Source organism: Odocoileus virginianus, chromosome 18 (assembly GCF_023699985.2).
Source record: "Odocoileus virginianus isolate 20LAN1187 ecotype Illinois chromosome 18, Ovbor_1.2, whole genome shotgun sequence".
Taxonomy (NCBI): Eukaryota; Metazoa; Chordata; class Mammalia; order Artiodactyla; family Cervidae; genus Odocoileus; species Odocoileus virginianus.
This window is the reverse complement of record NC_069691.1, coordinates 19,103,103-19,164,050: the sequence shown is the minus strand read 5'-3', so window position 1 is coordinate 19,164,050 and position 60,948 is coordinate 19,103,103. Positions and strand designations below refer to the sequence as shown.

Below are 60,948 nucleotides of genomic sequence, written 5' to 3'. Positions count from 1 at the left end.
CACACTGAGGATAAAGACAAAACACAAAGCCTGAAAACAACAGTTGTAAGCTAATAATAACAACAGCAACAAAGCTGGCTAATAAGCATTGAGGATTTTAATGATTCACTACAGTGCTAAGCACTTTTACATTGACTGTCTCACTTAATTCTCACTGTAGCCTTATGAAGTAGGAATAAATATTTTGTTATGTTACAGACAAAGGAAACTGAGGCACAGAGAAGTTAAGAGGCTCCAGGTCAACCAGCTAACAGGTGATGAATTCTACATGTGAACCTGAGTACTCCAATGTTAAGACCAGGCTCTGGACTGTGCCGAGCTTTATACCAGGTCAACCTGGTATAAACATGAGTGGGTCAGAGGTCGCCCTCTCTCCACAGCCCCTGGGGCGCTCACAATGAAGACTGGCCTATGCCTGCCTGCCATAGGTTCCCGCCAAGGAAACTGAGGCCTGAGACGAGAATGAAATTCAGTAAAAGTGAAGAAGGGGGACCAGAACAATAAAGTTCAACTATTTAATTTGGATGGTTTACCTTGATCTTGAGAAATAATCCAAACTATCTGGAGAGATGGATGGACTTCATGTCCTTCAGGCAATCCCCTCAGTGCCTCCTCAGCTGTAAACATTTCTTGAGCATTGCTCTGCTGGAGGAAAAAGAAAAATCACAACCATGTAGAACGGAGGCCATAAATCTGGACTAAAACTAATCTCAGTTGTTCCCGCAATGTTCCTCAGCAGTCCTATTACATGTGCTTCTCCCATTTCCCCGAGCTGCAATACCAAACCTTCACCACTCTTCAAAGCTTTCAATCTTCTCTCTTTGGGATGACCTTGTTTCTAAGCTAGGGATGAGCTGCTACCAAGAGTGGCTTTTTTCTCCCATTTCCCCATACGCCCACCCACATCTGCATTCAGCCCTTTTTTGTCTTTGTCTTCATCTCTAGCAAAAAACAGTTTTCTTATCAAAGGCAACTCCATCCACTGGTGCAGGGGATATTATTCCACACTGCCTCTCTAGGAAATCCGCTTTATCAGTCACATCCTTTTCTTCCCTTCAGTGTTGTATTGGCTATTCCCTTCAGCATAAAGATATGGTCATTCCTCTCATTCAGAAAACAAACAAACAAAAAAAGCCATTTAATGGCCATTTCTCAAAAAGCATCCCCATGCTTCTTTCTTTAACAGCTTTTCTTTTACAAAGTACAACCTAGACTTACTCTCTCTGACTCCACGTCACTCTGCATCTTTGCTCCACTCTAAGCTGGCTCTCCCCACATCCCTGCACTGAGATAGTCCTGTGTACTCACCCAACAGACTAGGCACAGTTAGTTCTCAATTTACGTGGCTTGCTCTGCTGAAATTTCATGCTCTTAAAAGTTCTGGTTTTGTCTCCCATGGCATTTTTCTCTCTTTCTCCTGATAAACCTCTGCATTGATGGCTCTCTTCTGGTGTCTTGATTGGTTTCTCTCTCTCCGCCACTCCTTAAATATCAGTATTTTGTCTTCTCACTTTAGCCACTTATGGGGGGGATCTTGTCCCTAACAATGTTTTTCATCTAAATCTTGATTCTGAGCCCCAGTTCCATGTCTCCAGATTGTTTTCTTTTCTTTTTAATCGAAGGATAATTGCTGTACAGAATTTTGTTGTTTTCCGTCAGACCTCAATATGAATCAGCCATAGGGATACATATGTCCCCTCCCATTGAACTTCCCTCCCATCTCCCTCCCCACCCCACCCCTCTAGGTTGATACAGAGCCCCTGTTTGAGTTTCCTGCAAATTCCCACTGACTCTCCATTTTACATACGGTAATGTAACTTTCCATGTTACTCTTTCCACACATCTCACTCTCCCCGCTTCTCTCCCCATGTCCATAAGTCTATTCTCTGTTTCTTCACTGCTGCCCTGTAAATAAGTTCTTCAGTACCATTTCACTAAATTCTGTATATGTGCGTTAGAAGAAGATATTTATCTTTCTCTTTCTGACTCACTTCACTCTGTATAATAGGTTCTAGGTTCATCCACCTCATTGGAACTGACTCAAATGCGTTGTTTTTTATGGCTGAGTAATATTCCATTGTGTATATGTACCACAACTTCTTTATCCATTGATCTGTCGATGGACTCTAGGTTGCTTCCATGTTCTAGCTATTGTAAATAGTGCTGCAATGAACAATGGGATACATGTGTCTTTTTCAACCCTGGGTTCCTCAGGGTATATGCCCAGGAATGGGATTGCTGGGTCAAATGGTGGTTTTATTCCTAGTTTTTTAAGGAATCTCCACACTGTCTTCCATAGTGGCTATTTCAATTTATATTCCCAACAACAGTGTAAGAGTGTTCCCTTTTCTCCACATCCTCTCCAGCATTTATTGTTTGTAGACTTTTTGATGATGGTCATTCTGACCTGTGTGAGGTGATATCTCATTGTGGTTTCGACTTGCACTTCTCTAATAATGAGCAACGTTGAACATCTTTTCATGTGTTTGTTTGTCTTCTTTGGAGAAATGTCTGTTTAGGTCTTCTCCCCATTTTTGATTGGGTTGTTTGTTTTTCTGGTACTGAGTTGTATGAGTGCTTGTATATTTTGGAAATTAATCTTTTGTCAGTTGTTTCATTTGTTATTATTATCTTCTCCCATTCTGAGGGTTGTCTTTTCACCTTTCTTATAGTTTTCTTTGCTGTGCAAAAGCTTTTAAGTTTAATCAGGTCCCACTTGTTTACTTCTGTTTTTATTTCCATTACTCTAGGAGGTGGGTCATAGAGGATCTTGTTTTGATTTATGTCATTGAGTGTTCTGCCTATGTTTTTCTATAAGAGTTTTATAGTTTCTGGTCTTAAATTTAGGTTTTTAATTCATTTTGAGTTTATCTTTGTCTATGGTCTTAGGCAGTGTTATAAATTCATTCTTTTACATGTAGCTGTCTAGTTTTCCCAGCACCATTTATTGAAGAGGCTGTCTTTGCCCCACTGTATATTCTTGCCTTCTTTGTCAAAAATAAGGTACCCATAGGTTCAGTTCAGTTCAGTTCAGTCACTCAGTCATGTCCAACTCTTTGGGACCCTATGAATTGCAGCACGCCAAGCCTCCCTGTCCATCACCAACTCCCGGAGTCTACCCAAATTCATGTCCATCAAGTTGGTGATGCCATCCAACCATCTCATCCTCTGTTGTCCCCTTCTCCTCCTGCCCCGAATCTTTCCCAGCATCAGGGTCTTTTCAAATGCATAAGCTCTTCCCATCAGGTGGTCAAAGTATTAGAGTTTCAGCTTCAGCATCAATCCTTCCAATGAACACCCAGGGCTGATCTCCTTTAGGATGGACTGGCTGGATCTCCTTGCAGTCCAAGGGACTCTCAAGAGTCTTCTCCAACACCACAGTTCAAAAGCATCAATTCTTCAGTGTTCAGCTTTCTTCACGGTCCAATTCTCACATCCATGCATGACTACAGGAAAAATCATAGCCTTGACTAGACAGACCTTTGTTGCCAAAGTAATGTCTCTGCTTTTAAATATGCTATCTAGGTTGGTCATAACTTTTCTTCCAAGGAGTAAGTGTCTCTTAATTTCATGGCTGCAATCACCATCTGCAGTGATTTTGGAGCCCAAAAAAATAAAGTCTGACACTGTTTCCTCTATTTCCCCATCTATTTCCCATGAAGTGATGCGACCAGATGCCATGATCTTAGTTTTCTGAATGTTGACCTTTAAGCCAACTTTTTCACTCTCCTCCTTCATTTTCATCAGGAGGCTTTTTAGTTCCTCTTCACTTTCTGCCATAAGGGTGGTGTCATCTGCATATCTGAGGTTATTGCTATTTCTCCTGGCAATCTTGATTCCAGCTTGTGCTTCTTCCAGCCCAGCATTTTTCATGATGTACTCTGCATATAAGTTAAATAAGCAGGGTGACAATATACATCCTTGACATCCTCCTTTTCCTATCTGGAACCAGGCTGTTGTTCCATGTCCAGTTCTAACTGTTGCTTCCTGACCTGCATGCATGTTTCTCAAGAGGCAGGTCAGATGGTCTGGTATTCCCATCTCTTTAAGAATTTTCCACAGTTTATTGTGATCCACACAGTCAAAGGCTTTAGCATTGTCAATAAAGCAGAAATAGATGTTTTTTCTGGAACTCTCTTGCTTTTTTGATGATCCAGCGGATATTGGCAATTTGATCTCTGGTTCCTCTGCCTTTTCTAAAACTATGGGTTTGTTTCTGGGCTTTCTGTCTTGTTCCATTGGCCTATATTCCTGTTTCTGTGCCAGTACCTCACTGTCTTGAGGCCTGTAGCTTTGTAGTGTAACCTGAAGTCAGGAAGGTGGATTCTGCCAGCTCCATTCTTTTTTCTCAAGACTTCTTTGGCTATTTGGGGTCTTTTGTGCTTCCATATGAATGATGAAATTTTTTGTTCTAGTTCTGTGAAAAATGCCATTGGTAATTTGATAGGGATTGCATTGAATCTGTAGATTGCATGTGGAAGTGTAGTCGTTCTCACAATATTGATTCTCCCTACCCAGGAACATGGAATATCTCTCCATCTGTTTATGTCATCTTTGATTTCTTACATCAGTGTCTTATAATTTTCTGTGTACAGTTTTTTGTCACCTTAGGTAAGTTTATTCCTAGATATTTAATTCTTTTTGTTGCAGTGGTGAATGGGATTGATTCCTTAATTTCTCTTTCTGATTTCTCATTGTTCGTATATAGAAATGCAAGTGATTTCTGTGTATTGATTTTGTATCCTGAAACTTTGCTAAATTCACTGATTAGCTCTAGTAATTTTCTGATACTATCTCTAGGATTTTCTCTGTACAGTATCATGTCATCTGCAAACAGTGAGAGCTTTATTTCTTCTTTTCTGGATCCCTTTTATTTCTTTTTCTTCTCTGATTGCTGTAGCTAGGACTTTGAGAACTATGTTGAATTATAGTGGTGAAAGCGGACACCCTTGTCTTGTTCCTGATCTTAGGGGGAATACTTTTAGTTTCTCACTATTGAGAATAATGTTTGTTGTAGGCTTATCATATATGGCCTTAACTATGTTGAGGCAGGTTCAAAAGTAGATTAAAATTTTTAAGAGTTTTAATCACAAATTGTTGCTGAATTTTGTCAAAGACTTTTTCTGCATTTATTGAGATTATCATATGGTTTTGATCTTTCAATTTGTTAATATGGCATATCACATTGATTTGTATATTTGAAGAATCTTTGCATTCCTGGAATAAACCCAACTTGATCATTGTGTATGAGCTTTTTGATGTGTTGCTGAATTCTGTCTGCTAAAATTTTGTTCAGAATTTTTGCATCTATGTTCATCACTGACATTGGCCTGTAGTTTTCTTTTTTTGTGTTGTCTTTGTCTGGTTTTGGTATCAGGATGATGGTGGTCTCATAAAATGAGTTTGGAAGTGTTCCTCCCTCTGTAATTTTTTTGAAAGAGTTTTAGAAGGATAGGCATTAGCTCTTCTCTAAATGTTTGATAGAATTCTCCTGTGAAGCCATCTGGTCCTGGGCTTTTGTTTTTTTGGGAGATTTTTGATCACAGCTTCAATTTCAGTGCTTGTAATTGGGTTGTTCATAATTTCTATTTCTTCCTGGTTCAGTCATGGAAGATTGAACTCTTGTAAGAATCTGTCCATTTCTTCCAGGTTATGCATTTTATTGCCATATAATTATTCAAAATAACCTTTTATAATCCTTTGTATTTCTGCATTGTCTATTGTAACCTCTGCTTTTCCATTTCTAGTTCTGTTGATTTGACCCTTCTCTCGTTTTTTCTTGATGAGTCTGGATAAAGACTTGTCAATTTTGTTTATCTTCTCAGAGAACAATGCTTTTAGTTTTATTAACCTTTACTACTGTTTCTTTCATTTCTTTTTCATTTATTTCGGCTTGAATCTTTATGATTTCTTTCCTTCTACTAATTTTGGGTTTCTTGTTCTTATTTTTTCAGTTGTTTTAGGTGTAAAGTTAGGTTGTCTATTCCATGTTTTTCTTGAGGTAGGATTGTATTGCTATAAACTTCCCTCTTTAGAACTGCTTTTGCTGCATCCCATAGGTTTTGAGTTGCCGTGTTTTCATTGTCTTTGTTTCTAGAGATTTTTTTGATTTTCCTTTTTATTTCTTCAGGAACCTGTTGGTTATTTAGAAACGTGTTGTTTTGTCTCCATGTGTTTGTGTTTCTTACACTTTTTTTTTCTTGTAATTGATATCTAGTCTCATAGCATTGTGGTCAGAGAAGATGCTTGATATGATTTCAGTTTTCTTAAATTTACTGAGGTTTGATTTGTGACCCAAGATGTGGTCTATCCTGGAGAATGTTCCAGGTGTGCTTGAGAAGGAGACATATTCTTCTGCATTTGGAGGGAATATCCTGAAGACATCAGTGAGATCCATCTCATCAAATGGATCATTTAAGACTTGTGTTTCCTTATTAATTTTATGTTTTGATGATCTGTCCATTGGTGTGAGTGGGTGGTAAAGTCTCCTACTATTACTGTGTTTCTGTCAATTTATCCTTTTATGTCTGTTAGTGCTTATCTTATGTATTGAGATGCTCCTATGTTGGGTGCACAGATATTGACAATTGTTATGTCTTCCTCTTGGATTGATCCCTTGATCATTATGTAGTGTTCTTCCTTATCTCTTGTAATCTTCTTTATTTTAAGGTCTATTTTGTCTGATGTGAGGATTGCTATTCCAGCTTTCGTTTTCCATTTACACGGAATATATTTTTCCATCTTCTCACTTTCAATCTATATGTGTCTTTAGGTCTGAAGTGGGTTTCTTGTAGACAACATAAATATGGATTTGTTTTTGTATCTGTTCAGCCAGTCTGTGTCTTTTGGTTGGAGCATTTAATCCATTTCCATTTAAAGTAATTGTTGATATATATGTTCCTGTTGCCATTTTCTTAATTGTTTGGGGTTGATTTTGTAGATCTGTTTTCTTCTCTTGTGCTTCTTAACTATATAAGTCTGTTTAACATTTGTTGTAAGGCTGGTTTGGTGATAGTGAATTCTCTTAACTTTTGCTTGTCTGAAAAGCTTTTTATTTCTCCATCAATTTTGAGTGAGATCCTTGCCAGGTACAGTAATCTTGGTTGTAGATTTTTCCCTTTTAGTACTTTAAATATATCCTGTCATTCCCTTCTGGCCTCTAGAGTTTCCACTGAAAGATCAGCTGTTAAGCATATGGGGATTCCCTTGTGTATTACTTGTTCCTTCGCCCTTGCTGCTTTTAATATTCTTTCTTTGTGTCTAGTCTTTGTTAGTTTCACTAGTAAGTGTCTTGGCGTGTTTCTCCTTGGGTTTATCCTGAATGGGACTCTTTGTGCCTCTTGGATTTGATGGACTATTTCCTTTTCCATGTTGGTGAAATTTTCAACTATAAGCTCTTCAAAAATTTTCTCATACCCTTTCTTTTTCTCTTCTTCTTCTCCGACCCCTATAATTTGAATGTTGGTGCATTTGATATTGTCCCAGAGGTCTCTGATACTATCCCCAGTTCTTTTTTTTTTTTTTTCCCATTTATTTTTATTAGTTGGAGGCTAATTACTTTACATCATTGCAGTGGTTTTTGTCATACATTGACATGAATCAGCCATGGATTTACATGTATTCCCCATCCCGGTCCCCCCTCCCACCTCCCTCTCCACCCGATCCCTCTGGGTCTTCCCAGTGCACCAAGTCTGAGCACTTGTCTCATGCACCCAACCTGGGCTGGTGATCTGTTTCACTATAGATAATATACATGTTTCAATGCTGTTCTCTTGAAACATCCCACCCTCGCCTCCTCCCACAGAGTCCAAAAGTCTGTTCTATACATCTGAGTCTCTTTTTCTGTTTTGCATATAGGGTTATCGTTACCATCTTTCTAAATTCCATATATATGTGTTAGTATACTGTAATGGTCTTTATCTTTCTGGCTTACTTCACTCTGTATAATGGGCTCCAGTTTCATCCATCTCATTAGAACTGATTCAAATGAATTCTTTTTAATGGCTGAGTAATATTCCATGGTGTATATGTACCACAGCTTCCTCATCCATTCGTCTGCTGATGGGCATCTAGGTTGCTTCCATGTCCTGGCTATTATAAACAGTGCTGTGATGAACATTGGGGTGCATGTGTCTCTTTCAGATCTGGTTTCCTCGGTGTGTATGCCCAGAAGTGGGATTGCTGGGTCATATGGCAGTTCTATTTCCAGCTTTTTAAGAAATCTCCACACTGTTTTCCATAGTGGCTGTACTAATTTGCATTCCCACCAACTGTAGGAGGGTTCCCTTTTCTCCCCAGTTCTTTTCATTCTTTTCACTTTATTCTGCTCTTCAGAAGCTATTTCCACCATTATATCTTCCAGCTTACTGATTCATTCTTCTGCTTCAGATATTCTGCTATTGATTCCTTGTAGAGTATTTTTAATTTCAGTAATTGTGTTGTCTCTGAAGGTTTAGTATTTAATTCTTCTAGGTCTTTGTTAATTGATTCTTGCATTTTCTCCATTTTGTTTTCAAGGTTTTGATCATCTTTACTATCATTATTTTGAATTCTTTTTCAGGTAGTTTGCCTATTTTCTCTTCCTTTATCTGGACTTCTGTGTTTCCAATTTGTTCCTTCATTTGTGTAGTATTTCTCTGCCTTTTTATTATTATTTTTTTAACTTATTGTGTTTGAGGTCTCCTTTTCCCAGGCTTCAAGGTTGAGTTCTGTCTTCCTTTTGGTTTCTGCCCTCCTAAGGCTGGTCCAGTGGTTTGTGTAAGTTTCATATAGGGTGAGATTTGTGCTAAGTTTTTGTTTGTTTATTTGTTTTTCCTCTGATGGGGAAGGCTGAGTGAGGTGGTAATCCTGTCTGCTGATGATTGGGTGTGTATTTTTGTTTTGTTTGTTGTTTAGATGAGACAGGGTTCTACTGGTGGTTGGGTGATGCTGGGTGTTGTTTTCAAGTGGTTTCCTTTGTGTGAGTTCTCACTATTTGATACTCCCTAGGGTTAGTTCTCTAGTAGTCTATGGTCTGGGAGTCAGCGTTCCCACTTCAAAGGCTCAGGGCTTGATCTCTGGTCAGGAACAAAGATTCCACAAGTGGTTTGTTATGGCATTAAGTGAGATTAAAACAAATATCCCAAAATGAGAAAGCAAAGATGAACCCCAGACAAATGGCAGTTACAAAATCAGGCAAATAATAATTAAAATAATGGAATACACACATATACATATACATCCATGAGCAAAGTCAAAATACTGCAACAAAAGTAAAGTACAATAGACTGACCCAGCAAACAAAGGAAATAAAAAATTATATTTACCAGTTAAGAACAAAACTAACTAAAGTACAAATTGGAAAGCAAAGCTGAAGCAAGGTGCCAAGTGGGGAATGAAGAAATGAAAACAAAACTAAGAAATACATTGAGAGGAAAGGAAAGAAAGAAAAGAAAGAAAGACTAGATATGCAAAGTTAAACAGAGGTAGATGAAGAAGATTTATATGTATTAAAGATTAACTGCAAGGGGAAAAGAGCCATAGGAAAGGCAAACAAAGGAATAAATATAGAAAAAACATAATAGGTTTAAAAAAATTATAAGTTAAAATAATAAAAAGGAGAAAAGAAAAAAAAGGGAGAAGAAAGAATATAGGAGAAAAGGAAAACTCCCCAGAACTGCAAAAGCCCAATGTCAAGGCAGAGGTTTATAACAACAATAAAAAAATGTGACTGAGAAAAAAAAAAAAAAGCTCAAAAGCTTAATTCTATTTCATAGTGCCAATAAAATCGACAACTACAACAGAGGGGGGATAAAAGGAAAAAAAAAGGAAAAAATCCAAAAGAATCTACAGAAGCAGTCAAAACATGATAATAATAAATGCTTTTCTTGAGTCACTGCTGTCAGTCTTCTCCCTCGCTGGGAGTCACCGTCCAACTCACTTCCCTAGGATGCTCTCCAATACTATGCTGATCTCTGGACCTGCTGGGGGGGCAGCTTAAGTTTTAGTCTGGTCCTTCTCCTCTGTGTTCTTGCCTCCAATGTCCACAGCTATCTGAACTAGTGTGTTTTCTTTTGTGGGAGCTCTCAATGACCTTTTATATATTCCATAGACACAGAGTTTGCCTAGTCGATCGTGTGGATTTAATCTGCAGCTTTGTACAGCTGGTGGGAAGGTTTTGGGTCTTCTTCCTTAGTCACACTGCCCCTGGGTTTCAACTGTGGTTTTATTTCCACCTCTGCATGTGGGTTGTCCACTGGGGTTTGCTCCTGAGGCTGCCCTGGAGGACTCGGGTTTGCCCGTGAGGGCCAGGGGTGGAGGTGGTGCAGCTGCTTGGGTCGCAGGGGTTCTGGCAGCACCCCCCCTCCCTGACAGAGAAGCCTGGCAGGCCACAGTCTGCAGGGTCACAAAGAGCTGGACACTGCCAAAGTGATCCTGTGTGCATAGGCTGAAGACTTTTCGCTTGTGTGAGCTCTGCCCCAGTGAGAGTTGAGCATGAAGGTGGTGCAGCTGCTTGGCTTGCAGGGACCCTGGCAGGGCCAAGCGTGCAGGGGCACGGACTGCCTCCGCCGCAGGAGTCATGGCGCTAGGAGAGTCTTTCTTCGAGCCTCTTGTAGCTGGCGATCAGAAGGCCTCTCTGGCCAGTCTTTCTCCACAGCTCCGCCTGTTCAGGCACTTAGAGGGCTCCCTTGCCTGGGGTCCCCCTCTGTTGTTCCCTGCATCAGGCACATAGAGGGTCCCCCTGGCTGGGGTCCTACTAGGGTCCTTTTCGCCCTAGTTCCTTCATTGTACCAAGTTTCACATGGGTCTATATATTCTTTTCCACTGGTCAGGCACTCCTGTCCCCTCTCAGCTGGTATTCCACATACATTTGTGTCTGAGGATGTATTTCTGATGTATCCATGGAGAGAGACATACTCCACGTCCACCTGCTCCTCCGCCATCTTGTTCTCCTCCAAACTGTTTTCTAAACCATTCCACCTGGACATTCCACAGTCCATCCAGAACTGAACATGCTTCTCTTTTCATGCTCACCCCTGTTACTCCACAAAACCTGCATTCTCTCCTTTATTTTGTATATTAATGAATTCTAGACCTTTCCTTTGACTCCTTTCTCACATTCCAAAATAATGCATTTTTAATTTATTTTTCTCCTATTGTACCTCTCATCTCTAGTGGGACCACCAGTCTATTTGAATAGGTACATCTCGTGACATTTGCTCAGTTTCCAGAAATTCCCATTTCCAATTCCTCTTTGCAATAGCCCCAGAGTTCAAACACAAAAATTTGATTATGTTACTCCTTTGCTTACAATTGATCATTGGCCTCTCATTACTCACAGCATACACTTTAAAATCTTTTGTCTGTCTGGAGAACACGTATTCATGTTTCTTCTTCTTCTGGGAAGTTTTCCAGGACAGATTTAAATGTGTTATCCTAATCTGCCACTCATCTTTGTGGATCACCCAATTTAGTAAATCTCATTGTATTTGCCTGTTTGCAAGTTTGATTCTTCACTTCAAATATCTTGAGAGCAGAAACTTGCTTTCTCAACTTTGTATACATAGCATACAGTATACTAGTAGGTACTCAACAAATATTTAGTTAAAGAAAATGTATACATTTTTTAAAACTATATCATTTCAATGAATGAGAAAAAATTTGCCTAGGGAGTCTCAAAGCGTGCTTTGCCAAAATTAAAATTAGGAATACACACTTGGTTGGGCTTCCCAGGTGACTCAGTGGATAAAGAATCTGCCTTCAATGCAGGAGATGCGGGTTCAGTCCCTGGGTTGGGAAGATTCCCTGGAGGAGGGCAGGGCAACCCACTCCAGTGTTCTTGCCCGGAGAATCCCAGGGACAGAGGAGCCTGATGGGCTATAGTTCACAGGGTTGCAAAGAGTTGGACAGGACTGAAGCGACTGAGCATGCGTGCATGCACCCACTTGGTTAACACAAACGACCTGAGACAGACTGGGATGTATCCTGACCACAACGTCTGCTATAATAAGAATTCATTTGCCAAACCACCACTAGGACATGTATTTATTTTTAAGAACTTTAGATCATGGCTGTGAATATCCTTGACCACGTCTAACTACTTCAATGAATTAGCTGAAGTAGGTGTTGGCAAAGGGATTGGATGAGGTCTGGGCATATGCTCTGCTGAGACACTATCCTTCAAGAAGATGGGTTTCAATGCAAACAACCTAAATGTTCATTAGCAGATGAATGGATAAAGAAGATGTGGTACATATATGCAATGGGATACTACTCAGCCATACAGAACAATGAAATAATGCCATTTGTAGCAACATGAATGCAACTAGAGATTATCATACTAAGTGAAGTAAGTCAGAAAGAGAAAGACTAATACCATATGATACCATTTATATATGGTATCTAAAATATGGGATAAATGAACCTACCTGCAAAACAGAAGCAAACTCACGTTGCCACGGGAAGGGGAGGGGGGAGAGAGATGAACTGGGAATCGGGGGTTGGTAGATGCAAACCATTCACTTTAATATTTAGAGTGAATAAACAATAGGTTTCCCTCTATAGCACAGGGAACTATATTTAATCTCCCGGGATAAACCATAATGGAAAAGAGTATTTTAAAAAAAAGAATGTATGTATGTGTAAAACTGAGTCATTTCATTGTACAGCAGAGATTGGCACAGTATGGTACATCAACTACACTTCAAACAGAAAGAGACGATGGGTTTCAGCTTCTGATAATAGAGCCCTCAACTCTCACGGACTCTGCGGACAGTCGTCTAAGATTCGTCATATACTGAGGCCAAGAATGCACAGACCTCTTTAAACTATCACCACTTTCTCCTCCTGGTCTCAGGATATGTGAACGAGGACAATTTTGTGGAGTTTTGCTTCTCAGCAAAAAAGATTTGTCACACTTCGTCTACAAACTTTTTTTAAAATTTCCCTCATCCCAATAAGAGACTAACGGTCAGGTCAGTCACTTCCTTACAATAATTGTCTCTTCTCATGGGGAATATATATACGGGAAAAAAATCACATGTTGAGCAATCAAAATTTGTTAAGATTTTGTTATATTCTTTTGTTTTCTTTTTTCAATTCCACACATAACCGAAAACAAACAGTATTTGTCTTTCTCTGTATGGCTTATTTCACTAAGAATAAGTAAAATAAGTACAAGCATACCTTTCAGGTTCATCCAGATAGTTGCAGTTGGTAAATTTTATTCTTTTTTTTTTTCCAACTGAGTAATGTTTCATTGCATCCATTTCAAATGTCTTCTTTATCCGTTCATCTGTTAATGGGTCTTTAGGTTGCTTCCATACCTTGACTATAACAAAACAGAAACAGACTCATGGTTATAGAGATCAAGCAAGTAACCAGTAGGGAGAGAGGCAAGGGGAAGGATAAGACAGGGGTGGAGGATTAAGAGGTACAGATTACTATTTATAAAATAAATAAGATGCAAGGATGTAATATACAGGACAGGGAATACAACTGATATTTTATGACAATCTTAAATGAAGTATAATCCATAAAAACATCAAATCATGTTATGTACTTGAAAGTAATATAACATTATATGTCAACTATACTTCAATAAACATACAAACAAACTGTTGTTTTGCACCAGCATGTTGAAGGCAGATGTCTGGGCATTGACACCCATTTACAAACTGGGTAACCTGAGGCCAATATCCTCCCTATCTTTCATCCTGGTATCCTATTTGACTCTGAGGTTTACACTCTAGGGAAAAAGAACTTTTAACCTAATCTGGCTATGTAGGGTCTTTTAACCTAATGCTGTGTAAATACAATTCTCCATATAATTTGTGACTTCAGTCAATATACAATTAACACACTAATAGAGGATTACTGGCTGATATCCTCATCTTTGCCACATTCCTTTAAATTGGTTTAATGGTAGGCTAAGCTAGGTCTAGAGCATGATTTATTTATCTGAACTTTGTCCTAGCCTACATTAAAATTTGTATCTTCATGGTCAGCCTGTATTTTAATCATTAACTCTCCCTTTTTTTTAACCCTTGAAAAAAAATTAAAATTTTCATTTTGAATCAAAAGAGAATCATTAAAAAGAAAAGAAAGAGAGTCATGGAATAAAAGGATTGTAAGTAGCAGGAAGAGGAAAGAAGGCAGATCATCAATGACCTACCGTGAGAACTAAGCATTACGGCAACTAGTGTTCAATGGTTGAGACTAAAAGATTTTTTTTTAAGTTTTAAAAAGATGCTCACCATTCTGGCTAATTAGTGCTATGAAGAATGGGTACATCAACTGGCAAGACCAGATATGGTATGCCTTGTATGTTTTAGGAGGTTGTTGTAAGAATTAAATATGGCAACATATATGAAAGCAATTTGCCAATTATAAAGTTTTCCATAAACATGTAGTGTTACCTGAGCAGTCATTTCTTAGGGACCATCAATCTTGGGGTCACTAATTTCCATTGGGGCTACACGGGCTTTCAGCCAGTGATTTTGGGGGCATGCTTGCCTTGATCAGCATGATAGAATTTGCTCCCATAAGAATACCAAATATACCACCTGCAGAGTATTTTATTTGCTTTAAAGGCCAAGGATATTTTTTCTTATTTTAAAAAAATGCGAAAGACTTTCTGTTTTTGAAACAATAAGTGGCACTGACATCTCTCAAGATTGAAAGCACTATTGTCTCATTTTAAGCACCCCCTTATTATTAGGCAAGGATGTTGCTGGCAGGAATGAATAATTAGGTAACTCTTTGTGGGCACGTTTTATTCAGGTCCCAAGGGGAACGTGCAATCGTAACATCTCCTTGGATTATTTCACAAACATATGGCAACTGAAGCACCTGAGCCAGATGTACAAGCATATTATACCAGGTCTGTTTTAACTTAAAACTGTGAAATACATCAGATGGTAGAGTTATTTTGGTCATGAACATCCATCATGGAAATAGCATAGAAATGTCTTTTTTTTTCTTTTTTTTTTTATTGTCCATTTTACTTGGACTGGAAATAATCAAGAACGAAATAGCTTGGAAATCATCTCTTGCAATGGAAGATTCCAGATAAAGTTCAAGACCTAATGAAGTCTATGGCCTGGATTTAAATGGGCCTCAGACATCTCCATATAGTTTAGTAATGCCTTTTACCAATATTCACTGCTGGCAGGTCTGAATCTCAACTCAACCATGATTATTTTTGATTCTCTTTTCCTCATCTTGTGTTTTCACCCCTCTGGAGATGCATATGGGTAGATTAATACAGAATTTTTAAAAAAAATAATGAGAATGTATTTTCTACTGATTCAGTAGGGAGTTTTTGTGTTTTTCTTTTAGCCTATCTTATTATCACCACATTGGTTGCTTATTTTACTAAAGAATCCTTGTCTGGTATTGACTTCTCGGAATCATGGTTGTCTAAGCAGGAATGCTCATCCCATTTGCTGGTGGGAACACCACATTTCAGAGTGAATCATTTTTACCCTGAGTTACTTAAGCTTCAGAATTAAAAAAATAAAAAGAGATGCCATTGGATTCCCAGTTGTACAGTGTTGTGCTTGGTCTGATAAGAAAATAAAGAATACAGAGGCGTGGGCAACAATGCTTTCCCTTCAATACATATGTGCAAATTCCATTCACATTAATGAGCACGCTGCAAGTGTACTGAAAAGGATGTAGACCAAGTCACAGTGGAATCTATTACTTCATCCAGTTTTTTTTTTTAAGCCTAATATCAAATTCCTGAGCTTTTCCTGAGATAGAGAAATACACAGTGCTGAGAAGATGTGTATGGCGACAGTGGCACCAGGGAAAAAGTACTTACTTTTTATAGCCAGTATGGCATAGAGCAGAGATTTTGGGGTTGAATTACTGTGGCTGGCAAATGTTGAAGCTGACAATAGAGGTCCACAGAGTCTTGGATAGTCTGCCTTTGTGTTACACCAAAATAAGGCAACAAAATATTTATGAACTTAATTCTGCCTCTCAATTCTTCCCCCCTTGGAAACGGCAGTTCTCTGTGTGATGATATGTGTAGACATGCAGTTCAGACGAGTTCCTCGCCAACGTGATATTCTGTAAATGTGGTGCACCTGTGTTTTCTTGGTCACCCTGCTGCTACTGGGGTGCCTTAAAGCACTTTCTTTCAAATAAGTGAGTGGGAGGTGGCGGTGGCGGAGGGGGAGAGTTGGGGGAGAGGAGGGAGTATGATCTTCCCTTTCCTCTTATTTTCCAATTTCTTCTCGTTTGGAAAGCCTTGGAACATACATTTAGTTTCAGGTTAAGATGTCAGGTTTATCTCAGTCCAGAGATGTTGGCACCTCCCCACCTGGGCCTGCGGGGGGCCCTGTATGCCCTCATATTCCAGCTATCTCACAGGGATGCAACTGTATTTATAATATATATTCCTAATATTGCAGGACTGCTCAGGTCAGGGCATCATGAGCCTCACGTATCAGACAGACAAGCCCACAAAACTAAGCAACACAGAGGCCTCCTTCATAAAGCTGCCAGCCCAACATCCTCTCTCCAGGACCAGAGGGACCCTCGTGTACGAGTGACCCTCCACCCAGCAAGCCAACATGCTGATTAGTCTGAGACGGACATTTAGGGCTGGGAGGAACCACAACAAGCCAAACAAGATGACTGGCCGTGCTGGCAGGCAAAACCAGCCAGAAATACCAATTCTGCGCCCTTCCTTCATTTCCACCTCCAAAAATTTTGACTTCTGATGGTTAAAAGCAACGATGTTCTGACCTTAAAGGGCTGAGGTTCTGTTGCCACTGGTTGCTGAAAGAATCATTCCTCAGCAGCAGTGGGACTATTGGCCCCAGCGGCGGCAGCCGCGGTGGCGGCAACCACAGACGGTGGAGTTCAGTCCTATTGGCATCGCATTCTGGAAAGGGGAGGGCGGGGAGGGAGGGAGGCAGTCTATTGGCCTCAAAAGCTGAAACATCTGCTGGAGTTATTAACAGCTTTTTGGCTGAGTTCAGCAGCAGGGCACCTTGTGGTTGATAGATTCTTCTCTCAGCAATTCAAAACAATGCAGTTAAAGCAAATTTCTCATTTTCAGAGCACAGCTTAACGAGGCATACAGTACTTTAAAAATAGTCACACTTACGATGGTCAATAGCGGTGACTACAGCCCAGGGTTACCTTCAGTCCTCCGTGGGGTTGTTAACTCTGCCAGGGTGGTGGTGTAACATGGATTTTTTTTTTTTTCAAAGACCACGTAGTTCACGGTTAACTCACTTTGGAGGAATTTACATTATTTATGAAGTTAATGCAGATTATCCTACGGTGTAAATATTGGCGAACTGGATCAAACCACTTAGACAGCTTATGGCTCTCCCTTCCCAAAAGCGTACATTAAATCCTTTTAGGCTCAGAAGTCCAATTCCAGGAAAGCTTTTGAGGGGCTGGATTTTTGAAGCTGCAGTAAAACTGAATATATGGCAACAGCTTGGGCTAGAAGAGCCCAGGGTTGGAAGGCAGGTGGGGGCTAAAGATTCTAGCTCTAGTCCTTATCCTAAGTGGCTGTGTGAGTCCTTGTGTGTGTCGGGGCAGGGGGGTCACTTTATCTTTCTGCCTCTGTTTCTTCCTGTATAAGATGATGGAGTTTATTAAGGGGTATGGAGAAAGAAATGGCAGCCCACTCCAGTGTTCTTGCCTGGAGAATCCCAGGGACGGGGAGCCTGGTGGGCTGCCGTCTATGGGGTCACACAGAGTTGGACACGACTGAAGCGACTTAGCAGCAGCATGAAAGTGAAAGTCACTCAGTCATGTCAAACTCTCTGCGACCCCATGGACTGTAGCCCACCAGGTTCCTCTGTCCATGGGGCTTCTCCAAGCAAGAAGACTGCAGTGGGTAGCCATTCCCTTCTCCAGGGGATCTGCCCAACCCAGGGATTGAACCCAGGTCTCCTGGATTGCAGGTGGATTCTTTACCACCTGAGCCAGCAGGGAAGCCCATGTATGTCTCCAAATGCTTCCAGCCTGTTCTGCCATCCTGGGAACTGCGGCATTCAAATCCAATTTGAAAGTGTTCCTCTTATAATTCATGAATTGTTAACCAAGTTGAGACTGTTTGCCAATGTCTTTTTGTGTTAGCACATGACACTATGTGTGGTATTTGGGTGGGGGCATCAGAAAAACAAACTGTAACATTAAATAGCTCTGTCACTCACTTCAAGTGAATGCACCACATGCTGTAACAGACGTGGGCAAAATACAACCAGGCCCAGTTGGATTTCCTAGCCTGTTAGTTTCTCTGGCCAGATGAGTGTCCAGCCCAAGGAAGGGTCACACATAACTTTTGGACCTACTGATCCAGTGTGCTACCTTTGGCAGAAGAAAGAGGGTGATGAGGGAGAGAGAATGCTCACCAGAGGAGGGCTAGCACCTCTGATGAGGCTGAAGTCTTCCCTGTCCTTCTTTCATCCTTCACCCCTGTGCCCAGCACAGGATGTTCTTGTTCTGTCACTGAGCTGTGTCCAATTCTTTGTGACCCCATGGACTTCAGCATGCCAGGCTCTTCTGTCCTTCACTATCTCCCGGGGTTTGCTCAAATTCACGTCCGTCAAGTTGGTGATATCATCTAAGCATCTCGTCCTCTGTTGTCCCCTTCTTCTGCCTTCAATTTTTCGCAGAATCAGTGTCTTTTCCAATGAGTCAGCTCTTCGCATCAGGTGGCCAAAGTTTTGGAGCTTCAGCTTCAGCATCAGTCCTTCCAATGAATATTCAGGGGGTTTTTTTTCCTTTAGGATTGACTGGTTTGATATCCCTGCAGTCCAAGGACTCTCAAGAGTCTTCTCCAGCATCACAATTTGAAAGCATCAGTTCTTGAGTACTCAGCCTTCTTTATGGTCCAACTCTCACATCCATGCATGACTATTGGAAAAATCATAGCTTTGACTACATGGACCTTTGTCAGAACAATTGTGTCTCTGCATTTTAATATGCTATCTGGGTTTGTCATTGCCTTCCTTCCAAGGAGCAAATGTCTTTTAATTTCATGGCTGCAGTCACCATCCACAGCACAAGATAGGAGAGAGAAATTTGCTGAGTCACTGTTTCCTTAAGCACAGTGATGATCTGATCCTTCACTGCAAAGGGAAATAATATAAGAAGGACTGCACTCCTCTTTCCTGCATTCTGATCCAGGCATCTCTAGCAACAGAGACAGTATTTTTATCTATTAAAAAATTATCCTCGTTGGTTCTAAGATAAATGTACACCCTGATGGGCAAGGGTCTCATGAATGTGGGGGTGCTTCTAAGCCTCTATAACCAGTTTTTGTCATGAGGCTGAGGGCACATGGTCCAAGTCTAACAGATGTGTCTGGTCCCTGACCTCAGGTTTCATTCATAGCTGCTAGGAGTCTGGTCTGAGTAAAGTAAGTGAAAACAAACAGAAGCCCTTTCATGCTGCCCTGAGAAAGGAAACCCTTTCCAACGTGTCTTTCAGATAAAGGTTTACAAATTCCTGTAAACCCATTTGGGCAGTACCAGCCTTGACTTGCAGATAGACACAGCTGATGTCATGCCTCATCCCCTAAGAGTACCAGCCCCTTGCTGCCCTGAGGGTGGTTGTGGCCAGAAAAGGCTCATCCACTGATAACTAGCAGCACCTAGAACCCTGTATGACCAGCTCCAAGCAGCTTGCTGAGAACTTCTGACGTGGGAGGCCGCAATCCCAGGGCAGACCCCGGTCTCTCAGGGGCATCTGACATGCCCCCTGGCCCTGTGACACAGGTGCCCTGCAGTGTTCCTATGTCCCATGGACACTGTCATTTTGTGCAGTACTAAGGCAGCCACCAGTGGGCAGATGCCGGCCCAGGCAGTCCAGTGTAGGCAGGGCATACGGCCCCCATCTCCCCTATGAAGGCATACCTGAATTCTTCTAGAGACAGAGGAGATGCAAAAGGAAGATCCAGCCTTTCCTGAGAAGATAGTGACCAAGGTTTCTGGGTCAATGGGATGCTCCTGAAACAGTGCTAGTCAACTTGGGGGCTGCAGACTCTGTGAAGGCCCACACATACCCTGCAGCTTGTTCAGCAGGTCCCAGCTGAAGCCTGGGGACTCAGGCTTTGAGAGGTGACTGCAGCTCCCACCCACGGGTTGCTGAATGGAAACTTATGGCCACAGGGTGACCTTAAGCTGGCCTTTCACAGAATCTTAAACAAAGAAATTAGGTTGATGGGAAATAAATATCAATGGATTACTCTCCACCCCCAAATACCAACTGATCTACACAAAGGCAAGTATAACATGCCCTTATATCTTTTGTCATCTAGAGCACAGATGTTAATTTGCTGGAAATGTGTGTGTGTGAATTTTAAGCACGGTATCATCTGTCATGTCAGAGCATGCATAAGATCAATGGAAAATATTTTTTTTGTACTGCTGGGTAAAAAGTGATAGTATTCCACTTGAACCCTGCCATATTTGACAACTGTCATATTAAAACAATTCTAATTCAGACTCAAAGATTATGTATAGTGTTTAGTAAAATTAAGAAACAGGAATTAGGAAATCCATGGGCTATCTTTAGTTTGACCACTACGCTAATAGTTAATTTTGAGTAAGTTGCTCAAACAGTACATAGTAATTTGCCTTTTCTCTAAGTAAGTCAGACATTAAGCATTGTCATCACTTACTGGTAAATATAAGGCATCACACTTTTGCAGAATGACTATGGAAACTTAGGGATTTAATAATAATTGAATTACAACTTATTATCTTAGGTTGGTAGAATTGTTGGTAGCATTGTTCTTCCATAAACTGAAATAAATCTTATAAAGATTTGTTATTTAAATGAAGGCTGTTTCTCAGTGTTGCTTCACAGATGAAAGATAAAGGAGATAATGTAATCTCAGTATTTTACAGCAAAGCATCTCTGTCCTCAGAGTATTCAAGGAACAACAAGGGTCATCAGGTCAATTCTCAGCATTAAATGAGGAGAGAGACTTACAGAGGTTAAGCCTTATCCAAAGCTACACAGGGCAGTTGCTTTAAAACACACTCCCTTTCTCAGGATAGTTGTAATGGCAAAACTAAACTCCCTTACAAGATATGTTATCAAAGACGGAGTAAGTAATCTAAGACAGGACCCCAATCATATTCTCTTTCTCTTTCACATATTCCTTAACACTTTTCTTTTATAGAGGAGTATTTAGTGTCTGGTCCAAAAGGAATAGAAAATTTTGCTCCTGAAATCCTCCAGTGGAAAGACTGTATTAATGTCTATGAATAACCTTTGTCAACTCACCAATGAATAAATAAGTGTTTTGATGTACTGAAACATTGGGTTGGCCAAAGTTATGGGGTTTTCTATAACATCTTATGGGGCTTCCCAGGTGGCACTAGTGGTAAAAATAAACAAAAAACAAAAAAATACCTGCCTGCCAATGCAGGAGATGTAAGAGACATGGGTTTGATTCCTGGGTCAGAAAGATCCCCCAGAGAGAGCAAGGCAATCCACTCCATTCATGCTTGGAGAATGCCATGGACAGAAAAGCCTGGTGGACTATACGGTCCACAGGGCTATGAGAAGTCAGACATGACTGAAGTGAATCAGCAGACATGCACACATAACATTTTACAAAAAAACCTTGAATGAATGTTTTGGCCAACTCAACAGTAAAGTGTTAGTCACTCAGTCGTGTCCAACTCTTTGATGCCCCATGGACTGTAGTCCGCCAGGCTCCTCTGTCCATGGAATTTTCCAGGCAAGAATACTGAAGTGGTTTGCTATTTCCTTCTCCAGGGCATCTTCCATAAAAAATATGTTAGCTTCAAGTGTAAGGGAGGGGTTCTGGGAAGAGATACCAATATTGTTGAACACCCTTTGTGTTCTAGACACTCTGCAAAGAGGATTTTAAAGTATGTGATTTATGTTCATATCTCAGTCCTGTAAAGTAGGCACTCTTACAGATGGAGACACTGAGACCCAGAGAGGGGAAGGACATTCCCAATGCTACTATGTGATAAACACAGGCTTTAATTTCAGGCCACCTTAACCTGTTCTCTTTATTTACCCATATGTGCCACATATATGCAGAAGGACTTACATTCAAAGGAATACGCATAGTAAGTGATGGGCATTATAGGTGATACCCATTATGAGAGTACAGGGGAGAGATCACTGATACCCCCAGAATGAATCCATTATGAATCCTGGATTAGAGTGGTCGGGTACTAGGTTTCATTGAGACAATGGAATGAGCCATGTCCTGAGGAATGGGTAGGCTTTGATAGGTAAATATGATAGGGAAAGACATTTTATTTGAGGAAAATAGATCCCAGCAGGAAATGCACCCTAAAGAAGCATGAGTAGATCATCTTAGCTAAAAAGGAAGGTTTCCTTTGGGAAGTCACAAAACAAAGCCCAAAGAAACTTGGGTTTGGACTCAAAAAATTCAATGCCAGTGTATTCTTTGGGTAAAAGAAGACTGTAAAAAGGTTGCTTGGAGATAGATTAGAGAATCAGAGAAAGGAGGCAGGGAGGGTTCCTCAGATTTTACTACGGCAGTCCAGCTGGTGGTGATGATGATGGTAGTGATACAATGAAATTAGATGAAAAGGAACTTACAAGGGAAAATAAGCCCTGTTCCAAGGAGATGTGGTCACTGATCGTAAATCATTCCAGGTATTATTCCAGGTGGAAGGACCTGGAATAATAAAGGTTATCCAATTTGTTTTGCTTAGATTCATCTGTTGACTGCACAACTGCTGAAAGCCTGCTGTATACTTGGTCCTGTTCTGTTGTCTACAGATACAACAAGTGAACCAGGAAGCTATACTCAATGCTGCTAGGGACTCACCTTCTAGTGGATGATCTGGGGGCTGTGGCTTAGGTTGATACAGTGAGGGGACCTCACAGGGGAGAATTAGTTTTGTTTAAGAAGATAATTAGTTGGAGGTAAGATTTAGGTTGCCCAGGTTAAAATGTAGATGAAGCGAGTGATAATAAAGAAATATTTCAGTAGGGAGATCAGACTTAGAGAAATTAGAAAGCCCTATAGGAGAAGTGAGTGAAGAAGGAAATGGCAACTCACTGTAGTATTCTTTCCTGGAGAATTCCACGGATTAAGGAGCTTGGTGGGCTGTGGTCCATGGGGTCGCAAAGAGTCAGACACAACTGAGTGACTAATACACACAGGAGAAGTGAAAAGGCATCAAATCATTTCCAGGCTGTGAACTGCCCTCTTCATAATGTCCCTGTGCATGCCCCTTGAGTCTGCTTTTATCATTAGTTTTATCCTAGTCTCTGAACCCACATTTCTCATGCACTTTATGGTGTCACTAAATTTTTGCCTATCAAGGAAGTGTAAGATTTGAATAATTCTACTTGCTTGTAGCACAGGAAGATAGCCAACTATGTTTGATTGCTTCAGAAGAGTTATGCAATTTTTTATTCCATGAAATTCTTTAGGGCAGTGCACCTCAAAATTTAATGTGCACATAAATCACCTTAGGATCATGTTAAAATGCAGCTTTGGATTCCATATATCTGGGTGGGGCCTGCAATCCTGCATTCTAAGTTCCTAGGTACTGCTGCTATTGGTGGTCCTCAGATGTAATCTTGAAGCTATGGCATCATTGTATTACTAAATCTCACATTGCTCTCTACCATTACTGTTACTGAAAACTACTTTTTGCATCTTGTAGGTAAAAACATATTAGGACAAAGATGATAAAAACAAAGGAATGTAAACTTTGTGGGAGAAAAGGCATGTAAAATTTTGCTATATAGCCAAGAATATGATATCAGTGACCAAAAAGAAAGGCAGATGTGTTATGGGAAATGACTTCCAGGTTGGGTAGTCCAAGAAAGTTTCGTAGAAAAGGGTGCTTTTGAGTGGGTCAGGATTACAGTAGGGAAAAAAGGAAAGAAAAAAAAAATCAGAGTTAGAAGATAACATCAGTGCCATATTATTTTGATTACTGTAGATTTGTAACACATTTTGATAGCTTGGTGCCAAGCCACCCCTCATTATTCCAATCTCTCATAATTTTTTGTTCATTGTTTTGTTTTGGTTTTACGTGAGCCTTACATCATCATGAAGTTTCAGAAAAAAAATTTATTGAGAATGATCAGATTTCATTAAGTTTAAGGATTATTTGAGGAGGTATTGACATTTTTCTAAGACTAAGATTTTCTGTTTCTCCATTTATTATAGTCATTGTCCTCTTCTGTAGAAGTTGACAGTCTTCTGGAAATAGTTTCCTTTTGGGTAGATTTTTGTTGTTGTTGTTAGCTCCTATATGTAATTCTTTATTTACTGTTATTAATGAATTTTTTTTGTGACTGACTTTTGCATGCCTAGTATTACCTTTGCTTTTGGAAATTATACCCTCTAGTAAGGAACTAGCTTTTCTTCAATTTTTACCTCCAAGTGTTACAGCTACTATAGTTTATTTCTCTATTACATTTCCTAATCAGTTATTGCTGATACACAGGAAAAACTCCTGGAGTTTGTATACTTAACATGTACATTTATTTCACATAAAGCTTACTAAGCTCTATTGAAATGATTCTTTGGGGTTGTTCACATAAATAACAACATTTAAGAGTGCCATAATAATTTTCTCATTTGTGCTCCATTTGTTTTTCTTATACATTTCTAAATGCATTGGTCAGAACTTCATAAAATGCTTAATCATAAAGTTAATGTGAATAGCTTAGTCTTCTGTTTTGTTTTGTCTTCTGTGGCTTTATAGTCAGATCAGTGTTATTAAGTCAATGTTTTAATTCATCTTGTCTATCAAGATAATATTTGTGTTCAATTTTGATTAAAAAATTATAATTCTGGATTACCATTGTTCCTTGATGACTAAACTTTTCAAGTCCTGAGTTCTTCTAGCTTCATTTCTTCTCTTGAACTTTTCAGGACAGACATATGGGTGACATTTCAATTTTAGCCCTCAAATTTCTGAGATTCTTATACACACATTCAAAAATGTTTTAGGTATAAAATTGTTGGGCCACAAATTTTTCTTATAAAAAAATCTTTACATAGTTGTTCCATTGATTATGCCATTTACAGGAATATGAGACTGAGATAAGTTTGTTTCTTTGTAGAATAATCATTTTCCTCCTACCCTCAATGGCAGAGAGATTGAATGCCAGCTTTCTGGTCTCAGATCAAAAGATGTGCAGAAAAGGACACATTAGCTAAGCTGTAATTAGGTCCTCAGGCTTTGGGCACTTCCAGGAAGCTTGGGGTGTTGATACATTGCATTATCCAGGTAGCTCCTGCTTTTCCCAAGCATGCTTGGGTGTTGGCATGTTTATAGAAATAGATAGAAAGCTTAAAGACTTCCTGGTGGTGGGTAAGATAAAGAAGGAAGAAGTGTAATCTGAGGTACACCTTGAGATATAATGTGTTTGCCAGGTCAAGGAATGGTAGATGGAAACAATTCACTCAAAGAAACAGCAGGAATGCACAGCTCAGAGATGGAAAAGCAGGCCATCTCACAAAAGTAATCCCCAAGGTACATGGAGGGAATAGCTGGAGCTGAGGCTAAGCCAGTGGGATAGGGCCAGTTGCAGCAATATCTTAAGAAAAACGGGTGTTATTCTGAAGGTAATAGTCACCTAAAAAATGAGGAATCATCCAAAGTGAAAAAGTACCATCAGTCCTGTACTTTAGATTTATTATGCTGGTGGTCTGTATGGAATTTGAGGGCAGGCCATTTGGAAGCCTAGATGAGAGACAAAGATCTGGAGTTAGGCAACAGAAATGGATCAGAGACAAATGAAGCACATGTTTTGGTGTTTGAATCGACAAGATATGTAAGAAATGTGAAGGCAGAGAGAGACAGAGGAACCAAGATGACTCCTGTTTCCTAGGCGTATACAGAAGCTGTCTGAAGAGACAGTTGTAAATAGGAAGTTTCCAGTTAAGAGAAAACTCTGGGCTGGTGAAATAGAACTGGGCCTGTGTAAGTGGGAGACAGTGAGGTTATTCAGAGAGAGATGATGAAAGGTGAAGCAAGAAGTGGAAGTTGAGGCCAAATGCAACAAAGAAGTTGGATGAGTCAAGAGCTGAAAACCCACCTAGGATTTGCAAGTTAAGCAATTATTAGTGACCACTGCTTGAGGAATTCCAGTTCAGTGGGGGAGGAGAAGGCAAGTAACAAGGATTTTGAGAGAAATTAGGAAAGAGGCCTCATGTTCTTCTTCTAGAAGCCAGAGGCAAAAGGAAAAGAGAAGTGTGTAGGTAGCTGATGTAGAACTAGGTATTTTGTTTGCTCAATTTTTAAGAATGTAACTGAGGAAGCAAGTCCCCAAATTAAGTTTGGCTTATCCTGAATCTCCAAATTATTTTTGATTTTATTTCTTTGACTGAACCATAGGATCTGTCTGCATTTCCAGTAATTTACTTTTTCTTCTTTTATCTTCTAAATATTTACATTTTTCCAAAAAGTTGTTCAATTGTATTGTAACACTTTTCATCTTACTAACCCTGCTTGTTAGAGAAAAACTAGAATATCATTGAAATCAGCAACCTAGAATTGGAAGACATCTTGGATCAATTTGTCTAACCTATTCTTCAAAAGTTGTAATTTCCTTTCAGCATCCTTAACATATTTCTAGTGACAGTAGACCACTATTTCAAAGGCAAGTCAATCACTTTGGTTGGACATACCACACTTAATAGCATGTTTGTGTTAATTCAGAAGGCATGTGTTAAGCTGCAAGTAATAGATGACTCCAAATCAAAACTGTTTCGACAAAGATGAAAATATTTTATCAAATAAGAATTGCTCAAGTAGGCAAGTTTCAGAGTTTGTAAAATCAGAGTTTCAACACAATATCAAAGACCCAGGATTTTTTCCATCTTTTTACTCTGCCATTCTTAGTGTATTTGCTTAACTTTCTCATTGTCACAATATGGCTGCCAATACTTTGGGCATCACATGCAATCATTAGATGTCCAGCAGAAGAAAGTAGGACATACCCTGTTTAGTATATTTTTGTTGTTATTGAGGATACCTTTTCCATGCATCCTGAAAACTATCAGGAGAAAACTATCAGGAGACTTCCAACTCAGTATCACATAATAGCAAAGAGCATGGATAATGAGCCACACAATCTGGGTTTGTTTTCTAGTTCTAATTTTATACTTCCTTAAGCCTCTCTGCTGCTGCTGCTGCTGCTGCTAAGTCGCTTCAGTCGTGTCCGACTCTGTGTGACCCCATAGACGGCAGCCCACCAGGCTCCCCCGTCCCTGGGATTCTCCAGGCAAGAACACTGGAGTGGGTTGCCATTTCCTTCTCCAATGCATGAAAGTGAAAAGTGAAAGTGAAGTTGCTCAGTCATGTCTGACTCTTCACAACCCCGTGGACTGCAGCCTACCAGGTTCCTCCGTCCATGGGATTTTCCAGGCAAGAGTATTGGAGTGGGGTGCCATCACCTTCTCCATAAGCCTCTCTAGCTCTCAGTTTTCTGAGCTTCAAAACTTATATACTCATACAACTTACCTCATAGGATTTGTTGTTGGAATTAGCATTAATAAAGTACTTTAAAAAAGTGCCTGACATACAATAAGTGGTCAGTATGTTTTTATTATTATGCATTCAACAATCCTATTTGAACTACATGCCCTTCGCTTAATCAGTTACTGGCAAAAGAAATGGGGTTATTCTTATTGGCTTTGAAAACTTAATATTTATCCCTGAAATGGGGGGCTAACAATGTGTATCTACATACAGATGTATGAATAAAACCTGGGCTCTATTAACTGAGAAAGGAGAAAGGATGGATGGCTCTTGGGGAGACAACCAATAGTGCTGACCATGCAAGGTGCAATTTGCCATTTGCTGTCATTCCATTCATTTGCAGACTTTGGTAATATTGGGAGAAGGAATTGTAAGCAAAGACAATATTATGGTAAATATATACTAGTGATACGTTGAAATACACACATTCTAAGTAGACTCATGCTTGAATCCTACTAAGTAAAACCTGAAAATACATTTAAAATACCTAACAATTAGTTTCAATATCATTCCAAGTAGCAGTTTAAAAGAACTTGTATCTTTATATCAATTTTCAAAGCTTTATTTACCTGCCTTTCCCATTCAATTCTCACATCAGTCAGGTGATGAATGATAGGATTGGTATGATTACCATCTTGCAGATGATGAAACCGAGGTTCTTCAAAATCTGGTGGGAACTCTGGATACACAGGTAAGAAGTAGCAGGATTAATACTTAAGCTCAGATCACCCATTTCCTAGTAAGAAGTCTTTCTCCTCTATCACAGTGCCTTTCTTATATAATAAAGACATTCTGAAATGCCTTCTTTAGTCACCATTAGCTGTGGCTCACTTCAATCTCACAGTCAAAGATTAAACACAATGTGCCAGGCTATGTGAGCACAGAGCTGACCGCGACACTCTTAGCACCATTTATTCTCAGAGACATCAACACACACATTTAGTGTCACAATTCTATGGTGGATTGTCTGGAGTCTTGGGTTATTACGAACATTCTGTCTTCAAGTGCTCAGTATTAATTGCTAACTTCTAATTTTTTTTAAACCAAAATTGGCACTGGCCTGTTTGGCACTCTGATCCCAGAGAATATTATCTATGAGAAAGCTTTTCAAAAAAAGGACTGATCACCTAAGAAAAACAGTTTCATCCCAGAAAGGTAAAATTTGGATAAACTGTCATTTAAAGCTAGGTAAAACTGCCCATAACTTACAATTTTTCTTTAAAAAAAATTTTTTCATAATCAGTGGAATGGGGTGGTTAGTGACCTTTAAAGAACTTTAATTACCATTTTATTAGAAAGTATTTGGCATGTTTTGTAAGACTGCTGTAATCATTATTATTTACATCATGATATGCTCAATGTCTCTGCCAGAGACCCCAGCTGGGGCCCCTGCCCTCTGGACATCTGGCTAAATGATTCTGCACCCCATTTCCATGGTCTGTGACAGCCCAGTAGGCCTCCTTGTGATTTCTAAGTATTTCTAGAATGTACTTTTTTATGATTTTCTTTGCCCTTATGCTCTAAGATCCCACAATATTGAGGGTCTGCTCCAAATGAACCAGATATGAGGCCTAAATCTCTTCACTGGTTTCTAAAACAACAGAAAGAAAAATAAAGCCCAAATCATTCACTCTAAACATTTCATGAGTTAAATAACCCTCGTGAGGATTTGGGGATCCACAGGGCCTGGCTACACTGAGAATCATGTAGACTCCCACGGTCATATCCTGTCTGGAATAAATGGGACATTACTCCTCCTCTCTCAGACACACCTGGTCGCTTCATCCCCAAGGCCCCACATTCTCACGTTTTATTTCCAGGCACCTGTCAGGGTACTTTCTCCTACTCTTCTTTTTCTAGGAGGAAATCAGGTGTCAATGGCTAGCATCAAATCGTGTCTTTCCATTTTTTTACATTTGTAACTCACCTTGTTCAGTGTCTGAACTTAAAGGATAAACATATGAGAAGCTTACTTGGCCCGACTTTTCTCCCCATTCTTTTCCTAGGTGATACCATAAATTACAACAGAGGCTGGCAAACGATGGCTTAAGGGCCATATCTGGCCACACTCATTTATTACCATTTCTTGGCATCCTTTTAAAATTTTTTATTTTCTACTGGAGTTTATAGGTGATTTACAATGTTGTGTTGGCTTCAAGTGTATAGCAAAGTGACTTAGTTATACATGTAGGCCCTACTTGATTATTTATTTTATATACATTAGTGTGTATATTTATGTTAATCCCAACCTTCTAATTCATCTGCCCGCTCCCCCTGACCACATTTCCCCTTTGGTAACCATATGCTTGTCTTCTAAGTTTGTGAGTCTATTTCTGTTTTGTAAATATGTTCATTTTCTAGATTCCACGTATAAGAGATAACATGATATTTGTCTGTCTCCCCTACTTTATTTAGTATGATCATCTCTATGTGCATCAAAGGCTGGTTTCACACTCATTACAATTGCTGAGTTGAACAGTTGCAATAGAGACCAGCAAGCCCATTAAGCCAAAAATATTTGCAATCTGGCCCTACACAGAGGAAGTCTGCCTTGATATAGGCAACTCTGTTAGAGGTACTTTACCCACACCTAAGGCTTTACTATTGGAGAAGGAAATGGCAACCTACTACAGTATTCTTGCCTAGAGAATCCTATGGATAGAGGAGCCTGGTGGGCTGCTGTACATAAAGTCGCATAGAGTCGGACACGACTGAGCGACTTCACTTTCACTTTTCACTTTCACACATTGGAGAAGGAAATGGCAACCCACTCCAGTGTTCTTGCCTGGAGAACTCCAGGGAGGGGGGAGCCTGGTGGGCTGCCGTCTATGGGGTCACACAGAGTCGGACATGACTGAAGTGACTTAGCAGCAGCAGCAAGGCTTTACTATTCATGGCATTTTCATATACCTTATATATCTTGATCATCCAGCACCTCTGAAATGCCTATTCTCATTTTACAATAAGAAAACTGGTAAGTGACTAGCCCAAGATTACACAGGTAGTATGTGACAGATCTGGGATTTGTACAGGTTGATGGGTTCACACCTTCCAGAGGATGCGCTCTGGAGAGCAGCAGAACTGATCTGCTCTGAAAGAAGAGACACCTACTTGTCTTCCAGCTCTTGTGATAGTTGAAGAAGGGTCATTTTTGTTTGACCCTATTCTGCTCACTCCTGAATTCTTGAGGTAAATTTGCCAGCTCAGTCCCCCTCCCCTAACTACTGGGTAGGAGAATCTAAAATAGATATGAGACAACTGCAGATTAGTTCTTTTTAACTCTGCACTCATCTGGAGTAGGAGAAGAAAGCGTGGAAATGTTGGAGAGTCCAAGAGTTAGAGAAGGATGCAAAGGTAGCTCAGAGCTCAGCTCCTGCTTTGGATTTAGAACTGTTGGCTTGGCCATCTCACTCTGAATTCAGTGCTCTTTCCACTATAATAATAAGCACACTGCTGGACAGTGGTGGCATAAAGTAAAGTGTCAGTCGTTCAGTCATGTCTGACTCTTTGCGACCCCTTGGGCTGTAGCCCACCAGGCTCCTCTGTCCATGGGACTTTTCCCAGGCAAGAATATTGGAGTGGGTTGCCATTTCCTTCTCCAGGGGGTCTTACCGATCCAGGGATCGAACCCAGCTCTCCCTCCTTGCAGATGGATTCTTTGCCATCTGAGCCCCCAGAGAAGACGGTGATGGCACGAATGATGTATAATGATTTCATTAGGAAACTGCAAAGAAGAGATGAAATTGTGTACTGATTTCCAGATGTGACCATCCTCAATTCCTTCCCTCTCTGTAGATGCATGATGCTCCTCCCATCAAGTGGGTGGCAGAGTCTAATTCCTTTCCCCTTGAATGTGAGTGATCCGTGGGACAGGTTTGAGGTGGCAGAGCCATGCTGGAACTTCTGACACTAGGATTTTAAAAAGTCTCAGGATATAAAAAACCCTCCGCTTGGGTCTCTTAGAAAGCTCACCCCGAGACATTCCCGCTCGGAAACTAGCTGCCACGCTGTGAGAAATGAAAGCCACGTTTCTTGAAAGGCTGCACACAGGTGTTCTAGTCAAAGGCCCCAGCTCATCTCTCGCCAGCAGGCGGCCTCAGCATCCGCCCACGTGAGGGCGCCATCTTGGATGGCCAGTCCAGTGGCGTCTTTGAATAACAGTATGAGACATCTTGAGTGGGACGCGCCCAGACAACCCACAAAACTGTGGTAGTTAACATACGTTGTTTCAAGCCACCACATTGTTTTGCATAGTCACATGCAGCTATTCTGTGTGTGCTCAGTCACATCTGACTCTTTGCGACCCCATGGACTGTAGCCTGCCAGGATCCTCTGTTCATGGAATTTCCCAGGCAAGAACACTGGAGTGCCTTGCCATTTCTTCCTCCAGGGAATCTTCCTGACCAGGGATCAAACCTGCATCTCCTGCACTGGCAGGCAGATTCTTTACCACTGCACCATCTGGGAAGCAAAAGGCGTAGGAATAAAAAGGTAATTTAGTAACATACAAGAAAAATGCACATATTTTATGAAACCAGTCAAGTCAACCAAGGAGTCCATTGTCTGATTACCATCAAAAAAAAGAAACCCCACAATGGAAATGTGCTATATGTCTCAGGGAACTCAAAGGGGTTCTGGAACAACCTAAAGGAGTGGGAAGGGGTGGGAGGTGGGAGAGAGGTTCAAGAGAGAAGGGGCATCTGTATACCTATGGTCGATTTACGTTGATCTATGGCAGAAACCAATACAATTTTCTGCAGTTATTGTATTGTAAAGCAGTTATCATTCAATTAAAAATAAATTTCAAAAAAGAGTGTATAGGAGAAGAGCTTCCTGGAAATGACAGCCAGGAAGATAAAAATTAAAAAAGAATCCCCCAAAGGTACTGTGACAAAACAAGGTTTCAGGTTCCTTCTGCCTCTCTTAATCCTTTTCGGAGAGAGGTGGGGATGGGAGTACAGGTGAGGCGTGAGCTGTGTGCAGGAGGGAAGAGGTCCTTTTAGAACAATGATGCCTCAAGGTCATGTTCATCATTAGCAAGAGATGGTTTCCTCTTGCAGAGACTTCAAGCACAAGAATCTTATCCTACTCCTGGGGAAAATTAAAGAGGTACTGAACAGAAATTTCTAAACACCTCCCCAGGACGGAGCCAAGAATGAGGATCTGCAAAAGTTTGACTTAGAGAAGCAGACCCTTGTTTGGGGGAAGGACGAGGGGGAAAAGGGAGATGAGGAATGTTGGAGAGACTCCAGGTACGGGCGGGTTTCCATCTGAGCTCACTGTGGATGCCCTGAAAGGCAGTCTTACAGGAAGGGGGAAGAAATACTCTGTTCTAGCTTCTGTTCTTCACATGTACTCCCAACCGGCTAATAAAAATAAGATTGTCTATGTACCTCACAGTGAATGAACTGTGTCCACGCTTTACAATCTCATTAGTGTCTAGATTTGAATGAGCTCGTTTTTCTCACAAAAGGAAGGATGTCCATCTTGTGGAATGAGGGGTGACTGAAAATGTCTTCCTTTGAGGTTAGAAGAAAGAGTGACGTCCCAATCCTGTTTATTGAATTTTGCAAAGGGTGTGTGTACGTGCATGCAAGAACAAGGTCAAGCTCTGGAAAAATAAGTTTCAGTCTTTCCTTCTTCAACATCTCCCACCCTCACCCCAAGCTTGCTGCTTTCACTTTTTCTTTTTCCCTCCCTCTCAGTGCGGGGTGTGCCATTCACCCATCCAAAGGTACTCTGGTTCTATCCTACTCTGCATAGAAAAGCTGACTTGTAAGAACTTTTATCAATGGACTCCCTTGCACTGGTTGAGGTCAGCCACTGGGGGGCCCTGGAGACAGACAGAAGGGATACCCCTGACTGTCTCTCTGCAGAGTCACCTTGGGCCAGTGATGTCCTTATCTAAAGGTCGAGCTTGTGTCATGACAGCCCTCTCTGTGTGACAATTCTCACCTTGGGGCTCAGGAAGTGTTTCTAACTCTCCTTTCTCAGGCCCAGGACTGGTGTCACCTGGGCTCACATTATCCCAGGGTGCTGCACTAACCCCTGTGGTTTCCTCTCAACTCTCTAAAGGAACACTTTATTAAATTATCATGAAATGATCCTAATTTGAGCATGCCATCTATTTCCTGCTGAGAACCTGACAGATACACTGTTCTACACTATTGATTATTTACATTTGAATATCAGTGTGCTCAAGGGTTTTCTCTACATGGGCGGTTTGTGACTTGAAGTCCCACCCTGGCACCACAAGGACTTTGGTCCCTAGGAATTTCAAGGGTAAACGATCAGATGGAGCTTGCGCTGGTGAAAGAAGAAAAAGCAAGAAAATTTAAACCTGTCCCTCAGGGATCACACCCAAAACAAGTTGTCCACTTAATCTAACATTAATTTTATGTAGTTCCCTGCCCCAAACTTTCATTAAAGCATTAAGCTAGGTGAGGGTGGAGTGCTCACTCTTCTTCTGTCATGCTTGGGATGGAAGAGAATACATGGAGATTCAAGGAATGGAGGTGGGATGGAGGTGGCCTGGGTAGCACACACACCAAGACGAGTCTTTTCTGTTTACAAAACAGAAAACAATTGTTTACAAATTGTTCTAGGATCAACCAAGACTACAATGCACAACATCTAGAGGTGGAAAATATAGGTTTTCAATATAATTTCTGCCATCTCTGTCATAAATTTTTAACCATTAAAAAATTCTAAGTATAGTTAATTTACAATGTTGTGTTAGTCCAAGTGCATAGCGAAGGGATTCTACCTCTCTGTGGATAGCTAGCTAGAGAGAGAGATAGATACATCTATTCTTCCGATGTAATCTTGCTAGTTTTAAAACAATCATTTTCTCACAAGATTTGAGTGACGTTGGTGGCGCTGTTGAAGCTATCCTGAATAATTTCTGAGTTTCTAACTTGAAGACCTCCTCAGCAGTTAATAGGAAAGTGCGAGACTTGATCACACTGGTTGCTGTTTCTCTGTTCTCCAGTGGCTGTCTACTGCTTAGGATGCGAATGTCAAACCTTAGCCTGGCATTGAAACCCCCATTGTCTGCATCAAGGCTGTCACGTGAGCTTTATTCCCATTCCTAGCCCCTCTTCTATCTCTCCTCCCATTGTTCTTCCATGTAGATTAACCTTTAGCCACATCAAGCAATTCTATCCTTTCCAAGCACGCTACAAAGTTTCTACCTTGTATATGGGCCACCTCAGGGCCTTTACTGAGCTTTCCTGCCAGCTCAAGTTCCCTTCCCTTATACGCCCAGCCTTCCCACTGGCTCGTGAGCTGTTGGAGGAAAAGGTGCTTGATTTTTTCATTTTGTGCCTCTTTCCCGCATAGCACTGTACCTTGCACATTCTAAGCATCCTCAAAAGAGGGTGTGGATCCAAATGGCAGCTTTTCAGGAACTGTTTTTAATTTTGTTTGAGAAGAACAGGCAAAGTGAAGGCTCAGAAATGAGAGAGGTAAGTGGCAAGGGTTCTGTATTGCAGGGCAAGCCTTAACTTTTCCCTCTCAAAGCAACATCTGTCTGTCTACCCAGAGATTCATCTCCATGTCTCTAGTGGACCACATTCATGCACACCTCTAAGAACAAGGATTCAGTCTAGGTGAAAGATAAATCTTGAGGGACTTCCCTGGTGGTCCAGTGGCTAAGACTCTAAGCCAGCTCCGAATGCAGGGGGCCCAGGTTCAATCCCTGGTCAGGGAATTAGATCCTACATGCCACAACCAAGAGTTCATCATATGCCACAATTAAAGATCTCATGTGCTGCAACTAAGACCTGGTGTGGCCAAATAGATACCTACTTAGATAGATTTTTCTTTTAAAGAAAGAAATCAGTATTGTTATTTGCTGCTGGTGGTGGTATCTGCTCCGTCATGTCTGCCCTGTGGTCTGTCCATGGAATTCTCCAGGAAAGGATATTGGAGTGGGTTGCCATTCTCTGATCTTCCTGACTCAGGGATTGAACCTGGGTTTCCTGCATTGCAGGCAGATTCTTTATCATCTGAGCCACCAGGGAAACGCTCATTAAATGCAGACTCCATTTAAGATTGATAATGTGAAAGCTTTTCAAGGTACTGTTGGGGAGGGGATACTTTCTTTCATGGTTTTCACATATTTATCTGGGTAAAGAAGGAAGACAATTAGATTCAGGAGAAATTCAGAAATTGGAGAGAGAGAGCTTGAAAGTTTGAACCGTTTTCTTTTTCTGGTTGGGAAAATATGCTCTTCTGGTGTCTGATGTTCCAGAGAGATCCCTCCAGCAAGGAGTTAAGGTCGGACATGGCCTAGTGCCCAGTGAGATCCAGTGGGAGGCCAAAGTAAGGCAGTGGATGAAGCGGTGCGGAAAATGCTCTTTCCAAACTTTACTTATTCCCCCAAGATGGGCCCCTGCTCTAACATTTACCCTGTGCCTTATAATAGCATTTGGGGAATCATTAAAAGCTTCTGGTGTCACTATTTTAATTAAGAGTGAAAGTCCTGCATGGGCCAGACACAGTGAGACTCTGTTACTAGTGGTCACCGGGGAGAAATGGAATGTCAAGTAAGTGCAGACTCTTGGCTACGGAGTCCTAGAACCCCTAACTTAAAGCATGCTTCAGAAGATTACTTCATCTAGCCAGGACAGTGAGCTTGATACAATAAAATGAAAGGTGGCTCATTCTCTCAAAATCTGTATCTGTATCCTTACCTCTATCTATAACATTTATGTCCACTGAAATGCTGCAATACACGGTCAAATAATAAATGAGCTTATGTTTTTTGATAAAGATTGCAAAAGTGTTGTGACATTGCATCTGTAAAAAGCTAGACTCAAATCTTAAAATATGACTTATGACAGCTGCTGCCACACTTGGAGCCTTAATTTTTAAGCTTCATCCTTGGATCCCTTGCTTACGTAAGATATGCGAAATGGCAGCAGGGAGGCAATACAACACATAGCACTGTATCGTCTTTCAAGACTGTGCAACTGTATTGTTTTCTTGACAAACACTACTTTGAAAGCATACTTTCTTCAGGCTACCTCTCTTCACCTTTTATGATAAACAAAGCAACCCTTTTTTTCAAATCTCTCATTTATTATGATACACAATTGCTAAATGAGCAGATTCTGTAACCCAACCCCACTCTCCTAGCTTTGGAGGGGATCCAGGGATATTTACTTTAAGTACAGTGCAGTCTTACTGTAATAAAATACTGTATGTACAACATTTCCCAGTAACTGCTTATATTAGGATGCTATGTACTTAGCCATTACCACTCTACCCAGGGTACACTATATCAGAGGAAACACTAAACTTTAACTTTTTCCTCCACTGGGAATCTGAGAGATTGCACAGATTGACGTGTTATACACTCTATGCTCTGTAAAAATGGTTCTCCAGTACAGATTTTAGTATGCTTGTTCTTTGTTGATAGCTACACCACAAAGACAGGGGTACAAACACAAATGTGACGATTCTACATTTATTTAGAGAACACTTCAACATGCTTAAAAAAAAAGTAATTCACATACAACTTTGTACGGGCCAGCAGCACCACATTCAGGAAATACCTCCATAGCTGCAGACACTAGTGTGTTAATGTCTTTGATTACTTTCATATGGTACGCTTGGAATTGTTAAAACACAGCTGCCACACATCAGAAGGTACTAGAAACAATCTGTTGGACAATACAACAAAATGGGAGTAAATGAATTTCACAAATACCCCATGCTAGTTACTAGGGGATGATTAACATAAAAAAGGAAAAAGAGCAAAAATTTTAAAAGTGCCAAACCCAACAGGAAATATTCCCAAAAGTCAGTGGTCTTTTTTTGGCCTTAAACATCCTTTCAAAATAACCCTCCACTACATGCTTAATGGAAAAAAAATATGTATGGACAACCCCCAATATTGATTCATACAGTCTTTTCCCCCTCAAGATTATTTTACTTGTTAAGAGCAAAACTTGACAGTTTTGGAGGACTAATTATTTTCCAAAGGTAGAAAAATCACCTTGCTAGAGCAAATCTCAGGGGTGCATTGGCTTCTTTCCTTAGCTTCTAAGTGCTGTGACAACGAATCTAATGTAGGCAGTTACCTAGTCTATTCTTAAAACTTTCCAATGAAGATGATTCAGCAGTGTGTCTTAGAAGCTCGTTTGGTGTCAAACTAGCCACCTAAAAGGACTTGGAAAATATGAGACGTGATCCCAGTGGGTATGCAAAGTTGCTAAAACACTAGAGAGGCACTTGAATTGTGCCTGAAACTGAATCTCCAGTTACAAACATTTCTTAAAGCAAGTACAAGGTTGAAGATCAGTGTTTCCTAAAAATACACAGATGGTTTTAGTGTTCCTGATGGAGTCAAAGGTTATCCTATGCCTTGCTGATAGATCACGAACTCTCTTTAGTGATGTAGTGTTTTAGCAGCACTGGGTTAGAAGAGGCAAATTCTGAACAGTAGAGACACATGATGCTCCTGCAAAATGAACGTTCGAGTATTGATATGCAGAAAGTGTTAGTGTACAAAGATGTTAGAGACATGAATTTGAAAATGATCTGTCAACACATACAAACAAATCAAGATTATATACTAAGTTCAAAGCAGAAGTTTTCCTGGTTCTCATTTACCTGGAAAATGAGCAAGATAAAGAGTCTAGAGATACTGTTTTTTTATGTTGACACATAGTGAGCGATTTCCCCCAATGCAGAGAAATTGCCAATGAATGTTTAAAATTAATTGATTCAACAAATTCTTAAGGAGTACTTACTATATGCTAGGGAATGCAGCTAGGAGTAAGACAGACAAATAGCTTGGATTTTTGGATACTTACATTTTTGTGGGAGAAGAGACAGGCAGTAGACAAGTAACTTAAAAAAATCCAACAAGGTAATTTCAGCTAATGATAAATGTCATTAAAACATAAAACTACATAGTGTGAAAGAGTGTCTGTGGGTGGAGAGATGGGCTGAAAAACTATAGTCAGGGAAAGCCTCTCTGAAGAGGAGGAATTTAAGCTGAGATCTGAGTGACAAGAAGGAGCCAACTTTGCAAAGCCTTGAGGGAGAACGCACCAGAGAAAGGAAGCAGCAAATGCAGAATCCCTCAGGTAAGAGCAAGCTTGGCAGGTTCGGGTACAAACAAGGCCAGTGAGGACTGAGGGCTGTTGGCGAGGGGAGCGATGCACTTTTATTTAAGCAGGCTGCGTATTTTTAGATTTTAGAGTTTGAGCTCAGAAAGATAATAAGTGCTTTTAGATATTGGAAACCATTTCTGATGATGGATATAATAGCTTTTGCCTGTTCTCCCAACTGTCAGAGAACAAATGTGTTTTCTCAGAAGTAAGGTCTATGCTCGCTTGGGTTTGCTGGCTCTTGCCATAGCTTGTGAATGCTGGATTCCAGGTCCCTGCAAAGTCCCCACCTTCCTGTGTGGTCAACTCTGGAAGTCCATGGTCACATATGCTCACAAATAAGCCCCCACCACCATGTGGCCCTGTGATCCTCTTCCTCCTACAGGCGTGGTTGTTTCTATGGGAACGGCCCCCTTTGCTGGCCCCACCGCGTCCCCACATTTGGGGTCACCTCTGCGGGGTGTGGCCCCTTCATTGCCTTGGGATGGCACTGGCACCTCCAAAAGGCACCAGTGAGCTGTATCTCCACGACACCCCCAAGATGCCCCAGCCGCCAGGGATTTCTACAAAGTAGGAGAGAAGGCCGCCTTTTGTGACACTGCCCTGTTTAGGGGCTCTCAAACATGGTTACTTTGTCTTCCAGTTCAGTGACGGTCCTTTTAAGTCCCATTGACAGTGCCACCAACTTCCATTCCTTCCACTGCCATCTGTAAACTCCCACATCACCTGTGCATGGGGTTCTAGCCAGGAGGCCAAATGCAACGGGGGTCAGCCCTCTGCTCTCAGAACTATCCCTCTCCTCTAACTGCAGACGCTTGGTGTCCAGCTCTCTGTTCCCCTAGATTCACCCCTATCTTTGGAATTACTCAAATATGCTTGATAAGCCCCTTCTTTCCAATTTTACCATATGCCAAAGATGGCAGATCTCCAGTGGAGGACATAACTGTCTCACTTTGCTTCCTCCTGTCCCCACCCTGGTGCATCTATGTTATCTCTGTCAAAGCCTCCATCTCCTCCTGGTTCAACTGCCAGGGTCACTGTCATGGATGAGCCCAGCAATGCATGAGCTTTCCCCTTGCTTAGGTCCCTGGAGCAGTTTATGGCAGCCAGGATACCTGCAGATCTTTTAGCCTCTCTTGTGAGGAGATGACCTCCATCAATTTCAGGATCTTTTCCAAGCCTGCAATAATTTTTTTAATCATGGAGATGACATTTTCTGGTTCTAAAAAGTTCTTTTCTGGGTCTTCTGTGTCCTTTACGACTGGCAGCTGTTTGGGGCTGCAGAACAATGCTATCCATATACTGTCTGGCCAGATGGAAGGGCTAATACCCCAAGTGATGGCTCCAGCCATACCTTCTTTATGTTTCAGTTCAAGCAAAGCCTCTGGCTCAGATCTCCAAAAGTGCATCCTTCTAGATTCATTCCTGGCTCTCAATACGAGGTGTATTCCATGAACTCCCCTCTCACCACATGTGATGTCCTGGTGGGCTGGATCATAGGATCGTGCATTTTGTGCAATGAACAAAGGCAGGCCGGGGTGGGGCCTGGTGCCTGCCTGGCAAGCTGTGCCCCAGTGAGGGCCTGCCAGCCTGAAGAAGGTGTGTCTTCTTGCAACTCAGCTACTTGAGAGGCTGCTTTTTGTAACTTGCACAATGACACTGTCTGTGCTGCTCTGACAGGTGTTGGGAGGAGTGGTTTATTTCTGCATCCTAATTGTATCCTCTGGGAGCCAGCCTAGAGTTTCCACTGCCTTTGTTCTCCCAACAGGCTCACTAATTCCTAGGCAGAATACAGACCACGCACATGTCTCTTAAAAGAGTTTATCATTTAAGGAGCCGAGGTGGCTCCCACTTCAAGTACCCAAGGTGGTAACCAAATTCTCCAGTGAAAGAAATCTTCAAGCACCTCAGCTCAGAAAGTGGGTGCTCTTGCGGCCCCCACAGCTAGAATGGGGAGCATAGTTAGATTCCTTCAGAAACTCCGTTGAAATTATCAAATGACTTTTCTTTGAGGAAGTAACTCAATGACCAGCACAGCCCATGAACATTGATATGTACCTCCACTGTATATCACGGCATTGACTTTCTAGCAGCTTGATGAGAATGTGCTCTTGGCCTTGTGTTAGTTAAATCTGCATCAGGAATCTCCTTCCAAAGACAGGAAAAGATGCAACTCTTTCTTATAAGCTCTTGTCAGCACTCACTAATGCAAAACTCTAGGCCTCTGCAAGTTCTTCCCCTCCTGCGAAGCTTCTCAGAATCTTAGATAGTACGTTCAGCAAATTCAGACATAAGTCAGATGCTGAGTGTAAGTCAGAAGAGAAATATCATATGATATCCCTTATATGCAGCATATAAAAAGAAATGATACAAATGAACTAATTTACAAAATAGAAACAGACTTACCGAATGAATTTATGATTACCAGTGGGGAAGAATAGGAATAAGAGATAATTAGGGAGTTTAGGATGGACATGTACACACTGCTATACTTAAAATGGATAACAGCAAGGATCCACTGTATAGAACAGGGAACTCTACTCAATGTTATCTGGAAGCCTAGATGGGAGGGAGTTTGGGGGAGATTGCATGCATGTCTACTTGCTCAGTCATGTCTGACTCTTTGTGACCCTTTGGACTGTAGCTCGCCAGGCTCCTTTGTCTATGGGATTCTTCAGGCAAGAATACTGGACTGGGTTGCCATGCCCTCCTCCAGGGATCTTCCTGACCCAGGAATCGAATCTGCGTCAATATCTCTTGCACTGCAGGTGGATTCTTTGCCCAGGGAGCCATCAGGAAAGTCCCCGGAGGAGAATGGATATGTGTATATGTACGGTTGAGTCCCTCTGCTCTGCACCTGAAACTGTCACACTGGTAACTGGCTATCCTCCAATATAAAATAAGTCAAATTAGTTACTGTGCATCACCTTCATTTCTGTTCTTCTGATAAGACTCTCTGTGTCCTGTGCTTGATGTGTGGAACATGTCCTATCTCTGCCTCCTCCACGAGATATCCATACATCTCTGCCCATCCCACACGCCTGACCAAGGGACTGTGGCCCGGGATGGGCCAAGCTGTTGCTGCTTTGGCTGCTTACTACCCCCAGGGGTCTTCCTCCACCAATGCCCTAGTAAGTACCCATGCGGTGCTGCAACTGTTCAGAATCCCGCTGTGAGTTGGGGGCATTGGCGCTTTTCTTCTCTTTAGATATCTGTTACACTAGAAGGCTCCTGTAGTAGTGCCTGAGTTTTAACACCTTAGGATGGCTCTCCTGAGCAGCCCTACCATTTTCACATGTATTATCCCAGCTCGTCTATGAACTCAGACACACGGTGAAGGACTATGCCAGGAGCTCATCCAAGTGACAGATGCTCCAATGTATTCATGATCACCCATCTCTGGCTCTATTCCTGACTGAGCTCGTATTTGGTTCTCTGTTCCTTTCGGACAAGGTTTGCCTGGGAAACTCCTCAGCTCATCATACACATCGACCGATGGCAGGCCCACCTTGCCTGTTTGCCAGACTCATGAACGTCCCCCCTCCCTCAGCCCCAAGTACATATATTTTCTAGCAGTGATCAGGTCATATGTAATTTTTTTTCTTTTGCTGTCATTCTGTCCATTTGTTTCATAAAAGAATTTGAAACATTCAACTATTTTGGCAGTATCTTAACTGACAAAATATAGGAATGAGATATTCCATCAGTAAGCCTCTTCCACATCCTATTAATGCAGCAATGTCTCAAAAGTTTATAATTAGGATGAATTTGCTTGCTGGTTAATGAGGTCACCATGAATCAAAAATGTAGAGTAAAAAGTTATACTTCTTCATTTGGATTCAAGAATATGTGTAGTGAATAAGACTGTAGAATATCTGCATTTAAATGTTAAGTTGCGATTGTTTCAGGAAGCTTAAACCCCATCATTAGGTGAAGGTACCACTATTCTCAGTTGGGCATTTTGTACAGGTGCATAATGTATGGGCTTATGTGTATAAGCTTCAGAGAACTTAAACCAGCCCCTCCAAAAAAAATAAAGCATTCTGACATTTTCTAGGTTAGAGAAAAGATGTTACATGAAACAGATGATCTAAAGGCTTCACTACTTGTGTTACTGTAGAACAAATATAATGGATTAAAACGTGACCCAGGTTTACAGTAATGGGTTTCCAACTTTTAAAAAAAGTATTCTTTATCCAACCTCAAGATTGTTGCAAGCTTGAGCATATTTAAAAGTTTTGCTTTCAACTGGTAAAACAGACATGTAGTAATGTGGTGGCAAACTTCTAATAATGGGATCTCTAGGAAGAGGGTGGGGTGGCGGGAAAGGGTAGATTTGTAGCATGTGTCCATCTCTATGGTGTAAACACTCCCACTATCTGGGATTTCAACTTGCCAGTGTGATGTCTCTGCACATGGATTTGAAAGAGAGTTGCAGGAAAACACCATTATACAGTATTTTAACCACACAGGTACAAGAGGTGACATTAGCCTCAAAAGCAGAGATAAGGTAGTAGGGACTTCCCTGGTGGCCCAGTGGTTAAAGAATCCACCTGCTGATGCAGGGAACACAGGTCCAACCCCTAGTCTGGGAGGATTCCTCATGCTACAGGGCACCTGTGTCCACGTTCCACAACAAGAGGAGCCACCACAATGAGATGCCCATTCTCTGTAGCTAGAGAGTAGCCCCTGATCACAACTAGAGAAAGCCTGCATGCAGCAATGAAGACCCAGTGCAGCCGAAATTAAATAAGTAAATTTTAAAAATAAAATAGGTACCGCAAAAGGGTTTTAAAAAGAGAGATAATGTAGTAAACTAATAAGAAAGTGATGGGTTTTGAATATTTATTACCTATGCTTTTAATCAAAGTCATATAATTATGAGTTGATTGAACTTAATTTGAACAATGGCTGTGTTTAACAAGCAACTTACAAAATTCTTGAAAGTGAAACAACCAACTCTTGAGAACTGGCCCAATCTGACTCCGGCACACCACCACACATACCCAATCACTCAGGTCCTGTAAGATCTGACTTTGGAAACAGGAAGTGCACAGACAAGGTATTGTCCAACTTTGTACCACTAACACTGGCCAACAGAGGTACTCCATCCTTCAGGGAGTATGCCAGAGTGGCCTTTCATTAATAAAATCTCAACTAATTTGAATCTGTAAAAAACAAACCCTCAGATAACTAGGTTTTCCTTTTATTTTTTAGAAAGAGAAACAAGTTGTAAGGTTGGTTTAGTGCCTGCTCTAAAAGGTTTCTAAGACAATGTATTATATCCATTTTTTAAAAAAAAAACACTTATTCCAGAGAAGGCTTAGATGTCAACACCATAAATTTCCTGTGCACTGAGAAAAAAATTAACAAGTACAAAGAAAGATAAAATAGCACACCTCAGTCAGGGAAGTTGCCCAGATAGCATGTTGCGGATTAGCAGCTCCATCCTGTCCTGGCTCAACTAAGAATGGTCCCCGCATTCCAGGTGGCCCATCTCCAGCTTGCCAGCAGATGAGATGGGCCTGCACGAAAGGTTCTTCCTAAACAGATGTGCCAGTGCTCGGCTGAAGCAATCACATACCTTCCCTCAGGGATTTGAACTGCAGGAAAGAAAGAATTTGTCCAGTTAGTGAGGTGAGGCCAGAAAGAGATCAAGAGGCAGTACCTGGGCCAGGTTAGTCACAAGCAGAAATCACGAGTAAGCAGAGGACAAGAGTAATGTGCCAAGTCAAGGAAGAGATAGTCTGTAAGAGGGGAAAATGAGCAGCTTGTCCCCATTTGACCTAAATCCTTGTCAGCTGGCCAGTTCCAGGCCATGTGCAATCCCCTTAATAAACCAGAGTATGAACTAAGATGCATTGTGCTCATTGTATCATAGGCAGAATTGTAATCGTACATAAAAAGGCACTGAAATGAGTCCCCGTATTAAGTTTTTGCTGGTATTTATTGTGTAGATCCTTAGAAACGCTGTGTAGAAGAATGGACAAATGTTTTCAATGGGAACTTTATAAATGAGGTAGAACATGCTTCATGTGGCCATTTCTTAGATTAATTCTTAAGTGTAATAGCCTTGTATTAATAAATAATTCAGAGAAGATATTTTTACTGAGAACTAAGTGTTCATGGCTCGGGTATGCAGCTTTTGGAGAATTTAACCTCAAATAAAAGTTAGAGAATCTCTGAGTCTCCTTCAAATATGTTATCAAAAGAAGCTATGTGACAAAATTGTAAGTCAGATTTTCTATTTCTTACATTTTCTATAGCCTCAGCTAGGCTTCTAGAAAATTATTGTTGTTTTTCCGGTGATGACACCTAAGTAAGGTACTACCTTAAAAGAAAATGTAAAAAGGGTAATACTTCCATAGATTCTTGTAACATGCAAGGTAATTTTACTTACTGTCTTCCATTGGATTTTCTTAACTTTAGGAGATAGGCAGGCATGGTAATCCCCATGTTTTTCAAATGAGAACACTGAGGCTCAGAGAGAAGGTACCTTTCTTTTCATTACAGAGTTTTGGAGTTGGGACTTCAACTCTAGTCATGGTAAGAATGATAGTTAAGATTTACTGAGCCATAATCATGTGTCAGGTACTGTTGTAACCATATATCATTCCCATTTTATGGATGAGAAAACTGAGAACTCTCTTAGCCCAAGTTGCTATCAAATGAAGAGGCAAAGCTTTAAAAATGCTGATCTTAAATTTTATACGTGTTTTGCAAGCTTGGAGTGAGTTAGCAGTTGAGAGTGGAGGCAGGGTTAGAGAGTAAAGAAAGCTAGTTATCACTACAAATGACCCAATTTTGTTCCTTTTTATGGCTGAGTAATAAATATTCCATTGTATATATGTACCATATCTTCTTTTTCCATTCATCTGTTGATGGATATCTAGGTTGCTTCCATGTTTTGGCTATTGTAAATAGTACTGTGAACTATTGGGGCACATGTGTCTTTTTGAATTACGACTTTCTCAGGATATATGCCCAATAGTGGGATTTCTGGGTCATATGGTAGTTCTATTTTTAGTTTTTTAAGGAACCTCTGTACTGTTCTCCATAGTGGTTGTATCAATTAACATTCCCACCAACAGTAAGAGGGTTCCCTTTTCTCCACACCCTCTCAGACATTTATTGTTTGTAGATTTTTGAGAAAAGAGCATCAGAGGCCACAGAGTCCCAAAAGAAAACAGAAACAGAAGACCCAAAAGAAAAGGAAAATCTATTTGCGTAGTAGTTAAGAGTGTGAACTTTAAGGCCATATACGAATATTTGTCACCACTTCCTGGTTGTGTGACCTTGTTTAACTTATCCATTCTAACCTGTTTCCAAATTTATCAAATGCATGCTATAAGAGCATTTGTTTAAAAATATTTTTGTAAGTATGATATTCATTAATATACTTATGTTTCCTATAACAACACCTGCTAGGGGATAATTTCTCAATAAATATTGAAAGAAAGAAAGCTAGTTGTTCAGGGCCTGCAGGCAGAACATGAAAGTGAGTTAGTTCAGGTAGGGAGAGTTACATTACGTAGCAGAGTCACACCCCTTAGAAATGACTTGAGAATGGGAAACTGCCATTTCTCCAGGCTGAGAAAATACTTCAGAAAAAGGAGAGTTGCTAATGAGGTACTGAGTGGAACCCAGGGAAGAGGGATTCAGTAACCTAGATTTTAGAAAGTTTATGTGTATGGTGTCTTTATCACCACATGGAAAGAATATCTTCTGGTTTTCCAAAATGCATAGGCCCTCCTCTAGGGCTGTTGAAAAGACTGAGTGAACCAGATTTTCAGCCAAATAGAGGACAAGTAGGAACAGCCAATTACTGAATTAGATGGAGATATTGGGGTGTCAATGAATATCTTGTCTTTGTTATGAATTATCCATCGGATCACAGTTTGTACCTTCAAGACTAGTTTACACTTCAAGAATTTAATCTCAGGCCCTAAACAACTATGTGTTGCTGAAAATTCCCTTGTACAGTGGCAGCAGGGAAGGCTGCCAGTTACTAGCAGGGTCTTCTGTTTTGGGGTACCTGAACTGGCTTCATGTGTTTGTGCATGTTAAGTCATTTTGGTCGAGTCTGACTCTTTGTGACCCTATGGACTGTAGCCTGCCAACCACAACAAAATGACTTTCTAAAGTATTTGGGTCAACCAAGCATTTGCTGCAATAAAAGACATCCTGGGGCTTCACAAATGTTAAGTTTGGAATCACCTCTATAACATTTCCAAAAACCTGCTCATATCCTTTCATTCCCGTGGCTATGATCTTTTAGACTGCTGGAACAGCATAATCTTGTATCTGAATTATAGCAATGATGGTGACATGTGGAGTTCCTCAAGCTCCCAGCCACGCCCTCTTCTCATCATCTCTGGTGGATTCCCCCCGTCTCCGGACTTCAGTTACAGGAAGGAACAACATCTCCATCTGCAGCCCAGGTCTCTCATGGAATCTGATTTTACATCTGCCAACTGACCAGGATCACTTGCATATTCCACTCACATCTCAAACTCAAAATGCCAAAAATGGGACTATTATCTTCCTATTCCCTTCAAATGTGAGCGATCTGGGCCACTGCCCTTCTTGTTCATTAAGTCAGAAAATCTTGGGTGTTGTCTTCCCATCTTACTCTTCCCTCACTGGTGTAATGACTTAGTGTAACAGGACTTCTTATATCCATGCCCACCTCGACAGACTAATGACTCCACAAATGGCAACAAGAAGAAGCTTTCTAAAATGCAGATCTGATCATGTTCTTCCTCCTGTGTAAAAAGTCCTTCATATGATTCCTATGCTCTCAGGATAAAATGACAACTCCTTAGAGTTGTCAGGTCAGGTTCTTCTCCCTTGGTTATTGTCTCATGGTAGCAAAGAACTGAAATGAAAGACCAGTTATAGATCAAGCAGCCAAGATTTATTGGGCATGCAGCAAGCAATACACTCTCGAGGCATGAGAGCAGATCACCCCCTGCAGGAGTGGCCCTATTCTATTTTGGCTTCCCTTTTTTGTATCCCTTATTCCCTCTCTTGAGCAGGTTCCTGGGGTCTGATTGGTTACACCCTCTGCAAAAAGAAGATTGCACCAATGTATGCTTGATTGGTTACACCCAAGACCAACTAGGGAAGGAGGTGTGCTTACCTGCCAGAGGTTCCCACTTAGGTCCATGATTTCCTCTTCTTGCAGGTTTTTTTTTTTTTTTTTCCCTAGAAGCTTCCTCTGATGGCCTTCTTGGACCCTGCTTCCCTATTCTAACTAGCTAACAGAGTGATAAGAGATCCTTGCACATTTAGTGCCTTCTACTGCTTCAAGAATCTGCCTGCCACTGCAGAAGATCTCTGGATCAGCAAGATCCCCTGGAGAAGGAAAGGACAACCCACTCCAGTATTCTTGTTTGGGAAAGCCCATGGACAGAGGAGCCTGACAGGCTACAGTCCATGGAGTTGCAAAAGAGTTAGACACAACTTACTGACTAAACGACTGTTCTGCTCCCAACCTAACTTCCTGTCAGCTACATACCTTCAACCCTCCTGCTCCTTTTTGCTCCTGAGTCTTTACTCCTGCTGTTTCCTTTGTGAACACCTATCGGTATCATCTGCCACTTCTTTGACTCATATTATCTTTCAAGTCTCAGCTTAGAATTTGCCTCATCTAGGAAGCCTTCCTTGACTCTATTGACTGGGTTTAGGCAATCCTTCTATGAGCAGACACTTACAGATTGCATGTTTTTAAACTTCCTTCATTGGGCTGTAAGTACCTTAAGACAGGTACTTGTTTATTCCCAATTGGAAAGCAGTGCTTAGCATAGTGTCTGACACAAGGCTGATATTCCCCTTGTTTATACTATGCACACTGTATCCAAAATATCTATCGATTGAATAATAATGATATCAATATGAATTCAGTGAGTAAATGAAGCCTTATTTTAGGTTTCCCAAATGCATTCTACTAATATGAAGGCAGTTGAGAATTGTTGCATATCTTCTTGTAATCTTTTGTCCCAGAGGCATTTTAATGGAAATTTGAGTCATTCTTTTCAAATTCACTTCCATTTACTCTATAAAAATGACTTCAGCACCTGTCTTGTTCTTTCTTTCCATACCATTTTTAGAGGCTTTAACATTTCTGCTAATAACTTGGTTCCCGCTCAGCCTTAACCATACCAGCTGCCCATATCAGAGACAACAAACTGTTATGCAAAAACTATTAACATATTTGAGAACTGATTCTGACCTTTCCCTTGGAAACGCCACTTCCATTTCTTCCATTCTCTCACCACCAGAACCAGACTGTCAAATGCTTTCTGGCTCCTTGAAGTTTTCTGGGTTAGGGGATCCAGGTTGTCTGTCGAATCATGTTGCCTCTCTGGGATAGACCTTGCAGTCAGCCATTCCAAAGATACGTTTGCTATCAAACCCAGGTCCCCCATTCTTCTTATATTGTATCATTGACTGGTTATGAATGACTTCCAAGGGGGCTTTCTCTCCTCATATCCTTAGATTGCTACAAGTTGCTGCAGAAAATAATGAAAATATGTTGGTTAGGTCAGTGAAGGTTTTGTGTAATTTCATCAGCTAGACCTTAACAGAACCAAGCACAAGAAAAAAAGAATCTATTTAATTCATCTTGTTCAGTTCAGTTCAGTTGAGCCACTCAGTCATGTCCGACTCTTTGCGACCCCATGAATCGCAGCACGCCAGGCCTCCCTGTCCATCACCAACTCCCAGAGCTTACTCAAATTCATGCCCATCGAGTCGGTTACACCCTATCAAACCCATTACAGCAGCTCCAAACCTTCTCCCCTCTTTAAGTCCCCAGGAGAAGACTTTCCTTGTTTTGTTAGAGAACTTTGTCCACAAAGCCATGGGAATCATTGGGCCAGATTTCTGCTTATCATCCTTCCTGTTCTAAAATCCTACCATTGGAAGAAACAAAGCCGTTGGGAAGAGAGGCTCCAGGGAAGAAATGGAAGCTGCAACTGATGGAGAGTAAGAGGACTCCTTTTCTGAAAATGAGAGAAAAGGACAGAGATAAAGAGGGAAAACATGGCAAAATATGGAGAGAATTTGACATAGAAAAAAGTTGAGTTTAGACAGTAGACCTTCAATGTCCTCACTTCCTGCAAGGAGATTTGATAGACAGATTCTTGGAGTGGTCACTGGAAGACTTGCTACTTCATTTCAGTTCGCCTCAATATCTCCTTCATCCAAAAGAAAGAGCTGAATTATTTGGCCTCTCTGAAGTCCTCTAGCACTAATGTCCTAGGATTCAAGCAGACTTTCTGAGCATCAAAAAGGTCCTCTATAGTGATGTCAGTTTTGTTCGTTTTCCCAACAAAAGATGTTGGGAATATATAAGGAGTTTTTGTGGTTACACAATGACAGAGATGCCTCCTTGGCAGTTAATGACAGGGAAGTGACAGAAGGATCTACTTCCACAAGAAAGCATTGTCTCCTCCCCTCAGAAATGCTGATAGAACCTCTTCACACCAAGATGGGGACCATTCATTCATTCCACCTTCTGAGATCTCTTTGCAATGACTTTGGGACCAGCAGAGTTTGTAATAGATGCTCAATAAAGGCTTCTGAAAAAAATTCTGTGTCCTGGCCAAGTTATACATAATGTGAATTTTTATAACTCTGATGATTTCCCATTGACATACATTTTCATTTCAGAGACGCTTTATCTTTGCTTCTGATTGACTTTTAATTGGCAGTGAGTCCTAATGTGGAGAAAGCTTAGTTATTAAAATGGAACCCTGCAGGGAATCCATTTGTAAAGTGATAAATCCTTTTATAGTGTGAATAATCCCCCATTAATTGATCTGGTTTGTAAATTTGAATTTTCAGATGCTATGTTTTTTCCCCCCTTAAATGTGGGTACAGTGATGGTGTCCTCATTATAATCTTAGAGTTCAAGAAGGGTCTAATATGTATGACAGCTTTTCTATTTTACAATTGAATCCTTTTTTGTGACTTCCAGGCTTTCTCTTCAATTAATTCCTTTTATAGGACATCTTGAACAATTCTGATTAAGTAATGATTTGTTGCTTGTGAAAGTATTGGTCTGTTCACTTTTTTAAGAATACAATAGGGAAACTATTTGTCTCCAGGGATCTCTAGGCAACTTGCAGATTTAAAAGTCCTATTCATTCCTAAAGGGTTTCCTTTAATATAGAAAGGCTCTTTTCCACCTTTTATCATTTATGAAATCGAGTCACAGAAAGGCCAGCAGAACATGACTACACAAGTGTCTGTGGCTGAGATGACGAGAGAATTCAGATCACCTCACCTCTCATTAAAGAGCATGTCTTGATTACAGAATATTTTCTGAGTTCTGTAGAACCGTATTGAGAATGACTTCCTGGAACTGAACAGGATACTGTTCTGAAAAATGGTCACTTCAGTGAGTCACCTCAGAGAGTGGTCCAGGTGTCTGTCTGTACGGCTGATTCTAACAAATGCCATCCCAACACTGTTTTCTAGAAATGAACTCCGTTATATTGGGTTTTCCATCGGTAAACCCAAGCTTGATAATATTCCATCCTGCTGCTTTGGGTATTATAACAGTTCATGCAGAAAGTACTGGATTAGCCTCATCAGAGATGATGATGGGGGATATAAATGTGCACAGAATATTATTACCAATAATTATATAGGGAATATTTAGGCCAATGTTCAATCCATGATGCTCACAGCCTAGGTTATAACAAAATGAATCTCAAATGGTCTGAAGATACCTGTTTCTGAAGTAATAGTACCATAGGGGTCTTGGGTAACATTAATTAATATTTAGCATAACTCCAGGAGGGTTTTTTTTTTTAAGGTTGCTATGGTACACTTCTTACACCACTACCCCATTTCCATTTCAGCTTTTTTCTTGTCCCTTTCAGATTGACATGGGCATCATTCTCTATAATATATTTTCCTTCTATTATTCTGTCCTTGGACTTATTAATCCATCATTTTATTTGGCCCTGCTTTTCAAATGTTAGATATGAGCTGTGATATTTGTCTTGGCTAGCAAAATAAACGGGATGTGAAGATTCACTCAGAATGCATCTTTCTTATGTTCTTTTATGTCTCCAAGAGAAACCTTGGAGACGTGCCTCCTTCTGACTTCATTCCCCTCTGACTAACCCCCTCCTGACAGATAACATATCATGATCCTGAAAACTGGTTAATTATGTCCCCATCCAGATGGGAGGGGCAAGCAAGGAGGGAGCACAGAGGTTTATCATAAAAACATAAGTAAGTGACGCTGCATCAGCACGGAAGCCTCTCCAGCCAAAGAGAGTGGATTACATGCTAGAAAGAGACAATAACATTAAAAGCAGTATTTCTGTCATGAGGCCTTCTCAGAGCTGTGAAACTAACCTGCTAGTTTTTTTTTTTGTCCTACAGCCCATAAAAGAGCTCACAGCCAGAAAATACAAATCCCATAGGCTGCTATTATGCTGATAACAGTGAAGAAAGGGGGAAAATTGTTTCATTGCTGAATTGCAGATATAATTATGACATTTTATATATTTTGCAGCCTGTACCAAAGAGTTGTATTAATATCTGCTCTGCCCTACGGTGGGAGAGAAGTTAGCACCTGAACGCCGAGCACTCAGGCTCTGATTTTTGCTAAGACTGAATCCCCCTGGCTATTTACCAACGTGAATTTTGTGGTCAAAGGAAAATTCAGAAGCAGGTGATAATGGCTGCATCTCTTGCAGGACCAGCTGATTCATACAAACCACGTGGACCAGCACGGGGAGTGAAGCTAACTGCACTTGGACAATGTGTCTTTCACTGCCAAGACCGAACTGCTTACTTCAGCCAACCAGGGATACAATGGCGCGTTGAGAAAAATTTAAATACGTGGCCAGGGGTCACACGAGGTGTGTTTGTGAGCCGATCTGTGGGGCTTGCAAATCAATGCAATTATGACATAGGGGCTAAAACTCCTGTTAGAGTGGTCACCTAACAGTCCAGTGTGGTGTTGTGTTGGAAAAAAGATGTAAAAAGGAAAGCAAACACAAAACCTATCTATCACTGCTTTCAAAGGTAGCTCAGGCCACACGGCTGGGGTTGGTGATCCGGTCCTAGCTTATATTAAGAATTAAGTATTCCTGGTGAACAGCGAGCCAATAAATAAACAAACAACATTTTGGGAGATGCAGAATAGACAGGGAAATAAAATGTATAGTAATGAAATATTCATAACCTTGCATTTTATGGACCTCAAACACTAGTTCCATGATTTACACTATTTCTGTATGCAGTAGTATGGGATCTGCCAAACAATAATAAAGATGGCATTAGAATGCTACTGCCTCAGTGTCATGGAGAAGGGAGGATTAATCAGTATTGTACGAGAGCTGTAAACTCGAGTAAATAGAAGCACACACAGGTAGTTGCTTCCCTGCACACTTTATGCCTGGCCCATGGAAATGAAGGAGATGAGAAATACAGTCATTATGAAAATGATGAGTGTCAGCACCCAGCTTCATGGAAATACCTGTATTACTCTCTGAACCTGTGGCTGCTCCAGGGTGCCAGTGCAGGCCAGCTGCTTCTGAGCAAACGTCATGGTTATGATTGCACATTAAGTGTCACCTGATTCATGTCAATGTATGACAAAATCCACTACAATATTGTAAAGTAATTAGCCTCCAACTAATATAAATTAAATAAATAAATAAATAAAGTCTTTTGCTTTGACAGCAAAAAAAAAATTTAAAAAAATTAAAAAAAAATTTTTTTTTAAATTTTAAAAAATAAATAAGTAAATAAAAGTCACCTTTCCAAAAGATCATGGCCCGCCTGACTCCTAAACTCAGAACGCCACGTTCTGAACTCGGTCGTCTCCTTTGGGAGGAGACAGGAGGGTCTGTCTGGCTTCTGCCCTTTGCCTACTGTCCTCCAGCCCTGGGCAGGAAGGACATGGAACTGCAGATTAAAACCTGGAGGGGAACAGATAAACAGACAGACCATCTTGCTTCAAAGACTATTTTGAACACTCCTGCTACATACCTGTCTCTGCCTCTGACAGCTGACCTCAACCCCCCGGTATTTATCTTGCCCCAGATTTCACAGGCACAGTTGTGCAGTCCACATGGTCAGAGCTTCTGCTCCTGAGTCCTCCTCAGCGGAACCACGTGGCTCCCATTTTTCCTAAGGGATTAAATGACACACTCACTGGATGCTGAGCGTGCCCTTTGCTGAGATGAAGTTATAGAAACAAAACGTGGCAGTGCTCCCTGAAAACCTGAGGGTTATCTTGGCATTTTTCTCATGTCTCTCAGACTTTGAAGAACCCTGTCAGTCACTGGGACCCTGTTCTCTAGCCTCCTCCTTTTTTAAATGAAAAAAATTAATTAGCCATCAACATCACTGACTCAATGGACATGAACTGGAGGAAACTCCAGGAGATACTGGAGGACAGGGAAGCCTGGAAGGCTGCAGTCCATGGGGTTGCAAAGAGTTGGACACAACTTGGTGATTGAAAACAACATGCTTCAAAAACATGAGCCTGATACTCAGAATATATTCACTAAACTTCCTATGGCACAAACTCTTAACAATTTTCATTAAAATTTTAACATCTATCTTTTGATATTTACCCTACTACGGTTAAGTCACCATTTTTTTCCATTCTCCTTAAAGAGACAACACCAGAAGTCAACTTTCTTTTGGTTATATATTGAGATTTCAGTGAAAATGACCTAGCATGCCTGGTATTTCTTGCTAGACTTATGGGATATGCTTATTGTTTTGGGACCAAAGGCACACTTACCTCATTTTTTGAGTGAAGAAATGATCTATAACAGAGAGAGGTGGAAGCTATACTCATATCGGTGACAAATATGCATGATTAACAAATTAACTATGAACCTTGGGGACGAAATTATCCTTTGCTCAATACTGCATTTTCACTGCTCAGAACTGGGAGGATATGTGCTGCGTGCCCAGCTGCTCAATCATGTCTGACTCATTGTGACCCCATGGACTGTAGCCCACCAGGCTCCCCTGTCCACAGAATCTTCCAGGCAAGAATACTGGAGTGGGTTGCCATTTCCTCCTCCGGGGATCTCCGCGACTCAGGGATCAAACCTTTGTCTCCTGCCTCTCCTGCGTTGCAGGCGGATTCATTACTGCTGAGCCACCCCCAGGAGGGGGAGGATAGTAATGAGCAAAGGGTAACAAGAGTTGGTTCTTAGGACATGCTGAAGAAATAAGTCAATGAATTTCATAGTCCTGGTGAATTTTTCTTGCTTCTACATGTGATGAAGTTGGCTGTCATGTTGTTACAGAGAAATTAATTCAAAATGGGAAATATTGCTGTTAAGAGAGACTTAGCTGAATAATGAACTTAATTTACATGCAATGTTTTATTGGATCTCCTGGGAGATCTTCCAGGGCATCCCTCTTTCATCATCCTTGCGTCCCCCTCTTCTAAGAGCTAGGAGATTCTTTCACTTGGAATCTTTAAGTATAGTCTCCTCTGTCATCTGTTGGGGAACACAGGTGGAACTGAGGAAGCTGTTGCTCAGTTCCAATGGTGATTTTTAGAATTTATCATTTATGTTTCACACACACATGTCTCACATAAAAGAATGGACAAGGTAATACAAAAGAATAAAAAGGTAATAAACTAAAGTTTTGTGATGCTGTTTCCTGATTTGGAGCCTTTAAAAGAAGAAAAGCTGAGGATATTTTGGGTTAGATGATTCTAAAGTATTTTGTAGATACTGATGATGCTCAAAGATTAAAAATGATGGAGGGCAAATACATCGTTGAAAGTAATGACAGAATCCATCGCCTGCATTGGGAACAAACGAGATGAGTTATCTCATTACTTACATTGTTGACTCATGAGTGTTGTCTGAAACATGGACTGGGAACAAACGAGATGAGTTATCTCATTACTTACACTGTTGACTCATGAGTGTTGTCTGAAACATGTACTCTTCCTTTTGGGCTGTAGAATAGGTTCTGAACCCATCAAGATGGACAGATGCTTCCAGCCACACACTACTGCTAGCCTGTTCATTCAGGCCTTGAAAATCCCTGCATCTTATTCCCTAAAACAGTCCTCAAAAGGGGTGTCCTTTTTTCTGAAAAGCTAATGACAGCATCTTCCCAAATGAAGTTTTAAGACAATAAATTGCAAACTCTACCTTTCCCTTTTCTTTTCCCCTCCTGCTGGCATCCTTGTAAATGTCTCACTCTACAACATTTTGCTCTAAGTTAGATAAACCTACTTTCCCAGGGTTCTCTATTTGCTAATAGAAAAAGAGCTGAATTGTTGCCACTGAACTTGCTGTGAAGCGCTTTGACTTCAGGTGAGCTCACAATCAGCTTAGCACGGCGGCGCTGTGATTTGGGTCATAATTAAAAGATTTTACTACAGAAAGAACTTGCTGTTTGTACATTTCTTTCATGTCCTTGAGGAAGAATGACATCAATCATTTATTTGCCTTTTATATGATTTTTAAAAAGGCAGTATAGTGAAATAGAAAAAAACCAAAGCCAGAAAAGACAGACCTAGCTTCAAATCCTGGCTCTGATAATTAGGAACTCTGTGACTTTGGACAGATGACTTAACATTATTGAGCCTTAGTTTCTTCAAGGGTGCAATGGGGCCAGGCAGGGTTCTTATGGATTAAATTAAGTGATATATGGGGGGCTTCTTACATTTTGTAGGCATTTACTTAATGCTGTATATTGCTATTGTACACTTGATTCCTTCCTGTTATCTTTCTATTTCCTTCACTATTACATACCTCTATGAAATGGTGCAGGCTCTAAACTACTTGATAAGAAGTTATGAGGATTAATGCTTCTGCCCAGGTGGCTGAGATGGTAAAGAATCTGTCTGCAATGCAGGAAACCTGGATTTGATCCCGGGGTCAGGAAGAGACCCTGCAAAAGGGCATGGCAACCCACTCCAGTATTCTTGCCTGGAGAATCCTATGGAGAGAAGAATCTGGTGGGCTACAGTCCATGGCATCACAAAGAGTAGGAGATGACTGAGAAATTAACACTTTCCACTACTTTCACTTAAACTATGAGGATTAATGAGATTGGTGAGCTCATTTCCTTGTCAGTCATGGAAATTAAAAGATGCTTGCTCCTTGGAAGAAAAGCTATGACAAAACTTGACAGCGTGTTAAAAAACAGAGATATCACTTTGCTGAAAAAGGTCTGTATAGTCAAAGCTATGGCTTTTCCAGTAGTCATGTACAGATGTGAGAGTTGGACTGTAAAGAAGGCTGAGCTCCAAAAAACTGATGCTTTCACAATGTGGTGCTGGAGAAGACTCTCGAGAGTCCCTTAGACTCCCTTAGATCTCCGCAAGGAGATCAAACCAGTCAATCTTAAAGGATACCAACCCTGAATATTCATTGGAAGGACTGATACTGAAGCTCCAATACTTTGGTCACCAATGCAAAGAGCCAACTCATTGGAAAAGACCTTGATGCTGGGAAAGACTGAGGACAGGAAGAAAAGGGGGAAACAGGATGAGATGGTTGGATGGCATCACTGACTCAATGGACATGAGTTTGAGCAAACTCAGAAAGATAGTAAAGGACAGGGAAGCCTGGTGTGCTGTAGTCCATGGGGTCACAAAGAGTTGGACACAAGTGAGTGACTGAACAAAACAACAACATGGAATGGTGAAAAGATTCCTCGTCCATGAAGCATTTTCCATTTGTCCTCAAAAACTTCTATCTATGACCAACCATAATTTAAGTAAATACTGTGGTAGAGTCTGGGGATTGGATGACTCTCTCCAACAGACCTGAAGCTCCTTGAGGGAGGCTCAGCTTTGGTTTTTGTCCCATAGATAGTACCACTACCATACTTGAAATATTTATTAACTTGGATAGAGAATGCTTTCATGGACTTGGAAGAAGAAAGAAAAGTCATCCTAATTCACCCTTCAATTCTGCTCAGCAGTGGCACATTGTTCAGTGGTACATGGTTCAATCCAAAGATATATCTTCATTGTGCACCTTTAAGAAAGAGAAAATGGTCCCCATCATTCTGCTCACATCAGGAGGCACCTAGAGGAAATTCCCTGAGATTCTCTAATTACCCACTTCCCTAAGGATATGGGAGGGGTGTGTTTTCTAATTCTTTCCTCTTCACCTGAAATACTAGCTTCTTTAAAACCAGGAAGAAAAAAAAAAAAAGAGGCAGCTAGGCATTCTATGTCTAATCACAGGTTTTATAAGATTTATACATGGCCTTTGAAGGGATGGGTAAAGAAACACAATTGCCATCACAAGCTATGGTGAAGACATGATCCAAGCAGATTGTGTTCTTTTGAACACCCTTGTAAAGAGACTGCAGAGATGGGATGTTGTAGCCATGCTCCTTCGGTAGAGGAAGAGAATGATCTCAGATTTCAATTTTGGTGAAACTTTGAAACCAGGCTCTTACCAGGGAGGTTCCCCAATCTGCCACCTTTGAGGTTCAACCATGAAAAAGGTCAAGGACCTTTAGCTCCTCTTCAAGGGCTGTAGTTAATACTCTGAGCCATGTTCTTTGAGCTGTTCTGCAGATACTGAAACCCACACCAAGTGGAAGAAGCTAACTGTATGCTGCCCACAAGCATGTGGACCCCAGACTGGTCAGAACAAGAAGGTTGATGATGCTGACTCCCAGTTACCTCACTACCAACCAATCAGAAGAACGTCCATGGGCTGATCACACACCCCACAACCCCCTCCCTTATGCCATTTTAAAAAACCTTTCAGCTACCTGGATTCCTTGTTTCATGTCTGCAATAAACACTGCACTTTCCTTCACCACAACCCAAATGTCAGTAGATTGGCTTTACTGTGCTCGGGTTTGGTTCAGTCACAGTGTGACTAAGGCAGTGGTGAAGGATGCCTGCATGTCATTGTAGACGTCATCAGTGATGGGCATCCCTAAGAAACTTCCAAGCCAGGGGGTGTCATGATCACATAGTGAAGCACTCATGTCTTATTCTATTCATGTTTCATTTAAACACTCAGGGTGAAAAATAAATAAATAAATAAAAGGGAATTCCTGGAGGTCTAGTGGTTAGGATTCTGCACTTTCAGTGGTTAGAACCTACTGGGGGGCTGGGTTTGATCTCTGGTCAGGGAATTAAGATCCCAAGTGCTGTGTAGTGTGGCCAAAAAAAAAACTCAGGGAGGAAACATCATAGCTAAGAATTGTAACTAACACAGATAAGGTGGGTTTGTCATCAAATTCTCCTTGTGTCACAAATAAGTACTCTGTTGACTTGAGCCTACTGCTTGAATCTCTGATTCATCTCATTTTCATCAGGATTGTTGGGAGATTTGAATGAAATCATATACACTAGCACTTTGTGAAAAGAAAAGGAACAGGGAAATGTGTGTGTGTGTCTGTGTCTGTGTGTGTCTGTGTCTGTGTCTGTGTGTGTCTGTGTCTGTGTGTGTGTCTGCACGCATGCCCAGTCGTATCCATCTCTTTGAGACCCTGCAAACTGTAGCTCACTAGGGTCCTCTGTCCATGAGATTTCACAGGCAAGGAAACTGGAGAGGGTTGCCATTTCCTACTCCAGGGGATCTTCCTGACCCAGGAATGAACCTGCATCTTACCTGTAGCACCACTTTCAGTTGAGAACAGTTGCTCAGTCATGTTTGACTCTTTGCGACCCCATGGACTGCAGCACACCAGGCTTCCCCATCCATCACTAACTCCCAGAGCTTACTCAAACTCATGTCCATTGAGTCGGTGATGTCATCCAACCATCTCATCCTCTGCCATCTCCTTTTCCTCCCGCCTTTAATCTTTCCCAGCATCAGGGTCTTTTCAAATGAGTCAGTTCTTCCCATCAGGTGGCCAAAGTATGGGAGTTTCAGCTTCAGCATTAGTCCTTCCAATGAATATTTAGGATTGATTTCCTTTAGGATGGACTGTTTGGATCTCCTTGCAGTCCAAGGGACTCTCAAGAGTCTTCTCCAACACCACAGTTCAAAAGCATCAGTTCTTCAGTGCTCAGCTTTCTTTATAGTCCAATTCTCACATCCATACATGACTACTGGAAAAGCCATAGCTTTGACTAGACGGACCTTTGTTGGCAAAGCATTATCTCTGCTTTTTAATACGCTGTCTATGTTGGTCATAACTTTTCTTCCAAGGAGCAAGCATCTTTTAATTTCATGGCTGCAGTCACCATCTGCAGTGATTTGGGAGTGCAAAAAAATAGTCTCCCACTGTTTCCCCATCTATTTGCCATGAAGTGATGGGACCAGATGCCATGATCTTAGTTTTCTGAATGTTGAGTTTTAAGCCAACTTTTTCACTCTTCTCTTTCACTTTCATCAGGAGGTTCTTTAGTTCTTCTTTGTTTTCTGCCATAAGTATGGTGTCATCTGCATGTGAAGTTGCTCAGTCGTGTCTGACTCTTTGTGACCCCATGGACTGTAGCCCACCAGGTTCCTCCATCCATGGGATTTTCTGGGCAAGAACAGTGGAGTGGGTTGCCATTCCCTTCTCCAGGGGATCTTCCCGACCCAGGGATCAAACCCAGGTCTCCCACATTGCAGGCAGATGCTTTACTGTCTGAGCCACCGGGGAATCCGTCATCTGCGTATCTGAGGTTATTGATATTTCTCCCGGCAATCTTGATTCCAGCGTGTGCTTCATCCAGTCCAGCGTTTCTCATAACGTACTCTGCATATAAGTTAAACATGCAGGGTGACCATATACAGACTTGACATACTCCTTTCCTGATTTGGAACCAGTCTGTTGTTCTATGTCCAGTACTAACTGTTGCTTCTTGACCTGCATACAGATTTCTCAGGAGGCAGGTCAGGTTGTCTGCTTGAAGAATTTTCATCTCTTGAAGAATTTTCCAGTTTGTTGTGATCCACACAGTCAAAGGCTTTGGCGTAGTCAGTAACACAGAAGTAGATGTTTTTCTGGAACTCTCTTGCTTTTTCGATGATCCAATGGATGTTGGCAATTTGATCTCTGGTTCCTCTGCCTGGGAAGTCCCAATTAATTGCCAAGTCCACATGAATGAAACTGAGCACCTGGGGCTCTCTTACCAGCCCAACAAGAGGGATGCATCCCTCAGGACTAGCGGGGCCCACGCTTCACACTCTGTAGCAAGAATCGAGACAGAGCCAGGACAGGGTAACGGCTGAAGGACTGTGACATTGAATGGTCTTGCCTCCTGGGGATGTGGGATTTTCTCTAACCTCCATCTCTTCTTCTTCCTTTGGAGATGACACCTACTGTGTAGGTGCTATTCCTCGCCCTGGAGCTGATCTACATGCCAGGTAGTGTTGGGACCATGGATAGGAGCATTGTCTTAGAGT

General features: G+C 41.1%; 1 long non-coding RNA gene across 1 annotated transcript; it reads right to left on the bottom strand.

Moving 5' to 3' along the window:
• Window positions 1–539: 539 nt before the first annotated feature.
• LOC139039419 (uncharacterized) lies at window positions 540–28,161 on the bottom strand. The gene is made up of 3 exons (XR_011492681.1): window positions 28,058–28,161; window positions 13,165–13,309; window positions 540–642 (listed from the first exon to the last, which is right to left on the bottom strand). It is a non-coding gene; the product is annotated as an uncharacterized lncRNA (long non-coding RNA).
• Between the last annotated feature and the right edge of the window lie 32,787 nt (window positions 28,162–60,948).